The 71,809-nt window shown below is 45.6% G+C and overlaps 2 protein-coding genes across 5 annotated transcripts; both read left to right on the forward strand.

Annotated features, from left to right (window-relative positions):
• Positions 1 to 14,516: 14,516 nt before the first annotated feature.
• On the forward strand, positions 14,517 to 42,460 carry LOC144671665 (guanylate-binding protein 3-like). Of its 2 annotated transcripts, none has more exons than XM_078533673.1 (9): positions 14,517 to 14,603; positions 28,456 to 28,583; positions 30,167 to 30,276; positions 32,251 to 32,444; positions 34,662 to 34,901; positions 36,253 to 36,530; positions 36,824 to 37,036; positions 38,369 to 38,471; positions 40,681 to 42,460. In XM_078533673.1, exons 2-9 carry the CDS (start codon positions 28,503 to 28,505, stop codon positions 41,073 to 41,075), a joined length of 1,614 nt encoding a protein of 537 aa, XP_078389799.1. In that variant the 5' UTR covers positions 14,517 to 14,603; positions 28,456 to 28,502; the 3' UTR covers positions 41,076 to 42,460. The 2 variants fall into 2 exon arrangements, with proteins under 2 accessions (XP_078389799.1, XP_078389798.1); XM_078533672.1 differs by lacking the exon at positions 14,517 to 14,603 and adding an exon at positions 27,045 to 27,584.
• Positions 42,461 to 44,975: 2,515 nt separating this feature from the next.
• dhrs4 (dehydrogenase/reductase (SDR family) member 4) lies at positions 44,976 to 56,079 on the forward strand. 3 transcript variants are annotated; one of them, XM_078533683.1, is made up of 2 exons: positions 44,976 to 45,284; positions 54,626 to 56,079. In XM_078533683.1, the coding sequence occupies exons 1-2, from the start codon at positions 45,056 to 45,058 to the stop codon at positions 55,156 to 55,158; spliced, it is 762 nt and encodes a 253-aa protein (XP_078389809.1). In that variant the 5' UTR covers positions 44,976 to 45,055; the 3' UTR covers positions 55,159 to 56,079. The 3 variants fall into 3 exon arrangements, with proteins under 3 accessions (XP_078389809.1, XP_078389808.1, XP_078389810.1); XM_078533684.1 differs by lacking the exon at positions 44,976 to 45,284 and having other exon boundaries at positions 53,915 to 54,638; positions 54,718 to 56,079; XM_078533682.1 differs by lacking the exon at positions 54,626 to 56,079 and having other exon boundaries at positions 44,976 to 46,698.
• The last annotated feature ends 15,730 nt before the right edge of the window (positions 56,080 to 71,809 follow it).

The following is a 71,809-nucleotide window of genomic DNA, read 5'->3' on the forward strand; positions in this document are numbered from 1 at the left end:
CACAAAGCTACGGTTTCTTGATTCAGGTGTGTCTGAACCAGACAAGCAAGCGATAAAAACTCACCTAACAATTGGGAATGGAGGTCTACACAGGCTGAACACCTCAGGATTAACAGCAGAAGAGGTAAAGCATCTCCAAAAGGTATGGACTTCATTGGAAGACTGGTTCAGATTCAAGTTAAACTTTTGTATTCATTGACTGGAGTTCACGTCATTTCGACAACAGCCTGCAGAATCCATAGACCCCTTCATCAGCAAATGCAGAGAAAAGGGTAAGTAGTGTGATTTTTCAAACACAGAAGTAACAGACGGAATTGTTGAGTTGGTGATCGCATCCACTCCCATGGAAGCATTGCAGAAAGACCTGCTAGACAAGCCCAAAATGTGTAGCATTGAAGATCTGCCCACGGATGGACATAGGTACAAAGCGATCCTCACAGGTCATCGAAGTTTATAGGTCCTAAGTACAACCCCAATTGTTGATGCACTCACTAGAATACTCAAACCAAGCAAGACATGTGGAAGGTGTGGCCTTATGCATGCACCAATGAAATGCCCAGCTTTCCATCAATTCTGCAAGGCATGGGACAGAAAGGGCCGTTGGCAGAGGCATTGCACGAGAGCAAAGGCTGATGCAGCTACAAAGAGCCATGCACTGATCCAAACAGACCTTCAAGCAATAAGAATGACCATCCAGTATCCCATCAGATACGTATGTATGAGGTGATTGACAAACCAGAAAATGATGATGATATGCATGATGAGAGGAAGAGCGGTGAACACATGTTTCAGATCGTCAGTCTCGTGGTAAACATAGATGCCATCAAACCGTCTGAAATGTTTGCCGCGATTCAAATTATCTGCCCTGAGAAAGTTGGTAACTACTTGTTATTGGCCAAGATTGATACAGGGGCAAGTGCCAAGATACTACCTATGCGGATAATAAAAGTCATGTATCCACAGCCATGGAAGACCATGGTGAAACTACTGCTGTGCAACTTTCAATGTACAGTGGTTCAATAATTCCATGTACAGGATCCATAGTCCTGGAGTGCAAGTATAATCAATCCTTCTAGGTATCATAGACATTCTACATCATGGAGACTAAAGAGCCAGCAATTGCAGGTCTGCCAGCATGCTGTGACCTTGCACTAGTTACAATTCATGGAATCAGTCAGACGTCATATGGCAGATCAACTTAATAAACTACTTCTTTTGCCTCAGTTCATGACCTAACATCAAAATGTCCAGAATGTTTTGACAAAATTGGCAGTTTCAAGGGAGCTTCAACATTACACTTGCAGGAGAATGCAAGTCTGTCGATTGATCGGATACATTTTCTGCTACTCAAATGCCAGCAGCAACAAGAAGAAAAGGCAAAAGATTCGACACTACAGAAACATCACTGAAGAATGGCCTGATTCAATTCAGCATGTCCATGAAGACATGAGACCATTTTGGCCTTTCTGGGATGAACTAGGCATCTCCCGCGGAGTCATTTTTAAAGACAAGCAGGTCATCCTACTGGATTCTTTGCAACCTGATATTCTTCAACAACTTCATCACACACACACGGACATAAATTGGGTGAGAAGATTGGCAAGAGAGACAGTCTATTGGCTGGGTATGAACAATGACATTGAAGTCATCGTCAAGAAGTTCAAGGCATGTCACGAGCACATGTCAAATCAGTACAAAGGACCATTGATTCCAGATGAAGTTCCTATCCATCCTTCGGCCAAAATCACATGTAACTTCTTTCATGTTCATGGCATTGACTTCATTATCCTGGTAGACTACTTTACCAAGTACTCCATTATTCAACAATTGTACAATATTTCAAATATAGCTATGGCGCACACTCTAAGTGCTATTTTCAGTTTATTTGGTAGAGCTAGAGAGATCCTTATGGATAATGGTCCACAATTTCTTGGCAAGCCATTTCAGGCTATGTGTGAGAAGTGGAATATCGATCACACTACTTCTTCTCATTCGTTTTGATCTAACAGCCTAGCTGAACAAATGATTTACACAGTGAGATCCCTCATTCTCAAATGTAGACAGACAAAGCAAGATCTACACATCGCAATGTTACATCTGAGAGCGTTACCGTTAAGTGCAACTATTCCATTAATGGCAGGGCTCAAGTTTGGCAGACCAGTGCATACAAATTTAACTACTCTTACCCATTCCACTCTCTCAGAAACTAGAGAGCAACTTTTAAACTTACAAGACACGGTGACCACCATGCTTGATAAAAAAGGTACAGAATTGCCAAGTTTAGAGTTGGGACAGTAAGTTTTTCAACCAGGACCCCATAGAAGATAGGTGCCAACCAGCCAAGTTGACAAAGATTTGTTCAGAACCAAGGTCCTATGAAGTCATTACTGTCATAAAGCTTTAATCATGAAAAATATTTCATCTTCAAGGAGAACAAACCTTCTGGAAGAATTTGTGTTGTTTAAAAGACACTGGGTGGAATCGTCCCTGAATTGCACTAAGTGCGTTTGTGGGTTTGAAAAACGTCATTTTACCCACCCTGGCCGCATTGGGGCTTTTTGGCACCAGGTCGTCCCCTTCCCGACGCATCCCGCTTCATTAATAATGCATTCACAGGAAACACACCTGATTGCTGTAGGCAGGCTTGGATTTGCCCGCCACACCAGGACCTCAGCCCCTCCTCACACTGACGCCATGTTTAAAGCCCAGTAGAGCACATACCCAGTTCCTGTCTTCAGACCAGGACTGCAAATTTAGTTACACGTCTCTGGGGCAACTGCCTGGCTGCAGGAGGTCCACTAGAGTCACCAATCTGGCCTGAGAGGTGGTGGCAGCGGTTGTCAGTTCCACCAGAGCACAGAGGAGGTCAGCCATCCAGTGCAGGAAGAGGATTCATGATCTCATCCATTCCACCAGGGTAAGTCAACCACTTCATCACTCTCAACTCACACACTCACAACCCCATCACTTTTTCACAGGGATCTCATACCTCAAGGGACAACACCACTAACTTTCACACACACCCTTGCATCTCTATCAGGCTCATATTCTCTGGAGCTCGCATCTTTATCCCATCCATGGCTCCGCTCACCATACAAACATTCCACGCAGTGATTTGCATCCTGCTCACATTCTCTCCATCTGTTTTCATGCGGGAGAAGCTGGCTCACAGCAACAGGGAGAGGTCCCAGACTGGAGGTGAAGTGGCCCACATTAGATCCTTTACTCACTTTGAGGAGCATGCCATCGCGTTGACTTGTGGGGACGTGGACCGTGCCTACGGCGATGGTGGGGTCGGCGGCAACCACCCATTTGAGGGTCCTGCACAACATCTGTCAATGCAACCGTGAGTGCTCTCTCTCTCCTGCTTTCGACTGTGCTGCCATACACTAATTATCTCTACTTTGGTTCACAGGGAGCTCTGCCGATGCCCTCAGCCAGCCAGTCCCTCAGCTCCATCCAGGTCTTCACTTCCAACCAAGAGGACACCTCCTCCATTGAAGAGCTGGAAATAAGCAGCCTGAAAGATCCATCACAGTGCTTACCCACACCCTCCATCAATGCAGAGACACATACTTTGGTGGGATATAGACCTAGAGAAGGCTGGTGTTCACAACCTGATGGTCACCACATGGACACATGTCCGAAGCAGGTTCAACCAAACTCCCTGGCACTCAGAGGATGGCTGGGGAGGAGACATCTGTGAGGTCTGAGTCAGATGACAAGCCTCTGGATTCGGCCTTCCAACTCATTGTGGAGAGTCAGCAGAAAGCGGGGCAAGAACGCGCAGAGCTGTTGGAAGCCCTCAACAGAGTGGCATGCGAGTCAGAGGAATGTGTCTGCCTCCTCTCTGATAAAGTGGTGCCCACATGTGCACGTAGCGGATGCCATGGAGACCCCAGTCCAGTAGAATGCGGAGATATGCGCAGACCCGCACTCCAGCGCGGTAGACATGGATGAGTTCCTGCTGTGGCAATGTGAGAGGGTAATGGGCACCTCAATGTCCCTCCTGGTGCTCCTTCACCTTAAGGAGTCAGGCTGGGGCCTTCGGCTACCTGCGGGGAGGAGGAGCAGGGCACTCCTGTGTCATCTACCCAGATATCTCAGAGGCTGTCTTCTCCCTCGAGTGCCCTTTGCCTGTGGCCCCCTCAACCTCATTCTCTGTCACTGCAGAGATAGCAGCTGGCCCAGACAAGGACAGAGAAAGCAAGCCCAGGCCCTCAAGGACTGGACTCTCCTGAGAATCCAGGCAAAAGTCATCAGAGGCAACAGGGTCAACCACTGCACAGGCTGTCTCCACCCCTGCTGCGGATGTCAGGGCAGCACCTAGATAAAGTGGTAGGCCTAGAAAAGTTAAGAATTTCTGATAACAAGTGGTTGCATGGGTGAACATTGTCACTTTATTATCTGAAAATATATTCACTTTCACTGAATAATGTGTAATGTTGTCTTTCAGCTTCATTTACAGGCTTTGAGAGTCCACCCACTGTATCCGCCCCCACTATCAGTTCAGCTGCACGCAGCCGGACCACAGGTATTTCTGGAGGGCGAAGTCTGGTAGGGCCTTTCAGAGCCTTGTGCAAGCACTCTCCCATATATGCGGAGCATTCATCCATCACACACATCTCACTGTCGCGAACATTTTCAATGCTGCCTACTAGGGTTCCCTTTCAGTTCTCCATTTGAGTTGACATACATCCCTGCCCACCCGTTGATCACGCTCCCATGCAGCACTGTGCCCATCCAACACGAGGCTCCACTCACCTTCGACTTCGACAACCACGGTCATAGTGAAGTTTCTGATCAGCTCCCCCGTCCTTTCCCCTCCCGAGTCACCCATGTCGTTTCCCCACTCCACTCCCTCTCTCCCTCAGCCCTACCTCTACTACATGGTTCTGCTGGGACCCAGTAAAACTGGGAAATAAGAATAAGAATGTCCAATGGTATGGCCTAGATATGTAACTTGCACTTTTGCAAATTCATTTTTAGCCAAGTTCATCACCAATTAGCTTCTTGTAGTCAAGTAAATAATCCAGATGTTGTAAATGCTCAACCCATATCTGAATAAAAACGATTAAGTCATTAATATAAACAGCACAATTGCTTAGATCTGCAATTACTTTGTTAGTCAGTCTTTGAAATATCGCAGGTGCATCCTTCATACCAAATGGCATGACTTTAAACTGATATAGTCCATCTGGCGTCACAAAAGCTGATATCTCCTTTGCTCTCTCTGATAACGGTACTTGCCAATATCCTTTTAGCAAGTCAGTCTTTGTGATAAATGTTGATTGTCCCACTTTCTCAATACAATCCTGCAACAGTGATATAGGATATGAATCTGCTTTAGTCACCACATTTACCTTTCGATAGTCCACACACAGTCTGTGTTGCATCCAGTTTCGATACCAGTACAAAAAAACAAACTCCAGTTACTGCAACTAGACTCAATAATATCATTTTGAAGCATGAAGTCAATTTCTTTCTGTACTTGTGATAACTTTGTCGTATTTAATCTGTAAGGATGTTGCCTTGTCGAAGATGAAACTTCTACAGAGGCATCATGTATAGCTAAATCTGTCTTCCCCAACTTATTTCCACAAATAGCTTTGTCACTGCAATAGATTTTTTCCAAATCACTTTGGCACTTGTCTGGAAGGTCACTTAATACTTCATTTAAATTTTCAAGTACCCCATCATTATCCAATTTGATTAAAAGGAAATCAATTTCAGAATCCTGCATTTCTAGCTCTTTCTCATTATCTACCATCGCTAATATACCTCCTTTTGGTCCTCTTCCCAGTCAAAGTATTTTTTAAGCATATTTACATGACACACCCGCTGCTTCTTTCTTCTATCTGGAGTATTTAACAAAGTTGAGGATCCTGGAATGCTACACCTCACCAACGTTGACATGCAGAAGTATTGGACAATCAGTGAAGCAATGCAGAAAAGAATTGAAGCTGCAGAGTTTTGGTCTTTGAATTGAATAATGAAGATATCATGGACAAGTCACACTGAAGGGTTCTCAAAATTCCCACATTTTCCATATCATCAACAAGGATATGACTGTTGGACTTTTAAACCGCTGAGTTAAGTGTAAAACCCTGCAGACAGGAGGCTGGGCCCATGAAGGCCTGGGGCTGCACATGCCTGGGCTTATTGAGTGTGGATTGTTTTGCCTGAAACCAGACAACGAAAGGAGACAGATTATGCATTCTTCCTTTTAATACAATTAACCCAGAGAAAGACTTTACCACAAACGAAACTGAAGCCCATCAAAATCTTACATCAATAATCGCTACTAACTACTAAGGCAGAAAGGCATAATCAATTCAAATATGCAAACCCATCAATACTCCACACATACAATGGCTTTCTGTTCAATACTAGTTACTAGGCAGGAAGACAATGATAAACATCATGCGAGCCCATTAAAAACGAGACTACAATCACCTAAGGAAGCCCACTAAAGTCAAACAAAGAACTAACCTTGATTTGGATTGAGATAAGAAATTCGAAAGACAGTATAACTGGCCAGTCAGTTACGAGAGGGGGAGAGAGGGGGAAACCAGCTAGCAGGCAGTGAGCAGTTGGGAGCGGTTGAAACAGAGTTTAAGTAAGATGATCTGGAGGTTTTGCAGGCCTGCAGGCAACATCACGGCAAGGGGCACGGGGTGGCAGGCTCAATCGAAGACAACAAGGCCGCAACCGCAGCCCTCCACGAAGATCGACCACTCACAACCATGTCCTCCATTCAACTGAAGAACCTTCGCAGATTCCACAGACCAGGACCGTGTGGGGACAGCAGGCCCCAGAGGACACAAAGAGCGTACCCCAAAACTGCAACCGGCTTACCTGGCTGAATTTCAAACTGTCAAGGAACCCTGGGCTGGTGAGCATAATCCCTGACCTCTCCTAGTTCAATTTAATTAGATTTTGGGGGGGGGGACAAGGGTAAGGGATTAGTAGCGTGATTTTTCCCTCGTTATGCCATGTGTTCCCCATTCTTAACTAAGTGAATTTTGTAGGTCTGTATAGTCTCAGTGTAATCCTAATGTCATAAGTTCATTTGTGACTTCAATAAACCCAGTTTTTCTTGCACCAAAACCAGTTGTCTGCTGCACTTTGTCACAACCCCCACATAAGTCCAAGGTCTAGAACCCAGGGAGCGGGAGTGATTCGAACCACTCGGAAGTCAGAGGTGAAACTGATACACACCACCACCCCCTACAACACTACCAATGAAGAGGTGCTAGTAAAATATGAGACCAAAAGAACTCTGCTGACCAAGATCAGGAAGAAGCATTAGAAAGTCTGATGCTGATGTGAAGGATCAATGGTAAAAGAGATCGAGGTAGACAAAGAACGATCTTTTTAAAGAGTCTTGCGAACTGGATGAATGTACCATCAACAAAAATGATACATACCTCTAGAGAAAGATTACCATGGAAGTCCACAGTTGCCATGCACTAAGAGGGCACTGAAAAAAGAGAGAGAGATTGGTCACCACTGAGATCATAACAGACTGGATGTTGGGAGACAGTCAGTGATAAGCAGCATCAGGGATTCTCTGTCAGGAAAGGCAGGCTGGGTGGTGGCGGGGCGGGGGGTCGGGGGTGGGGGTGTGTGGGCGGGAGAAGGGGAGAGCTCAAAACAATGCCTGCAAAACTTGGGGCAGTGTCAGCATAATAATCGAGCACGAGAAGGGTTGGGCTTGCATTATCACAAAAACACAGAATCTTTACAGCGCAGAAGGAGGCCATTCAGATCATCAGGTCTGCACTGACTCACTGAAAGAGCATTCCACCTAGTCCCACTCCCCTGCCTTATCCCCATAACATTGCACATTCTCTTTTCAGATAGCAAACCCAATTCCCTTTTGAATTCCTCGATCAAACCTGCCTCCACCATCCCTCCAGGAAATTTGTTCCAGACTCCAACAACCCTCTGGGTAAAAAATTTTTTTCCTCATCATTTTTACTCCTTTTGCCAAGTATGTTGAATCTGTGCCCTCCTACCTCTTGATGCTTTCTCAAGCAGGAAGAGTTTCTCACTATTTACCCTGTCCATACCCCTCAGGATCTTGAATACCTCTATCAAGTCTCCTCTCAGCCTTCTTTTCTCCAAGGGAAACAGTCCAATCTTTCCAATCTATCCTCAAAGCTACAGTTATTTATCCCTGAAATCATTCTTGTGAATCTCCTCTGTACTCTTTCCAATGCCTTCACATCCTTCTACAAGTATGGCGCCCAGAACTAGATGCAGTACTCCAGTTGAGACCTAACTAGTGTATTATACAAGTTCAATATGACATTGTTACTCTTGTACTCAATACCCCTATTAATAAAACCTAGGATACCATATGCTTTATTAACTGCTCTTGCCTCCAATGGCCAATACAGAGGTCCCTCTGTTCCTGCACCTCCTTTAGAGTTTCTCCTTATTTATGCTATTTCTCCACATTCTTCCTGCCAAAATGAATCACCTCACACATTGAACTTTATCTACCATTTGTCTGCCCAATCCACCAATATGTCTACGTCCTTTTGAAGCTCAAGACTATCCTCGTCACAGTTGACAACGCTTCTAATCTTCGTATCATCCACAAATTTTGAAATCATGCCCTGCACACCACAATCTAGGTCATTAATATATATCAGGAAGAGTAAGGTCCCAACACTGACCCAAGGGGTACTCCACTACAAACCTTCCTCCAATCTGAAAAACAATCATTAATCACTACTCCGTTTCCTGTCACTCAGCCAATTTCTTATCCGAGTGCCCACTTTCTCTTTTATTCCATGAGCTAGAATTTTGCACAAGTCTATTGTGTGGCACTGTATCAAATGCCTTTTGAAAATCCATATATATGACATCAACAGCGTTTCCTTCCTCAACCATCTCTGTCACCTCAAAAAACTCCAGCAAGTTAGTTAAACGTGATTTTTCCTTAATGAATCCAAGCTAGCTTTCCTTAATTATTCCACACTTGTCTTATTGATTATTAATTTTGTTCCAAACTATAGTTTCCAGAAGTTTTCCCACCACTGAAGTCAAACTGACTGGTCTGTAGTTGCCAGCTTTATCCTTACAACCCTTTTTGAACAAGGGTGTAACATTTGCAATTCCCCAGTCCTCTGGCACCGCCCCATGTCTAAGGAAGACTGGAAGATCATCACCAGTACCTCTGCAATTTCCACACTCACTTTCCTTGGTACCCTTGGATGCATCCCACCCAGCCTAATACTTTATCAATTTTGAGCAAAGATCGCCTTTGTAATACCTCTTTCTTCTCAATTGTAAGTTCGAGTGTACCAGTTACTTCCTCTCTCACCTCGGCCTGGGTAGCATCCTCTACCTTAGTAAAGAGAGATGCAAAGTACTCATTTAATACCTCTACTAATTCTCCTGCCTCCACATGCAAGTTTCCCCAATTGGCCCTACCCTTTCTTTTACCATTCTTTTATTATTTCCATGCTTATAAAAAACCTTGTGATTCACTTTTATGTTAGCTGCCAGTCTCTTTTCATGCTCTCTCCTTGCTTTTGATTCGGTTTTTCCCCCAACTTGCTCTCTGGTCCTTCTATATCCACCTTGATTCTCCATTGTATTTTCTACCAGACATCTGTCATATGTGTACTTCTTCCTTTTCATCTTTACCCCTATCTCTCTCGTCATCCAGGGTGTTCGAGATTTATTTGTCCTACCTTTCCCCTTCAAGGGAATATACCAAACTGATGTTATTACTGGACAAGTCAGATCCCAGAATGAAACCTGGCTTGATAGATCACTGATTTTGTTTAGGAACATGAAGAGTATTTACTGAATGCACAGGCCTTCCCACTTTAACCCTTCTCGCTCTCTATCATTACACCAACACTGCCCCAGCTTCTGCAGACATTTTTCTGAGCTTTCTTCCTGGAAGCCTGACACTTCCAGCTGAGAATCCCTGATGTTGCTTATCACTGACTGCCTCCCAACATCCAGTCTTATATGTAGTATAAGGATTGTATGTTCTAGGCCCACACAGCAGAGCCTGGTCTCCAGTCGTCTCGGACCCTTCCCACTGGACCAAGGCCTTGCTCCGTCGAGCCCGTGTGGTAGCTGGTGTGCAACGGCCACCCCACATTGAAAGAACTCACACAGGCATCTTCCACCCCCTTAAAATGAAGTCTGGGACCTGAAACATAAGGACCCTCATGGACAACCCCAACAGCAATAGACAGGGACAATGTCGTTGCCTGGGAGCTCAGGCATTTTGACATTGACATCACTGCCCCAAGTGAGACCCGGTGGACAGGGGAAGGCCAGCTCAAGGAACACAGTGGTGTTACACCTTCTTCTGGAAAGGTCAACCAGTAAAAGATCACCGCCTCCACAGGGTTGGCTTCGCAATTAAAAATGAACTAGCTGGCCATCTCAGAGACACCCCTTGCAGGATAAATGAGCGCCTCATGACCCTTCAGCTCACTCTAGCCCAGAACCAGCGCATTACAGTCCTCAGCACGTACGCCCCAGCACTGGATGCTACAGATGAGCCCAAAGGGAAATTTTACTCCAGACACAAACAATCCTTGGCCCAAGTCCCAGTGGGCGATAAGCTGATCCTCCAAGGCAACTTAAATGCCAGAGTTGGGAAGGACACAGACCTCTGGGGAGATGTAATTGGCAGAGAGGAGGTAGGGAAATTCAACACCAATGGTGCCCTGCTCCTGATAAAATGCCTAGAACATGGCCTTGTCATAACCAACACCTTGTTCCGTCAGACAGACAAGTGCAAGGCCTCATAGAAACACCCTTGGTCCAAGCACTGGCACCTACCCAACTACGTTATTGTCCAAGTAAGCAACTGCAAGTATGTGCGTATCACGCGCACCATGACAGGAGCTGATAACTGCTGGATGGACCAACAGCAATGTAGTCCCAAAGCAGCGACAGCAACGGAAACAATGCCGCAGGAAAATCAACTCTGAGGCAACCTAGGACCCTGATAAGAGAGCCCCATTCGGCCAGTGCCTCACTGCCAACCTGGCAACTCCCAGTAACCCAAAGACGCCGAGTGTCCTCAGCGCCTGGTCTGCCCTGAAGGCCTCCATAATCAGCACCTGCGAAGAGACGCTCGGTCACTTGACCAGGAAATACTGGTCAATGAGAATGACTAGGAGATCCAGGAGCTGATAGACCACAAGTGCAAGGCATTTCTGAACCTGAAACAGCAACCCAACTCGAGAGCAAGTAAGCAGGTCTACAGGTAGCTGAAGGCTGATGTCCAGCAAAAAACCCGTGACCTAAAGAACAGATGGTGGGTGGAGAAAGCGCAGGAAATCCAACAGTTAGCCGGCAACCATGACCTGCGAAGTTTCTTTAGCACAGTCAAGACCACCTACGGACCAAGCACCTAAGGCCCCGCTCCACAGCTGGTCAAGAATGGAAAGGTGCTCATCAAGGACAGAGAGGCAGTCAGCACCCGCTGAAAGGAGCACTTCAAAGATCTTCTTAACAGAGACTATATTCAACACGAGTGTCCTTGCCTCCATCCTGCAGCATGCTACCCGCCACTATCTCAGCACAACCCCAACCTGGCATGAGGTAGAAAAGGCTATTTGACAGCTAAAGAGCAACAAGGCATCAGGAGTAGATGGAATCCCTGAAGCACTAAAGCATGGCGGGGAACGCTACTGGCACGAATACATGGCCTCATCTCCCTTATCTGGAAGGAAGAGAGCACACCGGGAGATCTCAGAGACGCTGTAATCATGGCCATCTTCAAGTAAGGTGACAAGTCTGACTGTGGTAACTATAAAGGAATCTCCTCAACTAATGGCTTCTCCATTAAAAATGAACTAGTTGGCTGGCTCAGAGACATGGACGATGTACAGCAGGCACCTCAAAACTCTGGAGAAGTCTCACCAGCGCTGCCTCTGCAAGATCCTGCAAATCCATTGGCAGGATAGGCGCACCAACATCAGTGTTCTCACTCAGGCCGACATCCCCAGCATCGAAGCATTGACTGCGCTCGATCAGCTCTGCTGGGCGGGCCACATCGTCCACACGTTTGACATTCGAAACAAGCGCTCTACTCGGAGCTTCGACACAGTAAGTGAGCCTCAGGAGGGCAGAGGAAACACTTCGAGGACACCCTCAAAGCCTCCTTGAAAAAGTGCAACATCTCCACTCACCTCCGGGAATCCCTGGCCCAAGACCATCCGAAGTAGAGGGAAATCATCCGGGAAAGAGCTGAACACCGAGCCTTATCATCAAGAGCTAGCTGAAGCCAAGCGTCGACAGCGAAAGGAGTACATGGCAACCCGGGCACCCCACTTACTGTTCTCACTACCACTGTCTGCCTCATTTGTGACAGAGACTTAGGTCGCGCACTGGGCTCTTCAGTAACTTCATTTTTAGCATGGAAGCAAGTCATCCTCGACCCCGAGGGACAGCCTAAAAAGAAGCATCAGCACAGGCATCTGCATTTAATTTTTAACAAAAGGATAAAACATTTATTAAACAAGAAACATTACCTATATTACACTGGATAACAAACAGTCTGGAAAGATTTTCAATACTGACATCAGGAGAACAAATGATTCAAACTCACTCTTCCCTTTCATACCAGAGGTAATCTCTACAGATCTAATTCCAGTGAAGCTGTATCACTATTTCCACAGCAAAAGTAGAGCTGATTCAGTTGCAAAAACTTATTTTCCCAGTAGGCTGCTGAAAAACTGCATCTCCCTTGAGATCTAGAACACTTGTTCTAAATTCACTGTTACTTTAACTGTAGATCAACTCATAAGATTCTTAAACTTACTCCCTCAGCAATTCGGGTCGCACATCCAGCTAGAGAGATTTAGGCTGCTGTGTCTTCACTATGCCTCTCGCACTAACTGAGTTCAAAACTGCCTGTTTCTCCCTGTCTCTCTGTGGGCCTCCAGTTGCTAAGCAACAGCACAGTTTCTGTCTACTTTGTTTTAACTTCCCTAAATCTTGTTAACCCATCTCTTCACATCAAGAGTTGTAAAGCCTCATTAAAATGCAGATATACAAACAAAGCCCCAGACTTGCTGGCCCCACTCCAAAGCAAAAGCAAAATCCAGGCTTCAACCTTAATACATAAAATAAAAATATAAATCAAAGTTAAACATTATAGCTTATTCCTAACATACACAAACAACTTACTTAGTTTAGCTCCTAACACTTGGTACCGGGGCTCTAAGCCTGGGGTTGACCAGTTTCCACAGGTAACCCAGTCATAAACCCTCCCAAGGTCTTGATGTTGCTCCTTTCCATCTGCCAATATTTGCATTGTTTACCCTTTAAACTCTTCCTTTTATGGTTTCCTGTACATTGCACGACCGCCTTTTGTCTAAGCTGCCTTTTCATTACTCAGCCACATCTTGCCACACACTGGCTGCCAGTGCTGTAGGTTGGGGAATGACTCTCTTGGTGAGTGAGTGAGAGGAGCCAACTCCTGGGAACACTGTAGTTCCCACCTGTGGCAAGGGATAGTTTACAGTGAATTCTTTGATTTGATCAATTGATAACCATTTTGTATCTGTACCAGCAACCCTGAATGTTCTGTTACCACCCAAGTGTCTGGGTTAGGATATTGCAGAAGGAAACACAACAAAAGGTATTACAAGCAGCCAAAAAAAGAGATTGAGACAGTTAAAAATTGAGCATGAAAGAATCAATATAAAGGGAAATTACAAAGGCTTGTCTAACCTCTTTGGAACAGGTCAGTCAAAGAATGGATAAGGCTACTTGGAGTTAAAGGGAGCCATCTTGTGTTTGAAAGTGAGGGAATGTTTGAGGTCAGCGAGTACTTATAGATCAGCTTTTAGAGGAGGGAGACAGTGGGACTGACGAAGATGTGGAACAGTCATGTCAGGAGGTAAGTATGCAAAAAGATGCTGATAAATGGGATTGAATAGTGACCAGGCCCAAGTAGTATGCAACTCCAAATAGAGGAGACATAGCAAAGGTATTACCCATTTAATTTTCCAGATATCAGTGGAAATGGATTTGTACCAAAAGGCTGGGTAAATGCTATTTTCAAGATTTGATGGAAGTATAATTTGGAAAATTAATGGACAATTATTAGATAAATTTCTGGGATCCATAATACAGATTGAAAGGAATGAAAATGCATTGGCTAATTCACCAGGGATAGTGCAGATGGATTCTGTAAAGGGCAGGTCATATTTGACAATTTAATTGATTTTTTTGGAAGAAGCCAGAGTGTATAGACAAGGGAAGGCAAGAAATGTTGTACATGGATTCTCCAAGTGATAAATATTGGTGCTGACATTTGGGAGAACTCCACTACTCTTCTTTGAAACAGTAGCCAGGGGATATTTTAAGTCGACGAGAGAGGAGAGGTGAGAGTGCTACCACTGAGCCAATAATGGGCAGTAAATCAATAGCAGCCTTGTTAAATAAGTATTTGTTTTCATCATTGAGCAAGAGGACAGATTAGGTCAAGGAGAGAAAGACACTGAATATACTGAACCCTGGAGTGAAAGTAAAAACAGCCAATTACTGAAATAGCAGCCACCTCATGGGATACTGCTACACAAATCCACATTGGTAAGTCTAAAGTAAGAAAATTGATGTGTTCCACCAATATTGTCAATTTGCATGGCCTTAACCTCCTTGGAAATAAAATGTATTAATTGTAACTCATATTCCATACATCTTCAAGTGGGAGACTAGATAATGATCAGAACAGATATCAAGTATTTGACTATTTTGTGTTTTACTTTCAGATAAATCTGAAGCTGCTGACTGCCCAGAAAAGCCCTGTCTCAAGTCATTTGAGAAATGAACATTCTCTTTTCTTATTCTCCAAACTACTGTATACCAATCTCAAAGAGTGAATTTCTATGGGGGCTCTCCTGTGAGTTCACTGCCATTATAGTGGAGCCAGTGGGAGTGTTTGGGCCCTGATGCTCACTCTCCACCCTCATATCATTTTGAAGTCAGTCAGTTCTGTGCGTTATGATTGGGCCAGATTGCAACTAATTTTCTCACTATACTCTGAATTTAACGATCTTGATGCCATTGTTGAGTTTGACGCAAGCAGCAACTTAATGTTACCATAGCATTAAAGCAGTTGATCAAGAAAGGTTTCGTTCGTTGACTCGTGTTTAGAACTTGGGTAGAGATGCACTTTCATAATGCATTCATTTATATATATCGCTTCTCGGCCTTTTGGCTAAGATCAAGTGTTGCAGGGGCGACACCATGGTCCTGCCAAGGCAAGGTTGGGATGGAAAGGCTATAACCAATCGAAATCCATACCGTGGGTTACCTATCACCGTCCGAGTCACGGTGAACGACAGCGAAGGAGGATCACCTATGGATCGGGACTTCTTCGCCAGGAGGATCCTGTTGAAGGCGTGCGGCTTCGAAGCTCCGGAGATCTACACCCTGCAGGACTTCTGCAAAGCTGGTTATTTCGACGTGACGTTCAAGCGGGTGGCAGACTGCGTCCAGCTCCTGAGGGTGTTCGAGGAGAAGAAAGACCTGCCGGAAATGAAGATCCTGACGGCGGAGCCGCACTTTTCTCTGCCGTTGCAACGGGAACGTGTGGTGATGGTGCATGTGTACAACCCCTTCGTCCCTGTCGCCGACGTGGTCACCTTCCTCACCAGGTACTTCGATAAGGTGGGGAGCGGCACCGAGATTCGAGACGACTTGGGGATCTGGACAGGCAAACGCCTGTTTAAGGTCACGCTAAAGACCGATGGTAAGGGAGCCATTTTCCACCCTCCTTCCAGTTTCGCTATCGGGGGAAACCGTGGCTACCTGGTCTACGCTGGGCAACCCAAGCATTGTCGCTCATGCGGCAAGGCTGGTCATGTGGCGGCCAACTGCAGCGCCTCCCTCTGCAAGATCTGCAAACAGGAAGGGCACCAGACAAAAGACTGCAAACAGGCCAAGTGCTGCAACCTGTGTGGCGAGGCAGGTCACCTCTACAGGACCTGCCCCAAACGCTGCCGTACTTACGCACAGGCAGCCAAAGCCAACGAGGGGGAAGCAGAAGAAATGTTTCGTGTCACTCCAACCACCAAGGCCCCCAGGGAGCTCAACGGGACAAAGGAGGACACAGAGAGAGACAAGGTGGAGAAAGAGATTGAGGCAACAGAGAGCCAATCAACGGCACTACCCCCTAAACCTCACAGTCCTCAGGACAGCGAATCAATGGAGGAGGAGGCAGCAGTGGAAAAGCAGCAGGGGGAGTGGCGGACGGTGAAGAACAACAAAAGTAAGAAGGAGCGAAGAAGAAGCAAAGCCATTTCCCAGAGAAGCGGCAAGAGGCGTCTCCCATCCGACATGGATGACAAGGGCAGCAGCTCTTCGGATGGTGAAGTGCCAGGGCGGCACCGACAGAAGAGGCGGCAAAGCTCCAGGGCGTTGGAGGACGAGACACCCGAGCTCCAGAAAATTGGAGACAACAAGGAGACCAGCGCACTCCAACTTTGCCTGCAACCTGAGGAGGCCAGTGCACCACAGCCCCTGGAATCTGGGAGCAGTGAGGCAATCATCGCACCCCAGCTCCAGGAAGCCGGGAACAGCAACACCCCAGAGGGGGTGAGTTTTGGAGAAGCTTCTCCAGCAAAGGTCATCTCAAAACCCGCTCTCTACGTGAACCTCCAGATGCCACCTGAGCAGAACACTGCCAAGGAGATCTACCTCAGCCCATCCAAAGTGAAGGAATTTGAGCTCACTACGGGTATGAAGGAGCAGACTAAAGGTCTGGGACTCTCAGAGACAGTGGGTTTGGTAGGAGAATAAATGCTTTAAAATGGGTTTAAAGATTGTATCCATAAATGTGCGTAGCATTAAATCTACTACGCGATGTGTTGCGACCTTGGACTACCTAGCCAAGGTCAAAGCTGACCTGTTGTTTCTGCAGGAGTGTGCGATACCGCACCTCAGCTCCTACAGGCAATGGTCACGATGGTGGTCCCATGGGCCATCGATCTGGTCGGGCGGAAATGACTCTCGTTCCTCCGGCCTGGGTATTCTGCTGCGGGGAGGCAACTTCACCGTCTCCGAGGTCAAGGAGGTGGTGGGCGGGCGACTCCTCGTAGCAGACGTAATGTACAAGAACGCTCCACTCCGGTTAATTAACGTGTATGGCCCGGCACAAGGGGCTGAGCGGCTGGAGGTTTTTCAGCAGCTCCCACTGCTGCTGGCGACCTCCAGGCCGGTCATTCTGGGCGGTGACTTCAACTGCATCATCGATGCGGCTGGACGATCCGGCAGGGCTGGCAGCAGATTGGATGCTACGTCCAGATCCCTGATGGAAACAGTTAAGGATGCCAAGCTGCACGACGTCTTCAGCAACCCTGCAGACGGAGCGCAGCGTAGATACACCTGGTCGCGGCCAGACGGGTCCATTCGTTCCAGGATAGACTTCCTGTTTGTGTCCCGTGCATTCACAGTCAGATCCACCGAGGTCAAGCCGGTGTTCTTCTCTGACCACTGCCTCCTACTGGCGGACTGCCACTTGGAGAAGGACCTGAGGGTTGGCAGGGGGGCATGGAAGCTAAATGTGCAACTGCTGACCCCAGAGAACATTGAGGAGCTCAAGAGGGATTACAAAGGTTGGAGAACCGTGAAACCCCTCTTTGAGTCCCTGACACACTGGTGGGAAGTGATCAAGGGAAACATCAAGAGGTTTTTCATCCTCAAAGGCACCCAGAAAGCTAGAAAGGAACAGAGGGAAATGTCCCGACTCCAGAAAAACATGCAGAATCTGCATGGGGGATGTGCTCTCCAAAATGGGGTTTGGGGAGGGAATTCGAAATTGGATCCAACTGCTCTACACTAACATCAGTAGCGCAGTCTCAATCAATGGGTGGGAAACAGATAGCTTTCCGATTAAATCTGGAGTCAGGCAGGGCTGTCCTCTCTCGCCTGTCCTTTTCGTGTGTTGCATAGAACCCTTTGCCGAGTCCATCAGGAAGGATCCGGGCATAAGAGGAGTGACGATCCCAGGCAGTGGAGGCACTCAGGTAAAAGCCTCCCTGTACATGGACGACGTCGCCGTCTTCTGCTCGGATCCGCTGTCGGTGCGCAGACTGATCCACATCTGCGACCAGTTCGAACTGGCCTCGGGAGCCAAGGTAAATCGTGGGAAGAGCGAGGCCATGTTCTTTGGGAACTGGGCTGACCGATCCTTTGTCCCCTTCACTGTCAGGGCTGACGGCCTGAAGGTGCTGGGGATATGGTTCGGAGAGACCGGGGCATGCGTTAGAAACTGGAAGGGGCGAGTGGCTATGGTGAAAAGGAAACTGGGCATGTGGGAGCGACGCTCCCTCTCCATTGCGGGTAAGAACCTGGTCATCAGGTGTGAGGCACTCTCGCTGTTGCTGTACGTGGCGCAGGTCTGGCCCATTCCAGACTCCTGCGCGATGGCGATCACTCGAGCCATCTTCCGCTTTATCTGGAGGTCGAAAATGGATCGTGTCCGCAGGGACGCGATGTACAAGCCTCTAGATAAAGGGGGGAAAAACGTGCCCAACATCGCCCTCATACTGATGGCCACCTTTGTGTGTGGCTGCATCAAGCGGTGCGTAGACCCTCAGTACGCAAACACCAAGTGTCACTACGTGCTGAGGTTCTACCTGTCCCCGGTGTTGCGAAGGATGGGTCTGGCCACGCTGCCGCGGAACGCTCCAAGTAGTTGGACCGTGCCGTACCACCTGTCCCTGGTGGAAAAATTTATGCAGAAAAACACCTTTGACCACAAGTCCATCAGGCAGTGGTCAGCACGTAACGTCCTAGAGGCCCTGAGGGAAAAGGAGAGGGTGGACCCTGTGGGATGGTTCCCCGAGCAGACTGTCAAAGTCATTTGGCAGAATGCCTCATCGCCAGAACTTTCCAACAAGCACCAAGACGTAGCTTGGCTGGTGGTGAGAAAGGCCCTCCCCGTCAGATCCTTCCTACACGCCAGGAGTCTCACCCCCTCTGCACGTTGCCCTCGAGGTGGCTGTGGTGGGGAAGAGACCGTTGTTCACCTCCTTGTGGATTGTGCCTTTGCAAAGAAAGTCTGGAGAGAGATGCAGTGGTTGCTGTCGAGGTTCATCCCGAGCAGTTCTGTGACACAGGACTCTGTGCTCTACGGGCTGTTCCCAGGGACACACACCGAGACAAACATCAACTGCAGCTGGAGGATCATCAACTCGGTGAAAGACGCGCTTTGGTCTGCCCGAAACTTGTTGGTCTTCCAGCGCAAAGAGTTGTCCCCGACCGATTGTTGCGGACTGGCACAATCCAAAGTCCAGGACTACGTGCTGAGGGACGCACTAAAGCTTGGGGCAGCTGCCGCAAAGGCGCAATGGGGAAGGGTCGCTGTCTAAGACCTTTCTGCCACAGCGCACCGAGAGACTGGGAACTGTTTAGAGCCCCTCAGGCTGTACAGCTCAAAATGAAAGGCTGTAAATGATTGTAATATTGTTTGTACTGATGCACCTGGTGATACATTTTGTAAAAGTTTAACCTGGATTGTACCCTTGTAATGGTGTTTTTGAAATGGTTTGGAATGTGATTGAAGATATTTTATGAATAAAGTATATTTTTGCAAAAAAAAATATATAAATACATATATACATTTATGTATTTATGTATATATATATATATATATATATATATACACACACACATAAATACATTGTGTATTTATGTTTTAAATAATTTTATATATATATATAATATATATTTATATATAAATTTATTTATTTATAAAATAAATTTATTTTTTTAATATATTTTAATAAAGTGATTCTGGACAGCATTTTAATAACACAACAGCATTTGCTGACAGTTTATGTGCTACTTGTTTACATTTTGATGCCATACATTACTGAGATTTTCTATTTTATTCTTAAATCCCCTGCTCTCCACGCTAGAAATACATCGCATGTAAACTGGTGAAACCTCCTGCTCTCAGATACACTGTGGCGTGGAATCATCCCAGATTTACAGAGTGCGCTAGTGAGCAAGAAAAAGGACGTTTTACCCAGCAGCCACAATGGCAGGTTTTCATGCTGTATCATCCCATTCCTAACGTGTTCTGCCTCCTTAATAACGCGTTCTCAGAGAAAATGCGGGTTGCTGGCGGGACTGTCTCTGATTCGCCCGCCACACCATCACCTCCGGCCTTCAGTAATCTGGGCGTCTTATTTAAAAGGCCGCCCCTGCACAGAGCTAGCTCTCTCTAAAGCATCAGAAACCCATGGCTGCCAAAGGGAGGAAACATGCTGCTCCCAGATTTAGCAACCCCTCCCTTGGGCATCTACTGGAAGGCCCGCCAAAGTCCTCTACCCCCACTCTGGGTGAAGACAAGCAAGGTCACCAATCCAACATGGGAGGCGGAGGCAGCGGTGGTCACCTGCAAAAGAGGACAGCCACCCAGTTCCGAAAGAGGATGAACGATCTGCGTTCCGCTAGGGTAAGTCACTCTTCTCACTCTCAGCTCACAGGGATCTCACTCACTGCCAGTTTAAGGGACATCACCATTCACTCTCTCAAACATCATCTGCCTTGCGGATCGTATCCTCATGCTGTCTGTGGCACCACTCACCAACTTTTCAGGCTAGGCATATCTATCATCTGGCCTGAGAGGCGTGCTGCTTACACTCTCTCTACCTCTATTTGTGCAGCACAAGCTGGCACACAACAGTGAGAGGTTGTAGACCAGTGGAGGAATGCCCGAAATCAAGGTAACCACAGGCTTCGAGAACAGAGCCATCCAGCTGGCCGACAAGGATCTGGACTGGTCCTGTGCTGACAGTGAGATTGACATTACTCTACCAAGAGAGAATCCAGCAGTTCAACATCTGTCAGACAACCATGCCATGAGTGATGTGGCCTGTTTCACAGGCCACTGCCATGCACTAATTATTTCTTCTTGCTTTCACAGGTGCATCTAGGAAACAGTGGACTGAGTCCATGACCTAGGGCCTCCAATCAAGCCTCAAAGAAACCTCTGAAGAGGAACCTGGAAGCGCCCTCCTTCAAGTCTTGTCACAGCACTTACCCACACCCTCCACCAGCACAGAGACACACACCTCGGTGGGACCTAGCTTTAGAGTAGCATTGGGATCACAATCTGGTGAGCACATCACACTGTCTGACCCCCTGCAGGTGGCAGCAGGGACTTCCCAGGTCCTGGCATTCCAAGGACTGCTGGAGACCAGAATATTGTTGAGTCTGAGTCAGATGACAAGCCTCTGGACTCAGTCATGTCACAGTTGCTAGAGCTGCAAAGGCAAGATTGGGAACATCAAGAAGGGATATCCACTGCACTCCTCAGATTGCAAGGCACGATGGATAGCGCCGACATGGCAACGCACCGAGGTCAACACTGGTAGGATAGCGGCCACCATGGAGATTTTGGTCCAGGACTTTGCTCCTGCACTGCTGTGTGGGCTCAACTCCATCCTGACACCATAGATGGCCTCCAACAGTGTGTACGTAAGAGGGGTGCCAGGCAGATTGATCTCACCCCAGCTACCCTTTTCCTCAAAGTGTCAGGTTGAGAAGGGCGCAGCAGATGACGACGATGTGTGACACCCTCTGAACTATATTGCAGGGCTCCACTAGACTGGTCTAGGCACCAGAACCTCACTTTCAACATCCTAATGGCTTCCTCCACCAAAATGCAACTTGCAGCATAAGCCTCATTATACCTTCTCTCTGCTACAGTCCGAGGCCACTGCACAGGCTTCATCAGCCATATCAATTGCAGGTAGCCTTCATCCCCAAGGAGTTAATCCTGCATCCTCTGTGGACCCTGGAACACATCAGGGACCTGAGACCTAGTGAGAATATAGGAGTCATGGACAGTCCCTGGAAACTGTGCGCAGGCCTGCAGGATAAGTTTGTGGCAGTTGCAGACCAGCTGAATGTTCAGCAAGTGGAAGCACTTCCGGTTGACGTAGTTGACCACTTGTTGCCACGGAGATCTAAGCATCATGCAAGTGCAGTCGATGGCACCCTGCACCTGTGGAAAATCCGAGTTCTGGGCAAATCCTAACACTCTTGTATCCTGGTCCCGGGCAAAATGCACAAAGTTGTGTGCCTTCACAAAAATGGCATCTGTGGGTGGAGCTTGCGATATCCCAGAGGTCACTTGTGGATCCCCAAAATGGGCAACTGGTGTAAAAACAGAATGCCATGGTTTAACCTCACCTGCACACTCGGGAGCACATCTATCAGGATTCACAGCCACAGTCAGAGCCATAGCCTGGTCTGCTATGCTCTCTGACTGATCCCCATTCTGTGCACAGGGTGTATGTGTCCAAATAGATCCCGATGGTTTTCCTGTAACCTCCAGCAGTTGGCCCGGAGTTGTCCTACCTTCTGGCAGTTAAAACACAGGCTTCTCGGCCTCACTTTTCATCTCAGCGCAACCCTTTCTGTCCTGACAAAGGCCCCCAGCATTTCCCTCACTCCCATGGATGCTCAGTTTCCTTACATTCTCTCCACCTCCATCCTTTCCAGTTGGTTGGGGGGTGACTTGGGGAGGGTCTCTTCTGGAACAAAGGTTTGTGGATCAGCTCAATCATCACCCGTGTGGCTGCCTGCCTGCCCCCTGTTTCTCTAGGTGAGTCCTTATGGGGAAGGGTTGAGTTTTTAAACTCCTCAAAGAGAATTATTTCAGAGGTTTTCATAAGTGGCTTCTGTTTTAAGTGCCTACACCCACTGGTCAAAAGCAATTTGCTTAAGTCTTTCAAATTCCAGGTACGTCTGGTCAGGCGGTTTCCTGAGGGTACAGAATTTGACAGTATGCATCTGGCACTAACTGGTATGCACTTAACGTAGCCCTTTTTTCTGTCCCATAGTCAGTGGCACTTTCCTCAACCAAGAGGGAATAAACCTTGAGCCTTCTCGGAAAGCTTACTCTGCAGTAATAGGGACCAATTTAACTGCTCAAAGGGGATAAAGGCAGCTTCCACCTCTGCTTCATCAAACTTGGGGATTAAATGATCAAACTGGATTGACTTAGCCCTCAAGTCTGAGCTAGTGGTGTCTTCAAGGGACACAGTAGGATTCCTGTCCCTCAGCTCGTGCTGTTTTAGTTTAAACTCCCTTTCCCTCCTTCTGTCCCGAAATTCCCTCTCTCCTCTGTGCCCTTTCCTCTTTCCCTTTCCTGAAATTCTAATTTCCACTGCTCCAATTTTAATCTCTCTACCGCTGCTCTGTTTTCATCATCCTCAATCTCCACCTGTAGACCGCTGGCCACCCCTCTTAAAATTTCAGGTTTTCTGGCTTTCAGATGAAATTCTAATTCTAAACGATTTGCTAGCTCTTAACTGTTCGAGAGGCAGAACTTCATATCCTCAAAAGTAACTTCCCCTATTTTTCCTGGTAAAGGACTGGCATCAAATGTGGACATTGCTACACTTTAGCAGTACAGACTCAAGGAAACCTTTTGTTGGCAGTTTTTAAAAATCGGTTTCAAAGGAAGTTTACTTTCCCGACTAAATTCTTTTGTTTCGTCTGTGGGAACTATCCCAGCATTGAGCTCCTAATTTATGACCAGTCCCCAGGCAACATCCTCCCAATTTTTTTATGCTCCTGGATGAAGAAAGAGCTGGCTCCCCTTCTTTTTTCAACCCCCTCAGTTGGTTGCAACAATGTTAATTTAAAAAGATTCCCTTTCCTCATGGATACATTTTCCCAGTCCAAATGTATTTATGTTTTGGAAGGAGCCAATTTAACCAGGCTTTCTTGAGTCAAAGAGCAAGCAAGTTTGTTAGTTACTATAAACCAGGGGCAAAGAAAAAACAAAAATGCAACACATACACACAGATCAGAAATGAGAAGTTGAGTCCAAAAATAAAGAAGTTTAAAAAAGGTATACAAATCAGTCTTTGGCTTGTCTGAGGAGTAGATGGCGAAATGTTGTGGCCATTAAGTCGAATGATTCCAGTAGAGCTGACTTTGCCAGTTTAGCAGTTGGCTTGAAGACACTTAGTTCTGCAGGGGAGCTGAAGGTACTGTCCTGTTTCCTTTTTGACTTTGGCTTTTCTGACTTGCCTCCAGCGAGAGAGACAGAGACACAGACACTTGTACCTGCAAGCTGCAGGAATCTTGAACCACTGCAGTCCATGTGGTGTAGTGCTGTTAGGGCAGGAGTTCCAGGATTTTGACCCAGCGGCAATGAAGGAATGGCAATATAGTTCCAAGTCAGGATGGTGCGTGGCTTAGAGGGGAACTTCCAGGTGGTGCTGTTCTCATGTATCTGCTGCCCTTGCCCTTCTAAATGGTAGCAGTCGTGGGTTTGGAAGGTGCTGTCTAAGAAGCCTTGGTGAGTTCCTGCAGTGTGTATCTTGTAGATGCTACACACTGCTGCCACTGTGCATCGGTCGTGGTGGGAGTGAATGTTTATGGAAGGGGTGCCAGTCAAGCAGATTGCTTTATCCTGGATGGTGTCAAACTTCTTGACTTGTTGGATCTTCACTCATCCAGGCAAGTGGAGAATATTCCATTACACTCCTGACTTGTGCCTTGTAGATAGTAGGCAGGCTTTGGGGAGTCAGGTGATGAGTTACTCATCGCAGGATTCCTAGCCTCTGACCTGCTCTTATCACAGTATTTATATGGCGAGTCCAGTTCAGTTTCTGGTCAATAGTAACCCCTAGGATGTTGATAGTGGGGGATTCAGCGATAATAATGCCATTGAATGTCAAGGCTGCAGTGAAGGTTGAATCCATAGAGTCTGTTCCCCACTACAGACACTGTTTCCCAGCAACTAACCCCTTTCATTGACCTTTCTGAGCCTGAATCAGACTCTTCACACCCTTGGCATCCTATTTGACTCAGACAAGTTTGTGACAATGTAGCTGCACCATAACCAAGGCTTCCTACTTTAACAGTATGCCAGCCATTTCCGCTCCACCTCAGCTCAACTTATGCTTTAGTTTCAGACTCAACCCTTCCATGAGTTTCCCCACATTGCACTCTCAACTGCAGGTCATCCACCATTCTGCTGTCTGTATGTTAATTCATGCCAACTCCCTTTCACCAATCACTGCTATTCTCAGTGACTGACATTGGCTCCAGGCCCAGCAATGCCTGGATTTTAAAATGAACATCCTTGTTTTCAAATCACATGATGGCATCTGCTTGATGGTATCCTCACCCCCCTTCCTATCTCTGTGAAGGTCTTAAGACATCTCAGGGCTGTTGAGGTGAGATCTCATGTTGCACACCAAAATAAACTGAGCAGGTTCAAGAAGATTCTCCAACAAGAGATAAAAAGGTGACCTCATTGCCAGGGGCTGGAATGTAAACACCTGAATATGTGAAACAGGAGCAGAAGTAGGCCATTCAGCCCCTTGAGCCTGCTCCACCATTCATGGCCAATCTGTTTATTTCAAATTCCACATTCCCAACTACCCCCTATAACCTTTGATTCCCTTGCCCAACAAGAATCTACCTCTGCCTTAAAAATATTCAATGACCCTGCCTCCACTACCTTCTGAGGCAGAGGGTTCCAAAGTCACGCAATCCTCAGAGAGAAAAAAATTCTCTTCATCTCTGTCCTATAAGGGCGATTCCTAATTTTAAAACAGTGCCCCTTATTCTGGACTCACCCACAAGAGGAAACATCCTTTCCACGTCCAACCTGTCAAGGCCGTTCAGGATCTTATATACTTCAATCAAGAATTGGGAGGGTGTCCCTGGCCCCTGCCAATTGGACAATGCTGTGGGAAGACATGGAGGAGACATTAAGCTGAGGCTCCTTATGCACTCAGGAATCCCACAGCACTAATTCTTCCCCAAAGAGCAGGAGTTAACCCCACCTACTGCCCCACTCTATTCTTGTCCCAGGCAATAATCTGCTACCTGGTGCAGAGAGGGGAGGAGAAAAATGCAGATCAGGAGATCCCCCTGGGTGGATTGCTCCTGGGCCTGGCCCATTGGGCCTTCAACAGGTCCAGGCAGTGGGCAGTCGAGGGTGTCATTCAACCATCTCTCTTCTGCTGCTCCTCCGGGAGAGGGAGCGCATGGTACCTGCCGGTGACCTCGAGGTCTTCACCCACCAGTGGGCCCGGAGAACGTCCATTGACTAGCGGAGTTTCCCTTGCTTCAGTTCACTCAGGTTGTCCGAGCTGCTATGGCAGCATACATGTACATACATATTGTAGCCTAGAGTGATGGGCTGAGTTTCAAAGTTCTTCCACCACATGGTTAACCAGGAATCTCTCCCGCTGCTACCACCAGCCATTGGCGTATGTTAGAAGGTGGAGCACCAACCTACTTAGCCTGGGGTGGGGAAGTACTCAAACCTGGAGCTTCAGACATTCCCCACTATCCCACCAGCGTGTCAGCCGTACCGTTTTGAAAAAGACCACTTTTCTCTATGATCTATTTACAAGGTTGTCGATAACAAGAAGTATTAGCCGCACCGCTTTCAAATAGGACACTCAGCTCCTCTTAACTGGCTAATCGTCGAATCAAGAGGAGACAGAGATTGGGCGGATTACGTGCGCCACGCAAAAATAATGGTGGTTTTAAGTGGGCTTTAAGTTATCACATGCAGGCAGCTCTTTGGATTCACGTGAAATAAGGAATGTGGAATCACACTTTCTCTAGCTGGTAGGAACCACAGGGTAAAATTCTTCCCCTCTCGCCGCGTGTGGGTTTTAACCTTAGGGTGGGTAATGACGAGGTGGTTCTCCGTGATTGAAAAGTTGATTCGCTTTTGAATGTAGGTACAGCTTTGCTTTTTCTTGCTGAATCAGATTGGGTAATGCGCTTCGGTTTGAGTGACCTGATGTGGGAAGTCTTATAAAATGGTAAACGCTAAATACTGCGGATGCTGGAAATCTCAAATGAAAACCAGGAAATGCTTGGAACACTCCGCAGGTCTGACAGCATCTGGGGAGCGAGAAACGGTTAACGTTTCGAGTCTGTATGACTTCTTACAGATGATAATTATCAACGTCCAATTGTGTCTAGGTGATTTCCCCCCCCCCCCCCCTCCCAACCCGGTCGATTGGGCCGATTTTAAACTATGTAACAGCAGTTCTAGTTCATTCTCTTCTGTAAACGCTCGAAGGTTTTGTAGAATGCCCGTAGTTGATTAATTTTAGTCCAGACTTAGTATTTGTATTCCTAGAATTGAGTTTTAACTGGACCCAGTTCAGTTTGTCCCAGTTGTAAACTTGATGCAACTGAATTTCCAGAGGCTTTAGTTTCGGTCGCCCTTGTTACCATACCCTGCCTTATCCCAATGCCTTGCAACAACCGAGCGTTAAAGTCAGACTAACTTTCTTTGTATAACCGAGAACGACTGAGATGCCGCTGTAGGAAGTGTTTCTCTCTTGGTGTAATATCATTTATCATGTGGCTTTGTCTGAAAAGGGATCTTGCCGTGCTCATGCCTACTCCTGTGTGCTTCATTGAGAACGCCCTGGACGGCTCCCTCCGGGTAAACCGTGCGGCGCTGGACATCCTCGCAAGCCACCATGAGCCTGTGGTGGTGGTGTCCATAGTGGGACTGTACAGAACCGGGAAGTCTTACTTAATGAACTGGCTGGCAGGAAAAACGCAAGGTACGGCATTCCACACCCCCCCCCCCCCCCCCCCCAGGCTTCTGGGCACTTGCCAGGGAATCTGCTTTGGGGGTGGTGGGGAGGGGTGATATTTAATATTGATGAGTATTGGCAATAAACACTTAAACCCACCGAGCCCTTAAAGACTTGCAGTAATCTCGAAAGCAGAAGTGGCGGTTTGCTGGGGTGGGGTGGGGGTAATAACTCGCTGTGCCTTTTTAAGCGCAATTGATAAACTGACAGCTCTTCCAATGCCGAGACATGGCCTAATAACCGAGTGAGGCGCATATACAGCTGGTGATCTCATTTCGGTCATATTCACTTGTGCTCAATGTGTCATAGTCTTAATGTTATCTGTACCAAGCAACCCACGTTTCACCTCTTCTGTTGCTTTTTCCAGCCCTTCTTGCGAGGGACTGTCCTCCCCCAATTCACCCATAACTTAATGTACTGACAATTGGTCTGGTTCCAGAGTAACTCCTGCTGCACCAAACCAGTGTTCATCCTTCCTCGATTACGCTTGTACCAAAGGAGGATTTTTTATTTTGGGCGGAGGTGGGGGGTGGTCTCCTGTGGGGAAGCAGCAGTCGGTAACCGCTGCAGTAACCTGGCCATGTTAAACTAAGGAAAGTGAGGGACACAGCAAATTCCCAGCACCAATTCCATTAAGACTTTTGAGTTCGGGACCTCCCTAATTTCCTCCTTTCCCCCCTCCGCCCGTCCCACCCAAAGAATTAATGTCTGATTTTCCGCTTTGTGTCTTGGGCATTGGGGTAATTCTATAGGGCGTGGATTTGCTTGGCTTGTGTTAAATGCGTCTTAAAACCTGCCCGGCGTATTGATCTGTTTTCCACGTCCGTGTTTGAAGCAGGTTTCCCCCTTGGCTCCACGGTTCAGTCTCACACTAAAGGGATCTGGATGTGGTGCTTGCCTCATCCCCTCAAGACGAACCATTCCTTGGTGCTGCTGGATACGGAAGGTCTGGGCGATGTCTCGAAGGTAATTTGTGTGTAGGGCGCTCTTTCTCCCACTTGCGATTGGGAGTTGACGCTGGTTAACCGAGCGCTCCCGGTCATCTGTCCGCTTAAAGGCCCCGAACCGAACAGTCATTAGACCGAAGTGAATCGCGGATTCGTTGGTTTAACTGGAGTACATTCCCCGGCCGAGTGTGAGCTGGGCTGACGGCTAAGGACTCGCAACCGACAGGTTTCGGACGCCGCCCGTGTCACCCGGAGAGAAATCTACTTGCGTTAGCGCAACGAAGACGGAAACTTAAGTGGTAATGTCATTGGACTGGTCATCCAGACACCCAGGCTAATGCTCTGGGAACATGGGTTCAAATCCCACCAGGGCACTAGTATCGGTGATGGTGACCATGAAACCATCTTCCAATTGTCATGAAAACCCGTCTAGTTCTGCCGTCCTTACCTGGGTTGGCCTACACGTGACTCCAGGTGTCTGACTGACAGACCCACTGCCCTCTGAACCGAAGAAGCCAGTAAATGGCAATTGGGTGACACCCACGTCCCAGAATATTTTTTTAAAAATCAGCCATTCTCCAGACTAAACGAAACAGCAAGTCTTTCAATCCACTCTCCCATCAATTTTGGCACTTCTACTTTCGGGCAGGCAGACTCTTCTGCTTGTAGTATACATTGTGGCCTCACTTGAAATGCAATTCAAAACAGAAAATGCTGGAAAAACTCAGCATCTGTGGAGAGAGAAACAAAGTTAACGTTTCAAGCCTGTATGACTTGGACCAAATCATTAATCAATCAAATTTAATCTGCATCTGATTTCCCTTTATCCATATCAGTCCCCTGCCCCACCAAAGCACAATCTTCTGAAGATTACTTGGTTTCCACCTCCATGGTGACAGTCCTTTCTCTGCCTTGCAAATAAATAATACGCTATTTTAATATGAGCTGTTGAGTAACTGATTGGCAGTGCCCCCAGTTTGTACACACTCTTGCACAGAGGTGCGAAATTAGCTGGTGATATATTGGGTGATCTAGCCTCCCAAAGCCATAATGAGTCGAACCACAGCCTCTGTTGTGATCTAACCTTTGGTTCTTGACTGATTTCAGGAGTGAGATTAGTCATGTGTTCCATACATGCTCCTGTAGCTGCACTGTCATGATATTTAACCTGAAATATTGCATATCTCCACTTGTACACATTTCTTCTGGATAAATGAGATTGTTTATTACCTTATGGTGTAGTGAATATTTATCTCATACTTATCTTCCAATCATCAGTCTACCAGTTACTAACTTTTCTGAATTTGGGAATCTTCTTTCTCACTGAACTTATGTCCCTTTCTGAATCCCCATATTTTCATTCCTTTTTCTACTCTTGCACTGAACAATGACTTGTTCCCCTCATTTGCAATACTAATTTCCCAGAACCTCATTGAGCTATATTGCTGTTCTTAACAGAATACATGTTGGAACCATGATTGTACTATTTAGTACCTGTATTAATTTTTCTGAATGGAATTTCTACAGCTGGGTGGAATACTTGCTGCATCATGATATTCCTTGGCAGTTGAGTTACTGAACAATGTGCTTGCTTTACTTCAGGGTGATCAGAAAAATGACTGCTGGATCTTTGCTCTTGCTGTACTTCTGAGCAGTACCCTTGTCTACAACAGTATGGGTACAATCGATCAATATGCCCTAGAAAAACTGTAGTATCCTTTTTCTTTCAAGGAATTGAATCCTCTACTTCATTCCAAAGTAACATTGGTGTTGACTTTTGGCATCCAGGTGGACAAATTTCAGATGCAGAATGAAACCCATTGGGTGACTGACTGAAAGCTTGATTTGTTGACTGCGTATGACATTCACCTCACCAGGCATGCACTTGTAGGAATTATAGGCTCAGTGAGCATGAAGTGAACATGCTTCTCATCTGAATCAAAACTGCAGAATTTCACCATGGTTAATTGTCATTTCTGTAACTTGATATTAACCTTTTTTTCATTTGTTCACAAGATGCGGATGTCGCTGGCTAGGCCAGCATTTATTGCCCATCCCCAACTGCCCTTGAAGATGGTGACCTGTCATCTTGAACTGTTGCAGTCCATATGGTGTAGGTACACCCACAGTGCTGTTAGGGAGTTCCAGGATCTTGACCCAGTGACAGTGAAGGAATGATACATTTCCAAGTCAGGATGGCGAGTGGCTTGGAGGGGAACTTCCAGATCATGGTGTTACCATGTCTGCTGCCCACTTCCTTCTAGATGGCAGTGGTCGTGGGTTTGGAGGAATCTGGGCTTTGGTAAAACTTTCAGCTGTTTCAGGGTGCAGTCATCTCTTCATTAGCACTGGATGTATGAATGGCTGTTGTGAAACAAGGCCCATCTTGACCAGCCTTAATTCTTGTTTGGGGTTAATTCCTTTCTCCAGTGAAATACTGAGGTGATGTATTACCTCCATTCTCCCTCCCAAAATACAAGTTAAATTATACAATGTTAAGGAAGATGCAAAAACAGGCTTGGGGTGGAGTGGAGTGGAGGTGGCTTGTATATCCATCTTTGAAGATGGGCAGGTTAATAAAATGAGTTGAGTGTCTTATCAATAGAAGCATAAGAGTACAAAGCTATGATATGAAAAAATGCTACTCGGCCATAGCTGGAGTTTCGTGTTGAATTCTAGAGCTGGCTACAATTTTATGAAGAATTTCAAAGATTTGGAGTGGGTACAGAAGAGGATAGTTCCAGGGACAGGTAGTGACACTAGATTGGAAAAGCTGTTGTTCTCGGACTAGAGAAGGGTTGAGGGATGGTATTTAAAAATTTAAAGGGTTTTAATAGTTAGTTACAGTTTCAACTGGGCTGAAGGGTCAATAATCAGAGCACATAGATTTATGGTGATTAATAAAGAATTGGAGATGACTTGAGAGAATTATAATGCCAAGTCTGGTTAAGATATTGTGATGGATTCGGGCGGAATTGGGAAAAGATTGGAGAAATTTGAATGGGAGGTGGAACTTACCAGAATACTTGAGAGCTGGTGTAAAATGGATGGGTCAAATGGCTGCCTCTGCTGTTTTTCTCTAATCAAAACCCACCTGACCAAGTGTTGCTAACTATACACTGGGTTGTGACAGCCTTGTGGGAAAATCTGACCCATGGGAATACTCTAATGCCTTTTGTGCTTTGACAATCAGATGCTGACTGAGATTTTGCAGGTACCTTGGTTCAATTAGTAAGTCACCTGGAGCTCTGCTTAATTGTGCACAGCAAGATCTCACCTTGGGCAGCATTGAGAAAAAGCTGTGCTACAGCACAGGGATAACACTGGCCTTTTGAATACCACCGTAGCAGTAATAAGAAAACACTTGGAGTTCAAGGTCTCATCTGACAGCGTGACACTGAGCTGGACTTGAGCCTATATTAAGCTCTGTTTCCTTATTAATGCTCCAGTGTACTTGAAGGCCAGTGTTATCCCTGTGCTACAGCCAAATTCTTTCTCAATGCTGCACAATGACTAGCACATTTGTATGTTTCAATTGAGCACCAGCTATGAGATTTACAGCATTGAAGAGAAGATAGAATAAGGTTAGTACGAACTTCTCAAATTGCACAGAGCAAAATATTGAATTGATGAGTATCCTGGTTTGGCTTGTTTCCTTTTTGAAATGGGTTCTTTAACCAGCCCAGCTTTGTCACCGAGCTGACTGAGCTCATTAAAGTTAAAGCGAGCGACGATTTCCATGAAGATGATGAGATTGAATATTTGAAGATTTTTCCGACGTTTGTCTGGTGCATCAGGGACTTCAGTCTAGAGCTGAAAATTGAGGGCAAAGTGGTGAATCAGGATGACTATTTGGAACATGCTCTGCTACTGAAGAAAGGTAATGGAATTGCCCTTTACATTTGTTCCCAGTTGCTTCAAATTAACAGTACTTTAAGCAATGCCTCGCAGTAGAGATGGTGGCATAGTGGAACTGTCACTGGGCAGGAGTTCAGAGGCCCAGGCTAATGGTTTTGGGGCACATGTTCAAATCGGATCCTGTGGTGGAACTTAGCTTTCCAGATTTATTAAACTTGTAAAACTGTATTTATTGTCATAAGGGACCAGGTGGGTTCATTTTAGGGAAGGAAATCTGCAGTTTTTAACCTGGTCTGCCCTATGTCTGACTCCAGACGCATAGCAGCGTAGCTCTCTTTACCTGCCCTCTGAAATGGCCTTATGATCTAGCAAGCCACTCAGTCAGGGGCAGTGGGAATGGGAAATAAATACTGGCCTTAACCAGTGACCTGCATCCCATGAAAGAAAAAGGTCACATTCTAAATGACAACACAGAGCGACCTGACAATCTCATGCATTGGTTTTTGATACAACTCCAACTGCTGGGTTCAGCCTTTGACACAAGGGAGTACAACTACAGTCCTTCTGACTTAACTGCTGTAAATCCATAGACAGCCCCAATTGGAAACTACTCAAACTGTTAATCTTGTTGCAGGGAATAATTGTGTTGCTTGTCAGCCAGGTGGCACTCCCAGCTGAATCAGAAGGTTGGGAGTTTAAGTGCCACTCCAGAGAATTAAATAGAATCTAAGCTGGCACTCACGATGTGGCACTGCCATCATTCTGATCACACATTGGACTGAGGCCTGATCTCCTCTCGTGGGAGGTAAAAGGTTGAATGCTGTCTCTCTTCACCCCAACACTGCAGGAATCCCTTACTAATGACAAAAACAGTTGATCTGGCCACAGGGTACTGTTGTGGGTCCCTGGTGAAATTCCCTAGTGACAACACTGCTGAAGCCTGGTGAGCACTTTGGGGTTGTGACAGGACATTCTTCTGATCTCACTTCCAAGGATGCGGGAATCAGTGTGGAGGAAAGATGGCGAAGCAGTGTGCTGGCATTACTTGGGAATAGCCCACTTTTTTTTCCCTTCCATGTTTGCTCCTCCAATTATTGACTAAACTGCCGTCGTTGAACACTTTTTTTTCCCTTCTCGTTTGTTCCCTTGTTTCGAGTGTCGATCCAAGTGTTTGTCACTGAAGGAGCAGTCAGGATGGTGGCGTAGTGAGGGGTGTAATGGAATACTCCCCATTTGCCTGGATGAGTGCAGCTCCAACAACACAAGCTCGATACCATCCAGGACAAAGCAGCCCACTTGTTTGACACCCCAGCCACAAACATTCACTCCCTCCACCACCAATAGTGGCAGCAGTGTGTACCATCTACAAAGATGGCACTGCAGAAACTCACCAAGGCTCCTTAGACTGCACCTTCCAAAGCCCACAAACATTACCACCTAGAAGGACAAGGGTAGCAGATACATAGGAACACCACCAGCTGAAAGTTCCCCTCTAAGCCACAACCCATCCTGACTTGGAAATATATTGCCATTCCTTCACTGCTGGATCAAAATCCTGGAATTCCTAACAGCACTGGGTGCACCTACACCACAGGGCCTGCAGGGGTTCAAGAAGGCAGCTCACCACCACCACCTCAGACAATTAAGGATGGGCAATATATGCTGATATGGCCAGTGACGCCCACATCTGTCACTCTACCAGTAATCCAAAAGCAGCTGGTAGAAATACATTCAAATGAGTTGAAAGCCAATCTACTGTAATTGATTATCATGAATTAATGTCCTTCAGGAAAACTAGGAAACCTGCCTTATGTGACCCTAGAACACGGCAATGTTGATCCTTGACTGCCCTCAAATGGTCAAGTAAGCCCACTCAGCTGAAGGGCATTTTGGGATGGGCAACTATTGCTGGCCTTGTCAGCAATGCCCACATCCCAGGAAAGGAGCACTACTGTCCTGAACCCTAAGACAACTGTATGGGCTCCTATTGTTGTGAAAGGGCAAATCATTATAAAAACAATAGTCCTATCTTGGTGGCAGCTTTCTATTCTCCCTCTGGGCCTTGAGCCAGTGTTTTCAGCCCCATGATTCCCAGCATTGGTGGTTTTCACCTGGGATTATACATTCCTTATTCCTTCCTCGTTAACCTAATTTGTTTTCTAGTTTGCTGAATTATATCCATTCAGGTGTTGCAGCTTTCAACAGTTCAGTCACATGAATGTGATTTTTGTTAATTCAGGTAATTCCAAAAGGGTGATGGAATATAACTTGCCCCGGCAGTGCATCCGAAACTTTTTTCCCAAACGGAAATGTTTTGTCTTTGTCCGGCCGGTTGCCCGCGATCTGCACACAGTGGAGCATATTCCAGAACAGAAGCTAGACCAGAGCTTTGTTCAGGAGTGCCAACGGTTCTGCAAGTACATCCATGAAACCTCGCAAGTCAAATGTCTCAAGGGAGGCCATGTCATTACTGGCAGAAGTGAGTATGGCTTGAAATCAATGGTAACATCGCATGCTAAATGGACATCCAGAATTCACAGTTAAATATGCAAGCTTTAACGAGTATTCCTGTTAACTAATGTAGAATGGAAGGAGGCCTTTGGTATAGATGTAACTCATTACCAGATCCCCTAATTCATCCTAGTCCCCACTGCCCTTCTACCAGCTGTTCTAAATGTTGCCTTTTCAAAATGTTATCCAATTCCCTTTGAGTTGCTGTAGTCGACCTGGTAGAATTGAAGTGAATCTCTGGCTAGAGTCAAAGCTAGCACAATGGGAAAATGGTTTTAGGGCAGCCATCTCGTTATGATACATCACTGTCGGAGTTCCTCACCCAAACCTTTTCAACTGCTTCATCCCTCCATCCAGCATCAGGTCAGAAGCCAGAATGGTTGGTAATTTGTGACTCTTCAGTGCATTTGTAACTCCCCAGGGCAATGGATTGATCTGTGCTTGTCCAGTAAAAACTGGACAACAGTTAGTGTTTGGCTGATGGGTAGCAAATCGCATTCATTTCAGGCAATGAGAATCTGAGGGTCATATTTCACCATCTCTGGCTCCAAATCATGGTACTCTCCAACAGCACTGGGAATTACCTTGCCTACAAACTGCTGACATCAGTGGTCTGAGAAGCTTGCTCACCATCTTGAGTGCAATTAGTGATGGGTAATAAATGCTGGTCTTGCCAGTGATGCCCATATCCAAAAAACAAATAGCATATAGAATTTGCAGCCTAAACCGATTATTGAGACCAACTGATCCACCCTGGTGCTCGTCTTATTAATCCTGTCATGTTCTCCTTTTCACTGTCTTGCTTCTTAAATGCATTTGGCACTCGTGAGGTAGCAGGTTTTACAACTTAAGTCCAATAAAGATAAGTTTTATTAATGGTATCTTGTTTTTATAGCCTGTTTTTAGACTTCTGTGTCTATTGCATGAACTTCCAACACCCCTTCTATGCAGCTCTCCAGATCATAACTAACAATGTATCCCTCCCTCCCTGGTGCTTTTGCCAATTATATTTAATATGTCCTATGGCTGTAACTCCTCTCTGTAGAAATACTATTTCCCTATTTACGCTTTGCTTTGATCAAAAGATCACAATTTTGATCGTCTCATCAAAAATCTCTAACCTTCCCTGTGTTAGAGCATACCCAGCTTTTCACATTGCTCTAGTTATTTGAATAGATCTATTGAAAGCCATTACAATTGGTATATATGATTGAGATAAAATTATGGAAATAGCATCCAATTAATTTAGTTTCATGATGTTGAAAGCTTTGGGGGGGGGGAAAAAGTCTTTCTATTTTTGCTTTTATTTTTGCTTCCAGTGTTGGGTATATTAGCCAGCAGCTATGTCTCTGCTATTGCCAGCGGGGCTGTCCCTTGCCTGGATGATGCCGTTACCTCTATGGCCAGGATAGAAAATGCTGCTGCTGTAAGACAGGCCTCGGATTACTACAGACAACAGATGGAGCAACTGGTAAAAATGCCCACAGAAACAAAGGAGCTTTCGGACATACATGGGAAATGTGAGAAAGAGGCCCTTGAAGTCTTCATGCAGCGTTCATTCAAAGACCAGCATCAAGAGTATCAACAACAAGTGGTGGTAAGAGTTCCGGGCTCTTTTTTACACAATTTATTTTCACCTTTTTTAGTTGTTTGATTCTGCTTATTTGTAAACTTTCCTGTGGCATGCACCTCTTTTTAAACCTGTGTTTAAACCTGAAGATTGTTAAGGTCATGGAATTCTCAAATTCTGCGGCATCACAATATATTCCATTGTTTGTTCAGTACTCATCCTTCACCTGATTTGGTGCAACTGAAGTGCATAATTTGGTGCAATGTGTCTCATATTTGCATCTGGTCCTTGCTTGTAATGTTGATCTTGTCTTGGCCCAGTGTGATCTCGCACATCAGTATCTGGATATCTGTCAGAAGAATCAGCAGCTTTCTGTGGAGAAATGTCAAGGTCTGCTTCAGAGCTTTTCTGTAGAAATGGACCAGAAACTGCAGGAAGGGATTTACACTCGACCCGGTGGGTACCAGCTCTACATAGAGGACAGGAATCTGATGGTGTCCAAGTACCACTCTGCACCTGGAAAGGGAATCAAGGTAAAAGTTGACATGGTCAGTAAGACCAGTGGTGAAAATTGGCTCACGGTAGTATTTTATGCGGGTGAGAGTTAGGCTGTTGCAGTGTCAGGTGACTGAACTGTGGTGTTGGGAAATAGAGCATTGGGAGGTGGTCCACAAGAAAAATTAGGATTATGTTCCCAATCTTGACGATATTGACTGAAAAAGTTTAGGGAAATGGGGAAGAGTTTTTCATTGAAGCAGCAAGGATTTCTAGATGAAGTTTGCTTCCAAATTAAGCTGATTAGTGTGATGGAATTATGGTTTTAAGTTCTGACCTTTTCCTTTTGAAGATCTAGGCACTGTCAAAACCTATACAGTTTTCAGTCTGAAAATCAGATTCCAATTGAGTTTCTGAATGGGGCACAGAAGGTAGACGTGTCAAGGGGAAAAAATACCCTCTAACTCTCTGACTTCCCACTCCATCAGTCTTGTAGCATTTGGGAGGGCTCTGCAGAGGTACTTGATGTGGATTTTCCATGTTTAAGGGATGAAATCACCTCTGTATTCACCACTCATCTTTTTGCTTGTCTCCTTTTAATGATTCACTGAATAGTGGAAATAATTTCTCCAAAATAGTTCTTTGGGGTTAAAATGAACAAACCACTCCTCTGGTGCAAAAGCTCTAACTTCATGAGTTTTTCCTCTTAAAGTTAAATGCTCAAGTCTGATATCCCAATTTCAATCGCTTCCACCCTTTGACATCCATCCTAAACCAAAGGCCACATCTTTGCATCTTGAAGTTGTGGTTTTACCCCTATGTGTTTTTGCCTTAAGCTACGCTTATGAAACATTCCATCTTGGCGGCTTTGGAATTTTACTTCTATCCACCTGCTGCCTTTCTGTAGATGTGATTCCTCAACCAATGCAATATTTCACAGTATAATAACTAACCTTGGGAGTGACATGTATTGAATGCCTCCTCTTGATACAATTCTAAGGAAATATATTGTGCAGGACTGAAGTAGCCATCTTTGAAAAAGATACAAACTTTTTTTCTCAACCCAGCAAGTTTCCTTTCTCCAGGCAGAAATTCAATTCCTTTGAAGCTTGCTTCCTGAGGGTATGGAGGCAATGAATACTGAATCATAATGGGTGAGATAATAGCTCTTGCCCTTTCAAATTCTTCCAATCGTGAATCTGTTACTTGACTCATCTGCGGATGTCAAATATCTCCCCAACTACTGCATAAACATCTTTTATGATTTTTAAGCATCATTTACATCTCTCTATGATTTACCTTGTGGAACACACCAACCCCAGCTTCTCTAGCATCAGCATAACTGAAATCCCTCATTTGTTTCATTCCAGGCTGAGGTGATCCTTGCAGATTTTCTTAAGAGGAAGCAAATGGAGGCACACGCCATATTGCAAGCTGAGAAGAAGCTGTCTGAAGCTGAGAAATTGTTGGCCAGTAAGGACTGATACTACTCACAACTGTCACATTCTAATAGTTAATCTGCAGGATTCCGTGGATAAATCACTAATTTTCTGTAACTGTCAGTTCATATAGCACACATCTTTGCATGGTGGTTTACTAAGGTTGAAATTTTGTATTGCTGTGATTTCATGAGTGGTCTTTTTGGTAAGATGTGGAAAACAGGTTGAGGTAGTGAGTGCCATATTTCCTGTCTGCAGTCTGGCCAGTGTGGCTGTTTATTTCCTTATCTGAAAGTTGTGCTTAAGACCCTGGTCAGGAGTGCTAGCATTTATGTAAAGCAATTTGACAGGTTTTGAGACATGTGGTTGGACAGTAGAATTTCCCATAGATTTCTTGGTGGCAGTCCTGAAATATCTCCACTCATCAAATAGAATCGAATATCAAGTAAACAGCTCCAAATGTAGAGGAACATAAATACAAATTTAAGAGGTCATTCAGCTCCTCGATCTTGTTCTGCCATTTGATTAGATCATGGCTGATTTTCTTTCTCCTTCCTCCCCCACCCCCAAGGCCCCCTGCTAGACAATGATTCCAAAGGGCAGCTATTGTCGTCTTTAAATGTTCAAGTGGCATTTCAGATAATGGAGTCAGCGCACATTTGTCACAAAGGAGCTTGTTTACTAACTGGAGTCTTTTTGGATAATTGAGTGATGAGGGTTACAGTGCTGGATGCTAGTCATTACATTACAGGAGGCCTTTCAGTGCTTCCAAGTCCATGCCAGTTCTTACGTAGACCAACTCAGTCAGTCCCAATTACTGTTCTTATCTCTCCATAGCCTTGGATGTGCACATCCAACTTCCTTAAAATCATTGATCATTTCAGGTGGCTGTATTAATTTAAAAAAACTTCCTCCTATTGTTCTGCATGCATGCCTAAAATCCTAGTCAGTATCTTGTACCAGCTAATAGGAGCAGTTTTTCTTTGACCAGCTTAGTTAAATTAGACAATTGTGTGCATCTTTGATCCACCAGTTTCTCCAATGTAACCTTGCTACATAAAATCCCACCCCCACCAAACGCTCGAGCTTTTCTCATAAACCTCCACTGAACCTCAAGGATTTGCACATCCTTGGTGCGACCAGAACTGGGTGCAATACTAACTCCCGGCCTAACCAGAGTGGTTCCAGCAATGCCTCTTGAGCCAAAGATCCCATATACTTGCTCACTGAATGTGCTGCAGCCTAAAAATCCCTAGTTCCTCTGTCCCAGCAAACTCCAGAGCTGTGCCATTTAATCTATTGCCTCTCCCTTCTGCTGAAAGGCAACATCTCATTCCCCTATTAAATTCCATCATCTTTCCTGCTGAGTATATGGACATTGAAAAGGTGTTGCAAGTGCCACTTAATAAACTTATTAGCAAAATTAAATCTATGGGATTAAAAGAATAGTGCCAGCATTGGTACAAAGGTAGTGTAGTGGCGAGGGGTTGCTTTTTACTGGAAGGAAGTATACTGTGGTGTATGTAGGTTAGTATTAGCCCAGCTACTCTGATATTTACTGATCAGAATTCAATATAGCAGGCATAATATCAAAGTTTTCAGATGACTGGACTCTGACATGGATAAATGATAGCAATGGAAAGATTTCAGAAGAGATTATTAGATTGATAGCAGGGGTGAGATGCCATTATGGAGAGAGGCTGGGCGGAGTGTTTTTCAACTCTCGATTTTTGAATAAAATAAATGGAGTTTCCGGTGGTCAATAACTCAAGATTAAGGTGATTGGGAAAAGAACCAGAGGCGAGGTGATAACATTTACTACACAGCAAGTTGTGATCTGGAGTGCACTGCTTGCTGTGGTGGGTTCAGGTTTAATGGAAATTGCCTTCCCTGATGGGGCTATTGGGAAAGAGTAGGGGTTGAGGTATTATTGCAAAGCTCTGAGCCTTCATGGGTATAACTGGCCAAATGACCACCTGGTGAGTAGAGGCAGATGTTTTTAAGGAGGGAATTTCAAGGCCTAGGCAGCTATATAAATGCAGTGGAAGCTATGATGGAGAGGGATCCATAAATCAGCCAGCAGTGGGAGTACAGAGATCAGGGTGGTTGGCTGGAGGACAGTATGAAGATCTGGAAGGGTGAGACCATGGAGAGATGGAAATTGAGGCCCTTCCAGCATGGGATGATGGGTAAAGGGACTTGGTATTGCTTACCAGCCTGAGTTGTTTTTCCTCTCCCACAAGGTGAAATGGAGAAGGCAACCCTGATGGAACAGGTGAATAAGGCTCGGGAAGAGGAACTCTTTGGGCTGAAGCAACTGAGGGAGGATGAGAGAAGAACCAATGAGGAAAATCTTCGGCAGATGAGGATGAAAATTGTGGAGGAGAGAGAGGAAATGTTAAAAGAGCAGGAACAGGCCTTGGAAAGCCTGATGGCTGAGCAGAAGGCAGTATTGGAAAAGGGTTTCCATGAAAAAGCTGAGCTTATAGAAGAGCAAATTCAACAGCTGAAGGGTCAGGAGCAGCAGACATGGGCTGGTGGCTTTTTGGGCATTATAGATTTCATTGGAATCCTGCGCTCTATATTCAATGCAGCAAGAGCTCTTGCCACCAGTTTTATTGGTGAAGTGGAGGAATAATCCATTCATAGATGTAGATTCTTGGCAAATTGACAAAACTAAAGTGGAAAAATGTCAATATTGCATTGAATAGATGATATATTGCACATGGTGTAATTGATGGAAAACTAAATGCCTTTTGTACAGTTGGTATAAAATAAAATTTATTCTTGCTATTCTGGTTCACCAAATTAATCCTTGGGGTGGTGGGATTGTCTTGAGGATAGATTGGGAAGACAGGATCTGTATTCGCTAAGTTTTGAAGAATGAGTGTTGACCTCATTGAAACTTAATAATTCTTGCAGGGTGGGTGTAGATAAAATGTTTCCCCTGGCTGGTGAATCTAAAACCAGGGGGCATAATCTCATGATGAGGGGCAGGCCATTTAAGACTGAGGGGGGATTTCTTGATTCAGAGGAAGATGAATCTTTGGAATTCTCTTCTCCAGTGGGCTGTGGAAGCTCAATCATTCTGCATATTCAAAGCAGAAATCAATACTTCTGGAGACTAATGACATCAAGGGATATGGACATGGCACAGGGAAATGGTGTTTGAGGTAGATCAGTCACGATCTGATCGGTGCAGCAGGCTCGACAGGATGAATGCCCAACTTGTTCCTCAGGAACTTTCTTGCTAAAGAACTTTAGCTATCAAAGGCAATTGAAGATGCATTTCATTTTAGTGTGTGGGTCGAGACTGCATTTAATGGATGGCAAAGTGCCAATTAGGAAATCTGAGCCATCAATTTTGCTGTACAAGGTGAGGACACAAATTATCTGCTCATGATAATGGTCACTCTTGTAATGAGCTGCCCTGTGTGTACAGCTGTCTCAACTTGCCTTAAATGTCCAGGCTAATATTGTAATTGTTCAAACTAGGTATTTTTAATCTCTCATTTCAAACTTGAGCTTTTTAATAAATTTGTCACATGTCCTGACTTAACATGATTTGGAAGCAGACCAGTTTATGTATAGTAAACCCAGACACTGGCAATCCTGCATTGCAAAGCCCCCCCTCAGCTAGCTAGGCAGGAGTATAATGAGTAACATCACATTTGATTATTCTGGTGATCAAACAGTCTTACTGGTGGTTTCTTAATAGGAGACTAGTCTTGGGGAGATGGTGTTACCTCCTGAGCCACCTGCTATTCTGGAGACTGAGGTAGAAGATGCAATGGCAAATCCACTGAACCAATGGTGATATTTTTGGTGCATTTCCTGCAGTTGCCCAGCAATAAGCAGTGGTTCCTGGGATGAAAGGGTTGTCCTATGATATCAGGAGTTTACAAGAATGAAGGATGAGATATTGCCAATGTGTGCAGTCTTACAAGAAATAGGCCAGATAGGTAAATGATTAGTTTTAAGGTACTAAAACCCAACCCAGGTTAAAATATTAATGTAAAACTATATTATCCCTATCTCCCATGAACATGCACACAAGCACACATTAAAGACGCATGCAGCAGAAATATACTTGTCAGATGTTAAACTTAGCCAAGTAAGATGCCAATTTTTTAAAGATAGTCAAAGGTTCAGATTGTATACTGGATTCTGGTCTTTCAATTGTGGCTTGTTTGTCCCTTTTCTTGAATCATTGCAGAAAATATAATGGTATTTTAGTCTTTGTTGTAGAGATGGAGACACTTTTCTCAGCAAAATGGGGTCCAGAATGTCAAGAGAGATGGGGCCAGACAGTTGCCCTGTTACAGCTAGTATCAATCTCTGCATCTTCAAGTTTAGCACCCACACACACAAGTGGGTCACATAATATGAATTAGGAGCAGGTATAGGTCACTCAGCCCCTCGAACCTACTCTAGGCCACTTGAGCCCTCAAGCCTGCTCTGCCATTCAATAAGATCATAGCTGATCTGACTGTAACAAACCTACATTCTCACTGACCATCAATAGCCCTGGTAATCAAAAAGGGCTTAGAGGAAGGCCTGGGAATCGGAGAGGGCTCAGCGGCAGCCCTAGGTCACCTGTATGGCTGGATACAGCCAAGAGTTCGGAGAAACTCCGAGGCAGTGCCAGCTCAGTGAATCTACTTTTTAAAAAAAATTCATTCATGGGATATGGGTGTTGATGGCTAGGTGTTGCTGGTGAGGGTGATTTCAGAAGGCATTTAAGAGTCCACCACATTGCTGTGGTCTGGAGTCACATGTAGGCCAGGTAAGGACAACAGATTTCCTTCCTTAAAGGCATTAGTGAACCAGATGGGTCCCAGATGGGTCTGTACAACAATTGACAATGATTCCATGATCATCATTAGGCTTTTAATTCCAGATTCAAACCCAGGTCCCCAGAGCATTACCAGGACACCACCGCCTATCACTGAGATGAAAGCAAAATACTGCGGATGCTGGAAATCTAGAACAAAAACAAATACCTGGAAAAACTCAGCAGGTCTGACAGCATCTGTGGAGAGGAATAGAGTTAACGTTTCGAGTCCGAATGATTCTTCATCAGAACTAAGGGAAAATAGGAAAGAGGTGAAATATAAGCTGGTTGGTGGGGGGTGGGGGGAGGGATGGATAGGTAGGTAGGTAGAGCTGGATAGAGGGCCAGTGATAGGTGGAGATTGCCAAAAGATGTCTTAGACAAAAGGGCAAAGAGGTGTTGACGGTGGTGATATTAGTTAATAAATGTGCTAATGGGACATTAAGGGTAGAAAGCAGGACGAGCAAGGGACAGATAGCCCTAGTGGGGGTGGGGTGGGAGGAAATCGAAATAGGTTAAAAGGTAGAGATAAAACAATGGATGGAAATATATTTTTAAAATAATGGAAATAGGTGGGAAAAGAAAAATATATATAAATTATAGGAGAAAGGGGGTGAGGAAGTAGGAGCGAGTTCATGATCTAAAGTTGTTGAACTCAATATTCAGTCCGGAAGGCTGTAAAGTGCCTAGTCAGAAGATGAGGTGCTGTTCCTCCAGTTTACGTTGAGCTTCACTGGAACATTGCAGTAGGCCAAGGACGGACATGTGGGCTTGAGAGCAGGGTGGTGTGTTGAAATGGCAAGCGACAGGGAGGTCTGGGTCATGCTTGCGGACAGACCGAAGGTGTCCCGCAAAGCGGTCACCCAGTCTGCGTTTGGTCTCTCCAATGTAAAGGAAACTGCATTGGGAGCAACGAATGCAGTAGACTAAATTGAGGGAAGTGCAAGTGAAATGCTGCTTCACTTGAAAGGAGGGTTTGGGCCCTTGGACGGTGAGGAGAGGGGAAGTAAAGGGGCAGGTGTTGCACCTTCTGCAGTTGCATGGGAAGGTGCTGTGGGAGTGGGGTTGAGGTGTTGGGGGTGATGGAAGAGTGGACCAGGGTGTCCCGGAGGGAACGATCCCGCCGATCACTGCCTGGTTCCTGTTCGGTTAATAAAGTCACCGTTATGCTAATGAGGTACCCATATGCTAGTACGGCCCTCGCAGCCTGAGCCGTAGCAATTGGCCGAATTTCTATGATTGACAACGCATTCGGCCAATAGGAACACCGGGCCGGGACCAAACTTCAGTGAAAGGGTGGGATGCCCTTGTCTCAGCCAATGGGCAGTGGCGGCGCTGCGAGAGGACGAGAAGGAGAACAGAGCAAGGTGGCGCCGCTTACCGAGTGTGGGTTCATCCAGAGGCACTTCCCCCTGGCTCTCCGCTCCGTCTCGATCCGACGGCCCGATCTTTCTGGACCAGTCGGCGCTCTGCAATCTAACCCGTGGGCGCCTTCACCTGTACCTCATTGGCCGCGAGGCCGGACGGGCTCCGCCCCTCATTGGGTCGGAAGACACGTGTCTCCAACGGGCCGACGGGACGCCCGTCGCTGTCACGTGATATGATCGGGCCCAAGTGAGTTGACGTGATGCTACGCGTGGCTCGGTCTGCGATTGGCCGAGCTGCGAACACGCCCATCGCGACCCGGCCAGAGTCCAATTTGCTGGCCATCGTTTCCTACTGGTTTTCCCTGATCTGCTGAGTATTCCCAGCAATTTCTGTTTTTATTCCCGTCTCCTGACACAATGCAGCTGGGAGTGCTGAGTGGCAAAGTGGCTGTGGTCACTGCCTCTACCCAGGGAATTGGACTGGCCATTGCCCGGCGCCTGGCCCGGGATGGTGCTCAGGTGATGATCAGCAGCCGGAAGCAGGCCAGTGTGGACAAAGCCCTGGAGCAGCTGAGGGCTGAGGGACTGGATGCCTTGGGCACCGTCTGCCACGTGGGCAAGAGGGAGGACCGGGAGGCACTGGTCAGTCAGACGCTGAAGCGTTATGGAGCCATTGACATTCTGGTCTCCAACGCAGCAGCCAATCCATTCGCTGGGAGGGTGCTAGACTGCTCGGAGGAGGCCTGGGACAAAATCTTCGAAATCAACGTCAAGGCGGCTTTACTCCTGACCAAGCTGGTGGTACCACACATGGAGCAACAAGGTGGGGGCTCCATCGTGCTGGTTGGCTCCGTCAGTGGCTACCAGCCCTTCCCGGACATCGGGCCATACAGTATCAGCAAGACAGCGCTGCTGGGACTGAACAAGGTGCTGGCCAATGAACTGGCCCCCGCCAACATTCGCGTCAACTGCCTGGCCCCGGGTATCATCAAGACCCAGTTTAGCTCTTTCCTGTGGTTGGATGACAGCTTGCGCCAGCAGTTGGAGAGGACCATCGCCATGCGTCGGATTGGTGAGCCAGAGGAGTGCGCAGGCACCGTTTCCTTCCTCTGCTCACAGGATGCAGCCTACATCACCGGGGAGACCATCGTGGTAGCCGGAGGACTTCAGTGTCGGCTCTGAGCTGATGTTTAAGCTGCAAACGTTCTTCATTACTTCCAGTTCAGTTTCTTTCCAGGGTTATTCATGCTGCTCATCTATGTAATCTTCTGCAGTCCTCTCACCAACGGATCTCTATGTGTTCCTTTTACTCTAGCCGCTTATACATTCACCACTCCTTCACTCTCCACTATCTCCATGACCTCCTGCAATCCTCTGTGATCTCTTTATGCCACTAATTCAGGCCTCTTGCAATTTCTTTGGCCTCCGTTGGTCTTCATGCCTTCAGCTTTCTAGGATTTAATATTTGCAATATCCTCCCTAAACCTCTATCTCACTCTCTCGCTCCTCCAGTAAAATGCTCATTAATACCTCCTCCTTTTACCAACCTGTGCTGGTATTGATATAAGAGACCTTGTGTCAAATTTTGTCTGATTTTTCTCTCCTCTGAAGCTTTGTTTGAAATTTTACTGCACTAATGGCACTATGTAAATGTGACATGTTGTAGAGGTGACTCCAGTCTTACAGCAGCATAGTTAACACTTAATTGCCCTCTGAAGTGGCCTGACAACTCTGTTATATCAAATTTCCAATCCTTTGCGACTATTCTGAAATCTAGGGAATTTTTCAAAATCATAACAAGTGCCTCCAATATCTACCTCTTTTCAAACCCTAGGATGTAGACCATCAGCTCCTGGGGATTTCTCAGCTCAAAAATAAGTGTCGACCGTATTCAGCTGAAAAAGTTTTCCCCTAGTATGAACTATGCTCAAGCATTCTTTCCTCTGATTAAAGATCTGAGAAGGCATTGAATGCAGAGTTTTATCTAATAAAGTACATTTACATTCAGATATGTTGTTGTACAAATGTATCTTGTCTAATAAAGTATATTGTTTAAATCCCTTGGAATGAATGTTCCAGACAAAAAATACAAACAACCTTCATACATATGACATATAAATTGATATATAATATATAAGCATCTCCTTGGCAGATATTCCTGTGTTGGTAACACAATGACTCAAGTCCTTGGTGAGCAATGCCTAACAATGTAACTGCTATTGATTGTTTCTGCACTAAGTGACCATATCACTCATGGTAGAACCCTTGTAAGTACAGAGGATCAGAAGGGCCTTGGTGTACATGTCCACTGATCCCTGAAGGCAGCAGCACAGGTAGATAAGGTGGTTAAGAAGTCATATTGGATATTTGCCTTTATTAGCCGAGGCATAGAGGAGGGAGGTTATGTTGGAGCTGTATAAAACGCTAGGTAGGCTACAGTTGGAGAACTATGTGCAGTTCTGGTCACCACACTATAAGAAGGATGTGATTGCACTGGAGAGGGTGCAGAGGACATTCACCAGGGTGTTGCCTGGGCTGGAGTGTTTCAGCTATGGATAGGCTAGGGTTGTTTTCCTTAGAGCAGAGAAGGCTGAGGGGGGATGTGATAGAGGTATACAAAATTATGAGGGGCATAGATAGGAAGAAACTTTTCCCTTTAGCGGAGGTATCAATAACCATGGGGCATTGATTTAAGGTAAGGGGCAGGAGGTTTAGAGGGGATTTGAGGAATTTTTTTTTCACCCAGAGGGTGGTTGGAATCTGGAACACACTGCCTGAAAGGGTGGGAGAGGCAGGAACCCTCACAACATTTAAGAAGTATTTAGATGAGCACTTGAAATGTCATAGCACACAGGGCTATGGGCCAAGTGCCGGAAAATGGGAATAGAATAGATAGGGGCTTGATGGCTGGCACGGACACGATGTGCAGAAGGGCCTGTTTCTACGCTGTGCTCTCTCATCCCTAAAATCAACATTGGAAGGACCTTTTCTGATGAAGGGTCATCATTCAGAAACGTTAACTCTTTCTCGTTCCACCGATGCTGCTGAGTATTTCCAACATTTTCTGTTTTTATTTAAGAACTTGTAACTGTTGTCTTGCTTTTTTTTTATCAATTTCTATTGGTGCTTTCTAATATCAATCAGTGGAGTCTCAGCGCCTCCCCGTTGCTTGATGTCATATCCGCTGGGCGACTGTTATGCAAATGAGGTGACCGTTATGCTAATGAGATCCTCGCGTGTCCTCAGCCATTGGAACCCACCCACAGTGTTTGATTGACATTGGCCAATAGCAACACTATTGGGGGATTGACATCAGGCAAACGGTGGGGGCTGTCAGTACAGCCAATGGGCAGCAGTGACATCGTGTTGGGTGAGACAATGAAAATGAGGGGGGAAATGGTGGTGCTGTTTACTGAGTGTAGGTTTTCCAGAGGCCTTTCCCCTTCACTCTGCTGCACCTTCATTCTGCAGCCCGGATTTTCTGGACCAGTCTGCCTGTCACAATCCACCCCCGCCGGGGGCAGCTGTCCCTTCACCAGGCTCGGAATGGCCTCAGCGCCAGTCAGGCTCTGATGGACCATATGGTGTAGAGATCAATCCACTCACTACCTCGTGATTGGCCACTGGGCCACAAGAGGTGGCCAGGGGAGGATATGGCCCTGTGCAGACATCCCCCTCCGATTGGCTGAGCCATGACTGCACCCTCTCGGGAGCAGGTGACCCAGAAGGGGTGGGTCTGGATTCTTTTTCCTGGCACCATACAGCTAGGAATGTTGAATGGCAAAGTGGCCGTGCCCTCCACCTCTACCGACGGCTTTGGTCTAGCCATTGCCTGGCACCTCACCAGGGACAGGGTGGATGTGGTGATCAGAGCCCTGGGAACGCTGCAGGCTGAGGGCCTGGGAATCTGGGGGCACCATCTGCCATGCAGGTGAGAGGAGGGTACTCGGAGGTGCAGGTAGGGAAATGCAGAGGTGGTATGAAGGCATCAAAATCCTAGTGCCCAATGCTGCAGCAAATCCTTTCACGGGTAACATCGAGGACTCCTAGAAAGAGGCCTGGAACAAAATGGATGTCAGGTGGCCTTCGTCTTGGCTGAGCTGGTGGTGTAGCACATGGAACAATGAGGCAGCTGCCAGCCTCACCACTGAACCACAAGCATCAGCATGGTCATGGTGGTGGCTGAAGATTTTCACTGCCAGTAATTCAAGGATGACATAAAAACAGGGTTGCCAATTTCTGCCATGGGTCTTCCTGTGAATGAACAGACTGAATTCCAACCGACAGATTTTTGGGAAAATGGGGCACGATGCCCCATGGGTGGTGGGAGCCTGAGTGCAGGATTTGTTTCTCTTTCTTTCTACCACCGCTCTGCCCCACAATTAAGGCGTTGGGTGATGTAGTTTGATGGACATGTCACTATTCTGACCGATTGGTAGCAAGCTCCCCCCAGACATTATGCTCAATGCTGCAAGCTGAGCTCCAGGGTACTTTTGAAACATTTTATTTGTCCTGCCTGGACCATTGAAAGTTAAGAGAACAGGACCTGGTGGGGGTTATGATTTTTGGCTATCCAGACACAGCATCCAGTCCATTGATGTTGATTTTGTGGGAGATTTGCCTGAATGCTTGTAGAGCTGGCTTCAAGCAGGACAGTAGCATTTGTATAACAGTCAAAAACAAAAACAGAATTACCTGGAAAAACTCAGCAGGTCTGGCAGCATCGGCGGAGAAGAAAAGAGTTGACATTTCGAGTCCTCATGACCCTTCAGCAGAACTGTCATGAGGACTCGAAACGTCAACTCTTTTCTTCTCCGCCAATGCTGCCAGACCTGCTGAGTTTTTCCAGGTAATTCTGTTTTTGTTTTGGATTTCCAGCATCCGCAGCAGTTTTTTGTTTTTATCTTTGTATAACAGTCGCCTACTGAATCCACAGGCTGTAGCAGAGGCATTGCTGATTATATTCTCTAGTGTTTTTATGTGTCTCAGATACACAGTCCAGGTCTCACTGCATTATAGTGGTGTGGTGATGCCAACTGTTCTGTACACTAGGACCTAGTTGACTTGTGGAGGTCAACCTTATGAAACACTGACTGTCATATGTTGTAGAAGGCTGTAGAAGTGGTTTGTTAAAGGGTGCAACTGATCCCATGTTGCATCTCCTTGCACTGATGCCATTTTGAGAAAGATGGCTGCCAAGATATGGGGAATGCTCAACATATTCTGGAGCCTGTCCTTCAACATTTATGGAAGGTGGAATATTTGGCTGAGCAGGAGTGGGTTGATTTATGAGTTTTGTTTCGGCAACATTTGAGGACAAGCCAAGTTTCTTTCATCTAGAATTGAAGAATCAGGTTCAATCAAGGCATTCAAGAGGTAATGGGATTGTAATCTAAAAAAGAACAATGTGCAGGGCTACTTGCAGAAGGCAGGAGAGTGGCGCAAGATAAGTTGCTCCTATGGAGAACTGGTGCAAACATGATGGACAAATGGCCTCCTGTGTTGTAATGATTCTATGAAGTGGTTAAGAGTAGGCGATTGAATGTACCCCAGGCTGAGTTAGGTGGAGTTTTGATAGACAAGGGAGTCAAGAGTTATGGAAGACACAGAAGAAAGTGGACTTGAGGCCACATTTAGATCAATCATGATCTTATGGAAGGGTGGAGCAGCTTTGAGCGGCCAAATGGCCCACTTCTGCTTCTAATTCTTGTGATTTTGTGCTTTGCAAATCTGGTGCAGAGTGTGCAACAACTGCAGTCACTCTCAAACTGCAGATCATATAAAGCTACATTGATGAGTTTAGTTTTGGCATGGAAGCAACCGAGATTAAAGAGTTTTCTACATAGATGGTATTTTATACTAACATGAGAGGTCAGTTCATCTCTGATGAGTTGAATAGCCACTGTCAGGTAGATGGTAAATAGTATGGGGGCTATCACACAGTTTGACCTCAGTCTGAATTTTGATGATATCTGTTCCAGATCTCTCACTGGACACCGCAGTCATATTATCATGAAACAAGAGGAGGACTGTGATGAAGTTTCTTGAAAATCCAAATATTTGGAGCAGAAGCCACAGAGCTTCACAATGTATTGAGTCAAATGCTTTGGTCAGGTCAATGAATGGGAGAAAGAGATCCTCCTTGACATTTTTCTTGGATTTAGAGGCAACAAAGTCTATGTCAGAGGTTTCTCTGGAAGGTCTAAAGCCCCAGGGCAGATTTCTTCAGTCACTGGAAGAAGAAAATCCAGGAAATTGCCTGTCAGGGTTTTCTCTACTACAGATAATACGGAAATACCTCAATAGTTTCCATGCATGATTTATCTTCCTTCCTTGAAAATACTTGCAATTTTTACAATTCTAAATGTGGATCAAGTGGGAGTTCTTCTTCCTTCCAAATCCATAGGATGAGATCATGTAGTGTTGATGTGAGCAAAATTCCACCAGCTTTGAAGACCTCAGCTGGAATGCCATTGGGGCTGCAGGCTTTGTGGGTATACATCTGATTGATCATTTTTTGCGGCTGTCCATCAATGCTCGTTCACCAATGGATCCTCACAATGGTCCTGGGATAGCCAGGAGAGTGCCAGCTGTCATTGTGCATTCGCAGTTTCTGAGTTCTTCAGACGTTATTTCCAGCATTGTTGAATGGCATTGTCATCCCTACGATGAGAAGCACTATCCTGTGAATGAAGGCAGTTTTGTCCATTTAATATCAGTCTGTAGATGACCCTGGTGGCTTCAAAAAAAAGCTTCACATGTCACAATGATCAGCATATTGTTGGATCTCACAGGATATCTCTTCTCACCACATGTCCATTATCATTTAGATTTGTCTTTGGGCATCAGCATTGAGCTGATGCAATGTTCCCTTCTTGAGCTGCGCACTTGGGTTGTTCTGCCAGGCAATGAAGGCTGCTTGTATTTTCTTTCCTAGGTGGTCATATATTTGAGTCTATTTTTGTTGTACCAGTCCTGGGGACAATGATGCTCAAATCCAATTGTCTGGACGCAGGGAGCTGATAGAACTGATTTTATTTGATCCCACTGTTCTAGACCTGAGTGTAATGAAAAGATTTTCCAGGTTGGTTGTGAGCTGCACTTGCAATTTCCCTCATCGGTTAAGCTATTTTGGGGGCAGAGACACTGATCATTTTTCTCTTGTGCTTTTGAGTGTTGTGATGTCTTGGTGCAGGGTGGATTTTCATTACCGATCAAACAGCTTCCTGATCTGCCCAGCAGGCATAAGCAGCTCCACCCTGCCCCCTGCCCCCATGGATCAAATGATATAGACATCTTGGAACCGAACAAGGACATAATCTAAGAGCTGTCAATGCTTTGATTTAGGATGCACGGCTGTGATTTTGTATTTAACCTTCTGCCAGAAGAGGGTGTTTGTTATAATGAGGCCATGCTGAGTGCACATTATCAGCTGTGGCTCAGTTCATAGCACCCTCGCCTTTGAATCAGAGGGTTGTGGGTTCATGTCCCACTCCTGGAAACCAAGAACTGTGATTGTACTCAAAAGAGTTGCAATCTGTGACTGTTGATAACTCGCCACTTGCACTGGCTTTCCTGAACCTGCCTTTCCCAATAGTTCCACTCTGGACAACGGTGTCATGGTCAACAATGCCATTCACATGCCCAAAAGGGGTTTTCTTTTTCTCTTTTGGGATGGCAGTAAGAACTTCATCAAGGTCAGAATAAAACCTTTCCATAACTTCTTCATGGGAGTCAAGGGCCGGGGCACTGGGACTGATGATGTTTGCGCATTGACTACGGCAGTTGGATACCAACCTGAATTGGTAACACGATGGCTCCAGTCCATCATGATCCAATGTGATCGCTATTTATTGTTCCTCATCCCCAAACCAACAGCGATAGAACATTTTTCAATAAAAAAACAGGAAATGCTGGCAATACCCAGCGGCTCTGGCAGCACTCGTGGAGACAGAAACGGAGTTAAGGTTTCAGATTTCCTGCACCCGCAGTATTTTGCTTTTGATTTTTTTTCAAGACATTTTGCTGTTGTCCTGTTTTTGTTAATGGTGCTTTCCAATGTGAATGAGGCAGCCCCGCCCCCTTCACCGCGGCAGGAGGCCATGTCCCACTGTTGGGCGTTATGCTAATGAAGCGACCGTTATGTTAATAAGCTAATGCGATCGCAATGCAGTTCGTTATGCTCATGAGGCGACCGTTATGCTCATGAAGCGACCGTTATGCTAATGAAGCGACCGTTACGTTAATAAGGTGAGCTAATACTAATAAGATCGCAATGCAGGTCGTTATGCTAATAAGGCTCTGACGCCTCACGGCCGAGCCCCCGTTCCCCCACATCGCTGCTTGACAGCGCAGTTGGCCAATAGGATCACGGGATCGGCCGTTGACGACCGATAATTGGCTTTGTGTCAGCCAATGGAGAGCGGTGACCCCGCGACTGGGCGGGAAATAGGAAGGGAGGGAGACAAGGCAGCGCCATTTACGGAGTGTGGGATGTCCGGAGACTTTCCCCTGATCTCCGCTCCGTCTCCATCGGGCGGCTTGGATTTCCTGGGCCAATTGACGCCGCAATGACGGTAGCCCCGCCTTTTTTTTTTGCTTTTTTTGACTTTCTTCAAGACGTTTGCTGTTGTCCTGTTTTCATCGCAATTTTTATTGGTGCTTTCCAATGTCAATCATGTCCCACTGGTGGGCGTTATGGTAATGATGTGACCGTTATGTTAATGAGATGGCCGTTGTATTAATAAGGTGAGCGGAATGGTAATGAGATCGCAACAAAAACGGAAAAACTCAGCAGGTCCGACAGCATCTGCGGAGAGGGATACAGTTGACGTTTCGAGTCCGTATGACTCTTCAAAAGAACTAAGGAAAAATAGAGAAATGAGGTGAAATATAAGCTGGTAGAAGGGGGTGGGACAGGTAGAGCTGGATAGTGGGCCAGTGATAGTTGGAGGGCAAGAAAAGACTGCCAAAGGTGTCATAGACGGAAGGACAAAGGGGTGTTGACGGTGGTGATATTATCTAAAGGATGTGCTAATGGGGACATTGAGGGAAGCAAGCTAGTGGCAGATGGCCCTGGTGGGGGCGGGAGAAGGGATCGAAATGGGCTAAAAGGTGGAGATGAAACAATAGATCGAAATAAATTTAAAAATAGAAGGGAAAAGAAAAAAATATAGTGTAAAAAAATTATAAATTATTGGAAAAAGGGGGATCGGAAAGGGGGTGGGGAATGGAGGAGAGAGTTCATGATCTGAAATTGTTGAACTCTATATATAAAGTCAGGAAGACTGCAAAGTGCCTAGTCGGAATGTCGGTCGTTATGCTAATGATGCGACCGTTATGTTAATATGAGCGTATGCTAATGAGATGGCAATGCAGTTCGTTATGCTAATGATAAGAATGAGGCCACAATCCATCCGCATAAGGATGGCAATGAGGCGACCGTTATGTTAATAAGGTGAGCGAATGCTAATGAGGTCGCAATGCAACTCGCTTTGCTAATGAGCCCCGCCCGTCCGTCTGCATCGGGCGGCCCGGATTTTCTGCAACAATCGGCGCCGCAATGACTGTCCCCGGGCGCCGATTGGCCGAGACGCGAGGCGGGCTACGCCCACGGGACGTAGATCGGGAATTTATCTTGCTGTTTCCTGATTGGCTGGCCGGCCGGCCACGTGGAGGGGTGCGTCCACCTGACCGAGGACGGGATCCGGTTGGCTGAGCTGTGACCCCGCCTATCGGGAAGCACGTAGCCGGAGAGCAGTGTGTTCGAATCCGTTTTCCGGACACCATGCCACTGTTAAGTGGCAAAGTGGCCGTGGTCACTGCCTCTACCCAGGGTATCGGACTGGCCATTGCCCGGCGCCTGGCCCTGGATGGAGCCCAGGTGGTGATCAGCAGCCGCAAGCAGGCCAATGTGGACAGGGCCCTGGAAGAGCTGCATGCCGAGGGTCTGACCATCTCGGGCATCGTCTGCCACGTAGGCAAGAGGGAGGACAGAGAGGCGCCATGGAGCCATTGACATCCTGGTGTCCAATGCGGCGGTGAATCTCTTCATGGGGAGGGCTCTGGACTGCTCGGAGGAGGCCTGGGACAAAACCTTTGAGGTCAATGTCAAGGCGGTTTTCCTCCTGACCAAGCTGGTGGTGCCGCACATGGAGCAAAGAGGCAGGGGCTCCATCGTACTGGTGGGCTCCATCGCCGGATATCGGCCCTTTCCCACCATCGGGCCCTACGGTGTCAGCAAGACGGCGCTGCTGGGACTGACCAAGGTGCTGGCTGATGAGCTGGCCCCCGCCAACATCCGCGTCAACTGCCTGGCCCCGGGTCTCATCACCCAGTTCAGCTCTGCCCTGTGGTCGGACGACAGCTTTCGGCGGCGCTTTGAGGCGGCGATCACTCTGCGCCGGACAGGTGAACCAGAGGACTGCGCTGGCGTTGTGTCCTTCCTCTGCTCCCGGGATGCAGCCTACATCACCGGAGAGACCATTACGGTGGCTGGAGGTTTTCACTGCCGGCTTTGAGCCGTCATTCAAGCTGTGACGCTTTCTACGGTTCCAATCCAGTTATTTTCCCGGATTACTCGTGCTTTACCTCATATTTGTAAGTTTCTGCACTCCGATAAATGGCTGACATCTGCGCGTTCTTCCAACTCTGGCCTCTTACACATGCATCTTCACTCTCTGCTGTCTCATGAACCTCCTACAACCATTGATGATCTCTGCATTTATCAAAATCTAGCCTATTGCACCTTCTTCGCCCCCTCTCCCCCCCCCCTTGCTTCAGCTGTCTAGGCCCTAATATCCAAAATTTCCTCCCTAAACGCGCTCTCTCCCCACCAAAGCTTTTTTCCTTGCAGTCATCAGGATAGCTGGCAAGAAATATCAACAGTAAAGGGAACAACAATTTATACTGTATGAGAAGAGAGTACTGATTGTTTTGAAAGTGGAAAGTGTTAGAGCCCATTAAGGTGTGTAAGAAAGTTCTTACATGCAGTTGAGGATTTAAATATAGCAAATGTATCACCTACATATTGAAAATGTGCAAGGGGTAGAATGGGTAGGTGTCATTTCATCGAAGACGTGTTTCTTGTGGAAACTGACGAAGATGTTTCCAAGAGCTGAGCCTGGAGGGGATCCCATAGCAAAACCATCGATTTAGGCAAGCATAGTGTTAAAACTGAACTCAACTGCATGAATTGCTAAGTTCACAAGTTCAATTAATACAGATTCAGATATTGATGGTGTGCCCAGATGGTCATGATATAGTGATGCAATGCAAATGTCCCTGCCTTCCTTGAGCGGTTCATTGGTAAATTGGCTAGCAATGTCAAATGACATTGGTCTCCATCCTGTGCTCAAATTCACCTTTAAAATGGAGCAGTCAAATGAGCTTCCTTTCCTTGACATGCTAGTTGAGAAACCTGCTAATGGGTTCTCTAATATGGTCTACTGCAAGCCTATCTTCACTGGTCAATACATGCGTTGGGATTCCTAATGTTCCATGCACTATAAGATTGGCCTATCAGCAACCTTGTAAATAGGGCCCAAGCCATTTGCTCACCATGCAAATTTGATGCTGAAATAGGGTGGATCAAATGCATCCTGTGCAATAATGGCTATCTAGATCAGATCATCGCTCACTGTATATCGCGTAAAATCATGAATGGGCTCAAGACCACCAGTTCTGGTCCTGAACAGTGCCCAGTCTACCTCAGATTACCCTGGAAGGGTAAGGTATCTCAATAATTTGAGGAAAAAACGATGCTAGCCATTGCGCACTGTTACTGTGCAGTAGCAACCCAAGTATTCTCCACTAACAGGATGCTGCTGTCAAGCCAAAAAGATGTTCTGCCTATCACACTAATGAGGAATGTAGTACATGAATTTCAGTACTGGTGTAATGCCAGGTTTGTAGGTGTATGTCCCAACGACTGGTGGATAGTATCAAACAGCATGTCCCTTTGGTTGTTCACAACAGGCAAATTTCTCACCGTAACCAACCAATCATGCTAGCAAAACTCAAAACATAGTGTTCAATATTAGATATGATTCAGTGATTGGACAACACTTGATAAACCGTCCTGATTGTGCTAAGAGTTACACTGAAAACCAATTTAAGATTAGCAGTCAGGCTTACAGTGTTGCTCATTCACACATGCTAGAAGCCACATATAAGGCCCTGTCCTTTGAAGATAGAAGAAGCATGTCCATGCATTGCATCTTTTTCAGCTAAACAAAAGTTTGGGTGGTCAGCATTCCCTGTTTCATTCCCCATGGCAATGCCTTGACTAATCAGAGCTGACCTGCCTGGTTTGACTTTGAGCAAAAGTTTGGCAGTTAATTTCCCTGTTGCATTACCCATAGCAATGCCTCTACCAATAAGAGTCCACTTGTCAACTATTCAGTACTCTCTTCTCATACAATACAAATGGTATTTATTCACGATTGGTATTCTTGCGAGCTGTTCTGATGAGTGCAAGATGAAAAGCTTTGATACCATGTCTCTTTTTTCAGTAATACTCAAGTTCTGTATTACCAAACAGCTATCCTCTTTAGCACTTAATTCTGTGACCAACCTGCCATAATTTCTACTTGAGTGGTTCATTATCAAATATTATCCAATTTTTTGCCCCCGTGAAACTTTGTGGAACATTTCGCTACATTATGGCACCATAGAAATGTGACATGTTGTATATGTGGCTCCAGTCTCACAATAATGTGGTTGATACTTAATTGCCGTCTTTAGTGACCCAACAACTCAGTTGTATCAAACCTCTAGAAAGAAGATGACTTGCCATCACCAACTTGGGGCAACTGAGAGTGGGGTAATTAATGCCAGCCTAGGCAGCAAGAATGGACTAATAGAAAACAATTGGCAGCATTTCTTCGTCGAACTTGGCAATTCTTTCTTCGTGGGTTAACTGCAAAGCAGCAACAGAATGGCCACAAAGTGTCACAATTGAAGTGTGGATTCTGCAGGATGGATCGATGAATAAAATTCAGAAATCCTTGAATATGATTTGTGTTGTTTTCATTTTTTCAACCCTATCTTGGAGGTGTAGAAAGAAAAGAAAGGCATGCATTTGTATAGCACCTTTGATGTCCTCAGTTTTGTCACTGTTGTAATGGGGGAACTGCAGCAACCAGTTTCTGCACAGCAAGCTCCCACAAACAGCAAGCATTCTGATGTTGGTTAAGGAAAAACCAGTGAGACTCCCAGGCTCTTTTTGAAAATAAGTGCCGTGGGATCTTCTACATCCACCTGAGCAGGGGTTGCAGCATACTATAGGAGATGGGAAAAACTCAGCAGGTCAGGCAGTATCTGTGGAGAGAAACAGAGTTAAATTTTAAGGAGTGATATTTAATCAGAACAGTAAAGTAAAAATGTTAAAGTGATTTTGACTGAACAGACATTGAGAAACCATTTCCTGTGATGGGAAATGAAGAACAGGGGGAGATATTCTTAAAGTCAGAGCCAGGTGTGAAATCAGAAAGCATTTCTTCACACAAAGGGCAGTGGAAACTGTGATCTCTGTCCCCCAAGAATCTGTTGAGGCTGGGGGTCAATTGGAGTGTTCAAGACTTGGATCGATAGATTTTAGTGAGGGAATTGTATCAAAAGATATGGAGCAAAGGTGTACAGTGGAGCAGACTCAAGGGTCTGAATGGCTTCATCTTGTTCTGGTGTGGAACCCAGCCCCATAGATCAGGAGAACATTACCCAGTGCGGGACTGAACCCCAGACAAGAAAGCACAGTTATGGTGAAAAATCGAGGCACTTGATTTAGCCTTTAGAATTCTGATTGAGAGTGGCTGATGACTGGCACTGAATTCTGCACCTTAGTTCCATTCAGGCATTTTTCAAGACCTTGGCCTTATCTCTGTAAGCTCCACTTGTGGACGTTTGAAGAAGGTGGTAGAAATGCAACCATTGGCCTGCCAAGATCAGAGAAAACTAGGGGGCAGATTTAAATAGCAGTTTCAAAGCAATGTAGGGATTTTGACAGAGCAGATAAGGAGCAACTGTTTCCACTGGCAGGAGGGTCAGAAAGCAAGAGTTTAGAAGCATTGGAGTGGTGATTTTATTGAAATATGTAAGATTCTGAGGAGTCTTCACAGTATGAGATCATTGAGATCATGGCTAATTGCATAAGGCCTCAATTTCCCTGCCTACCCCCCCCACCCCCAACTTAGATTTGCCAGATCTTTGCCCACTCACTTAACCCAAATATGTCACTTTGTAGCCGCCTTATGTCATCTTCACAATTTACTTTCCCTACCTATCTTTGTGTTGTCAGCAAATTTAGTGACCATTCCTTCAGTTCCTTCATCCAAGTCATTTATATAAATTGAAAAAAGATGAGGCTCCAGCACTAATTCCTGTGGCACACCACTCGCCACATCCTGCCAACCAGAAAAAGACCCATTTCTGCCAACTCTCTGCTTCCTGTTAGCTAACCAATCTTTTACCTGGCAAATGGGAGTATAATGTGGGCAAGTGTGAAATCGTTCATTTTGGCAGGAAGAATAAAAAAGAAGCTTATTATCTAAATGCTGAGGAATATAGCTCAGATTCAGAGGGACCTGGGTATCCTAGCACATGAATCACAAAAGGTTAGTATGCAGATGCAGCAGGCAATTAGGAAAGCTAATAGAATGTTATAATTTATTGTGAGGGGAGTTGATTACAAAGTAGGGAGGTTATGCTTTAGTTGTACAGAACATTGGTGAGATGACATTCTGGAGTATTGTGCACAGTACTGGTCTCCTTATTTAAAGAAAGGTATAAATGCATTAGAAGGAGTTCAGTGAAGATTTACTAGACTAGTACCAGGAATGGGCGGGTTGTCTTATGAGGAAAGGCTGGACAGTTTAAGCTTCCATCCATTGGAATTTAGAAGAGTAAGAAGTGACTTAATTGAAACCTTTAAGATCCTGAGGTGTCTTGACAGGGTGGATGTGGAAAGGATGTTTCCTCTTGTGGGAGAATCTAGAACTAGGGGTCACTGTTTAAAAATAAGGGGTCGCTCATTTATGACACAGATGAGGAGAAATTTTTTTCTCTCAGTGGGTTGTGAGTCTTTGGAACTCTCTTTCTCAAAAGGCGGTGGAAGCAGAGTCTTTGAATATTTTTAAGGGAGAGCTAGATAGATTTTTGCTTAAGGGGGTGAAAGGTCATCAGGGGTAGGCTGGAATATGGGGTTGAGGTTACATTCAGATCGCCATGATCTTATTGAATAGCAGAGCAGGCTCAAGGGGCTGCTCCTGCTTCTAATTCGGAGATTTGTATGGTATGGTGTTATCTGCCTCATGTCTCTAGATGCAGGAAGTCTCTTAAATCTAAGTCAAAGATGCTATGATCTGGAATGCAGGGCAGGGGAAGCGGCTTCAACAGAAACTTTCAAAAGGGAACTGGACAAATAATTAAGTATTTCCATGGTTATGCAGAAAGTGCTGAGGTGTGGGGCCAATTGGATGACTCGTTAAAAAGCCAGCACAGGTACAATGGCTTCCTTCTCTGCTGGATGGTTCAATGATTCAATAGCTCAATCGAAGATAGAAGCAGCAGGATTCCATTTAGCCCTTCAAGCTTCTTCACCGTTCAACATGCTAATGGTGGGTCTGTGACTTAGCTCCATATACCCAACTTTGTCCTATATCCTTTCATACCTTTGGCTGACAGAAAGTTATTTTCAGTTTTAAAATGAACAATTGATCTAGCATTAATTGCTGTTTTCAGCAGAGAATTCCAAACTTCTATCACCCTGTGTGTGTTTCCTATTTCACTCCTGAAATGCCTGGCTCTAACCTTTTAAACAATGCTGCTAATGCTAGTCTCTCAAACCAGCGGAAACAGTTTCTCCCAATCTACCCTTAACTTACATACTTATAAGGATCTTATATAGTCAATCAAGTCTCCCCTCTTCTGCCCTCTCCTCCCCAGACTGTCTAATCTTTCCCCATAAGACAGTACCCCCCCCCCCCCACCCCCTCCCCATTCCAGGTATCAATTTAATAGACCCGCTCTGAACTGCCTCCAATGCAGTTACATCCTTCCTTAAATAAGGAGACCAAAAGTGCACACAGTATTGGAGAAGTGGTTTCACCAATGCCCTGAATAACTGAAGCATAACATCCTTACTTTTATATTCAATTCCTCTTGTAATAAAGGATAGCATTCCATTAGCCTTCGTAATTACTTGCGGTACCTGCATACTAACCTTTTGTACTCATGCACTAGTACACCTCGATCCCCATGCACCTTGAAATTCTGCAGCCATTCTCCATTTAAGTAATACTCCGCTTTTTTATTCTTCCTGCCAAAGTGAACAACTTCGCATTTTGCCACATTATACTCCTTAACAAATCCATGCTGATTGTCCTTGATTAAACCATTCCATTCTAAATGATGATTGATACTGTCTCTCTGAATGCAAGCCCTGGTTGTCTAGTCCTTGTATCATTCTGGTAAATCTAAAGTGAACACTCTCCAAAGCTACCATCACCCAGGACTGAGTGGTTTACTAGGGACACACCCATTCCCAACCAACCCACATCTCCATCTGACCCATTCCCCCAATCTCCATTAAAACATTCGTTCCCCCACCAGCAGGACTGAATGCTTAATTCTCAGTAATGGAGATTGCTGCTGGGAAACAGGCAACATTGCCGTCATTATTTCAGCTCCAGCACTGACTGCTCCACCCACGCCCCAGCTGCCCTGAGTGGCGACTGGGCCTCAGAGTGACTTGTTGTTCACCATCTGGCACTGAAGTCATCCCAGCCACTGACAGTCCCTCCACCCCCTCTAGTTCTTGGGAAAGACATGGTTAGCTGCTTCAGGGTGAGGTTTTGTAATTTTCTTTCTTATGGAATCCTGCAGTGATATTGTAAACATGGGCTGACCTACAAACAGCTCACTGTGCGCCCTGTGATTGGGAATGAAACCTCGAAATGCACCCACATGTAATCCTGACATTGGAAACAGAGCGACCCCCTCATCCTATGAAATTTATCGATCTATTATGATGCAATTTCATTTATTTTCCATACTCCCTGTAGTAATAGGGTTTTTACCGGTTAATACATGGATTGTGCAAATAGTCACCTCCCATAATGAGGCATCAAGAGAACACATCACTGGGAAAGGAGAGGGAGAGTGTTCAGGGCTTCAGCAGTGTAACATCTAGTCACGGATAGCTGTACGTGGTCCTGTTATATAAAATAAACAAGTTGTTGTTTGAACATATCACTGTCTCAGTAATCATTCCAAAGTTAGACTAACCAACATACAGTATGCGATGGGCACCAAAACACTGAAAATTCAATTTACTAAGATTAAATGTCAGAATGTAAAAGTGGCGTCAGAACTGCAGAACTCTGTAAGATGCAGCTGAAGAACTCCAAAGCTGCCAGAAAATCATCTTTCAATGTCATTCAGGGCTGCACTGCAGCGTGTGGTTGCCCGTGAAGAAGATCCCGATCCAGCAATCGTAGGCTTCAAGTCAAAGATGGTGGAATTGGCCAGCAGCCCTTAAAAAGGGTCAAACTTGATTTTTACAGTACACTGGTCAAGCAGCTCTAGGAAAACCAGATCCCTAGGAAGGTTATGGAAAACCCTGCAGTCCGGCTCCAAAGCGCCTTTACGTGTGGCAACTGCGAAGCAACACAAGAAAAAAAAAGCATCTGCAAATACTTGATGCTCCAGGGGAAGGGAATGAAGAATATCTGGAAATAAGTTGGACTAACTCAAAGCAAAGCGATTTTTAATAGCTTTGCAGCATTCAAGAAATAAATACCAAGTATGGCTGAGGGATCCCCTGGGGAGAGACAGTGACAGCAGCGGGTGCTGGTGAGAGGCTGAACAGAGTGGGAAAACTTCAAATACCGAAGGGAAATTTAAAACTTCGGGTAAATACCTCACCTTAGGAATGCCATGAATCCTAAATTTATGCTACCTGAAAAGTTTGGACACATGGAATGACCAGATCAGACTCCAAACTGGGCACATTGGAGAAGAAGATTCTTGAGTTTCCAAGTTGCTTCAGGATTGTACAGTAAGTCTGAAGCTGAACTGGTCAACACATTACTTTATTGCAAGACAGAGTATCAATGAGACCACTGATAGGTTTGATATCTGAAAAACCTTTGATAACTTTTCCAGCTTGAGGAGCAATAAGATTCTGGAAAGGGCCAAAATTCAACAAAAGGGTCCAGAAAGCAGTAGATGCGTATAATGACTTTTACAGACTGGTTGAAGAACACGAGTATGGAGACCCAAAAACAGAACTAACATGAGACTGCATTGTTATGACCAGTCGCTGGGTGAGGTCCCCCAATTTGTTGTGATCCTGGACAAGGTACCCCAAATTGTTATGGGCCTGGGTGAGGAGGGATGAACTGGCTCCCTTTCTTTATTCAACTCCCTCGTTTGGTCGCAACAAGGTTAATTTAAAAAGGATCCCTTCCCCTGTGGAGATCTTTTCTCAGTGCAAATGTATTTAAGTTTTAAAAGGAGCCAATTTAACCAGGGTTTCCTGAGTTAAAGAAAGAGTGAGTTTATTAGTTACTAAAACGTGAGAAAAAATATTAAAAGCACAGCACACATACACAGATTAGAAGTAAGAAATTGAGTCCAAAAATTAAAGTTAAAAATATATATCAATCAGTCCTTTGGCTTGTCCGTGAGGAGTAGATGGCACAGTGGCCATTAAATTGGGGTGATTCTACAAGCACTGACTTTGACAGTTGAGAAGTTGGTTTGGAGATTCTTGGTTCTGCAGGTTAGCTGAAAGGAGTTCTCCTGTTTCCTTTTCGACTGTGGCTTTGTGAACTTGTGACTTGCTTCCGGCAATGAGAGAGAGATTTTTTACCTACAAGCTGCAGCGATGCCTATTTAGTGTTCTTTGTCTGTAACCTTCACAGCACACACACCAGAATAGAAGACCAGACTAGCACAAAGAACTAGGGTTGTAGTTGGCTTCTTAAAGCCCCTTTCCTTGTGTATTCCTGGAAGGAAAAAAACAAACATATCTTTCGCCCAGATCTGTTTTCTTTTCAACTCAAATTGTTTGTATCTTTTCCTTTGAAGCACCTCTGTTTAAAGTAGGTTGTGTCACACCTTTTCACACCCTTCACCATTTTTCTAGCCACGCATTCATCTGCCTTATCCTCCTATTTCTGTACTCACTGGCACGTGGCACTGGGAGCAATCTGGAGATTACTACATTAGAGGTCATGCTTGCCAATTTTCTGCCTAGCTCCCTAAATTCTGATTGAAGGAACACAACCCCCTTCCCACCTAAGTCATTGGGCCCCGATGTGGACCATGATCTCTGGCTGTTCACCCACCCCCAGAAGCATGTCCTGCAACCGCTCTGTGACATCCTTGACCTTGGCAGCAGGGAGCAACATACCATCCTGGAGTCACGTCTACGGCCACAGAAACGCCTGTCTGATTCCCTAACTAATGAATCCCCTATCACTGTAGCTCTTCCTTTCTTCTTCCTCCCCTTCTGTACAGCTGAGCCACTTGTGGTACCACAAACCTGCCTCTGACTACACTCCTCTGAGGAACCAGTGACCTTAGCAGCTTCCAAAATGGAAAAATGATTTGTGAGCCAGACTGCAGGGGACTTCTGCACTACCTGCCTACTTCTCTTGGACTGTCTGGTGGTCACCAATTCCCTCTCCGTCTCCAGGACCTTAAGCTGCAGTGTGACTACCTCCCTCAATGTGCTATGTACATACCACTCAGTCTCGTGGATGTGCCACGGTGACTCCAGCCACTGGTCAAGCTCTGAAACCCGGAGCTCAGGTTTCTGCAGTTGACAGCAATTCCTGCACATAGGTCATCTAGGAAACCAGTAGCGTCTTTGATATGTTACAGGACACACATTCTACACTTTAGTAGTACAGACTCAAGAAAGCCTTTTTGCAATTTTTAAAATTGGTATGAAAGGAAAAATTTACTTTCCCCACACTAATTGATTTGTTCCATCTGCGGGAACAATTCCGACACCGAGCACCTAATTTGATACGACTGGTTCCCGGGAGAGTTTCCCGAATTCTTTATGATGGCAGACAAGGTACCCCAAAATGTTATGGCCCTCAGTGAGGAGCGATAAACTGGCTCCCCATCTTTGATCAACCCCCTAGGTTGTTCACAACAAGGTTAATTTAAAGATGACCCCTTCCCTCATGAATATCTTTTCCCAGTCCAACTGTTTTTATGTTTTAAAAGGACCCAATTTAACCAGGCTTTCCTGAGTTAAAGAAAGAGTGAGTTTAATAGTTACTAAAACATGAGAAAAAAGTAATAAAAATGCAACACACATGCACACAGATTAGAAATAAGAAATTGAGTCCAAAAATAACAGTTAAAAAGATAGTGTTCTTTGGCTGTGACCTTCACAGCACACACACCAGAATAGAATACCAGACTAACACACAGAAGTGGGTTTGTAGTTGGCTTCTTAAAACCCCTTTCCTTGCGTATTCCTGGAAGGGAAAAAACAAACATGTCTGTCATCCTGATCTGTTTTCTTTACAACTCAATTTGCATTGTATCTTTTCCTTTGAAGTGTCTCTGCACCTTTTAGCTGCGAAATTCCATTCTCTCTGAACTAGTTGATCAAGAAATTCAGGTAGGAATTTTCCAGCAAGTGGTTACTTTACAGTTTCAGCCAGCTTTTGCTTGTATGCCCTTTTAAAAAAAGAAACACGTCTTGCTTAAAAGTTCAATATGTCCATATGTAATTAGGGGCTATGACCCACCGGTCATGACACTTTCCCCACATGTGATGAATGAAATGAGATTCATTTTATTACAAAAAGAAGAAAAAACATTAAATGAAGAAGAACTCACACACACATTCATTTTTCTAGCCTTGGTCAATATTATCTTCTCAGTTCTAACCGGGTCTCTTTAAGTTCTTGACAGGGCATCTGCAGTCACATTTGACTTCCCGGCAGTGTGGGTGATGTCTCAGTGGTACGGTTAGAGAAACAAACTCCAGCGGAATAGCCTGGCATTCTTAAACTGTGTCTTAAACTTTTTCACAAAGGTTATCTTTGTTTACAAATTAGCTTGGTGCCAAGGTTTCAAAGTTGCTTTATCTTATAGTCACCCCTGGCCATAACCCTGTGTCTGTCCCTTGCTGTGATGCTGGGTTAAGTGTCATTAATGGGGTTTGGGTGTTTTACCTGACTGTTAGCTTTCAACTTGCTGAGAATAGTCAAGCTGTTCATATTGTACTTTACCCTGGGGCCCAGCCCATCTTCTACACAGGCTGCTGTGCTGAGCTGTGCCTATCAGGTTTAACTCTTTGCCTACCTCTGTAACCCATGAATGTACTAGCTCAACCCCAGGCACTTTTACAGGTCTAATTGTCAGGAGATTAGCAGTTGGTGCTGTAAGTTCCACCACCTGTAGCGATTATGGTTCCAGCATCTCAGTTTGAATGAGATTTTCATCAACACCATTCTGGTTGAGGTCTAACGCTTGTTTGGTTTTACCTGGTTTACCAGGGCTCAGCATTGACTGTGTTTCCGTATTCTGCTTGTGATCTTCACAATTTTTTGCCTTCTTTAGGTTTGACTCTCCTCTCTATTGATTTAGGAGAGGGTCTTCCCCTAATCTTCCCAAAAGCTTGAGGTCACTACTACCCTCAGGTGAAGGTTCAGCTCTTGCTGCACTGCCCTGCAGTTCATCAACCAGGTGAGGCTGCCCCCACCCCACCATCTGCACCTTGACTTGGAGCCCTCCCTGTACTCCCTCTAAAGTTGGAAAAATGGTGTGGGCTAGCCAGATCTCCTAAACATCCAGCAGGGCTGTAGGTTTCTTTCTTTTTAAATTTGCTGGCCGGGTCTGGGGATTTTATGTGCCCTTGTTTACCTCCATGGAGGAGGATTTTGCTAGCCTCTCGTTGGCTGCATCGCCTCCAACCTTGGCCGCCCCCATCACAGCCTTTTTTCTTCCCCCTTACTCCTCAATGGAGTACTGCTCACCTAGTTTGCCTGCCTGGGAGTTAACTGCAATACTTGCTCTGTCTTTTAGGCGTTGTCAAGCTTGGGCTTGCTCATGGGCTAATGATTTCCCCACTGTAGTTACAGTAGGGGTGGGCTGGTCCCTATTCGATCCTGTGTCCTCTGGGACACCCCGGCTCACATGGGGCTGGCTAGCTTTTACTGCTCTGCCATGTGGCTCTTTGACTGTGTGAGGCAGCTCCCTCATTATCTGCATTTCTGTTTAGGTATCCCCCTCATCCTTGTTTAATTCTGCAAAAAATGTACCAACTAACTCAATTTTCATGTTATCCTCTCTGCCTGTTTTAAATTCCACCGGTCTCTTCTTGACCCTTGTTAACTTTACAGACCTGACCTTGGCCTTTTTAAATTCACGAAGCTGCTTCTTAACTACCCCAACACTCACTGGTTCTATCGCCTCCTTTTGGGCCCCTGAACACTCTCCAGCTCACTGTCTCTCTGTAGACTTAGGCTGTTTGTTCTCTGCCTCTTTGATTGCAAGTAGCCCTTGCCTGGCCACTCCAGCCATTGTCCCCTTTAAGGCCTCGGAACCATTCTGGGTTCCCTGCATTCCTACAGATCCTGGCTGGCCTCCTCCAGCTCTTTCAGCTTCTATTGTCTCAAGTGACCTTTCCTGACTGCTCAAGGGCATTATTTTACGGGAAGCCTTGGAGGCCTCCATCTCCTTTTCCAGTTCATGCTGTCTTCTTTGGAAAGCCTCTTCCCTTTCCCTTTCTCTAACCTGTCTCTCTTTCCATTCTCCTTGGAAAGCTTCCTCTTATTCTCATTTCTCTCTCTCTCTTTCTCTTCTCCTCTCATATTCTAATGCTTGGAGTTTGAATTCTTTTTCTTCTCGTTCTAACCGCATTCTCAGCAATTCTACTTCTTTTCGTAGTCTTGCCTTACGTTTGCGATGTAATGTTCCAGCCACCCACTCTACTATTACACATCTTATTCGAAGGAATCTCTAATTCTAAGTGGCTAGCTCACTCTTTTAACTCTTTGAGGGACAGAAGTTTTAAATGCTCAGAAGTAACTTCCCCTTCTCCTGGAAAAGCATCAAATGTGGACGTTTCTACACCTTTGTAGTCCAGACTCAGGAAAGCCTTTTTGCAGTTTTTAAAATTGGTATCAAAGGAATGATTTACTTTCCTCAGTCTAATTCGTTTATTTTGTCTGCCGGAACAATTCTGACACCAAGCGCCCAATTTGTTACGACCAGTTACTGGGCGAAGTCCCCCAATTTGTTATGATTGTAGACAACATACCCCAAGTTGCTATGGTCCTGAGTGAGGAGGGATGAACTGACCCCCCCTTCTTTGTTCAACCCTTTGGTTGTTCACAACAAGGTTAATTTAAAAAGGAACCCTTCCCTCTTGGATGTCTTTACCCAGTCCAAATGTTTTTTATGTTTTGAAATGAGCCAATTTAACCAGGCTGAGTTAAAGAAACAGTGAGTTTATTAGTTACTAAAACATGAGAAAAAATAATAAAAATATAACACACATACGCACAGATTAGAAATAAGAAATTGAGTCCAAAATTAACAGAATCACAGAATTACCCAGTGCAGAAGAAGCCCTTCGGCCCATCGAGTCTGCACCGACACTTGAGAAACACCTGACCTACCTACCTAACCCCATTTACCAGCACTTGGCCCATAGTCCTGAATGTTATGACTTGCCAAGTGCTCATCCAGGTACTGTTTAAAGGATGTGAGGCAATTCGCCTCCACCACCCTGCCAGGCAGTGCATTCCAGACCGTCACCACCCTCTGGGTAAAAAAGTTTTTCCTCACATCCCCCCTAAACCTCCTGCCCCTCACCTGGAACTTATGTCCACTTGTGACTGACCCATCAACTAAGGGGAACAGCTGTTCCCTATCACCCTGTCCGTGCCCCTCATAATCTTGTACACCGCGATCAGTTCGCCCCTCAGTCTTCTCTGCTCCAACAAAAACAACCCAAGTCTATCCAAACTTTCTTCATAACTTAAATTTTTCATCCCAGGCATAATCCTGGTGAATCTCCTCTGCATCCCCTCCAGTGCAATCACATTCTTCCTATAATGTGGCGACTAAAACTGCACACAGTACTCCAGCTGTGGCCTCACCAAGGTCCTATACAACTCCAACATGACCTGCCTACTTTTGTAATGTATGCTTTGATTGATAAAGGCAAGTGTCCCGTATGCCTTTTTCACCATCCCACTAACATGCCCCTCCGCCTTCAGAGATCTATGGACACACACGCCAAGGTCCCTTTGTTCCTCAGAGCTTCCTAGTGTCATGCCGTTCATTGAATACTTCCTTGTCAAATTACTCCTTCCAAAGTTTATCACCTCACACTTTTCAGGGTTAAATTCCATCTGCCACTTATCGGCCCATTTGACCATCCCATCTATATCTTCCTGTAGCCCAAGAAACTCAACCTCACTGTTAACCACCAAGCCAATCTTTGTGTCATCCGCAAACTTATTAATCCTACCGCCCACATAGTCATCTATGTCGTTTATATAAATGACAAATAATAGGGGACCCAGCACAGATCCCTGTGGTATACCACTGGACACTGGCTTCCAGTCACTAAAGCATCCTTCTGTCATCACCCTCTGTCTCCTACAACTAAGCTAATTTTGAATCCACCTTATCAAATTACCCTGTATCCCATGTGCATTTGCCTTCTTTAAAAGTCTTCCATGTGGGACCTTGTCAAAGGCTTTGCTGAAATCCATATAAACTACATCAACCGCACTACCCTCATCTACACACCTGGTCACCTCCTCAAAAAATTCAATCAAATTTGTTAGGCATGACTTCCCTCTGACAAAGCCATGCTGACTATCCCTGATAAAAACTTGCCTCTCCAAGTGGAGATAGATTCTATCCTTCAGAATTTTCTCTAATAGTTTCCCTCCCACTGATGTGAGACTCACTGGCCTGTTGTTCCCGGCTTATCTCTAACAGTTAAAAGATATACAGTCCTATACATATACAGTACCAAATCAGTCCTTTGGCTTGTCCATGAGGAGTAGATGGTGAAAAGTTGCAGCCAATAAGTTGGGGCGATTCCAGTAGCGCTGACTTTGGCAGTTGAGCAGTTGGTTTGGAGATTCTTGGTTCTGCAGGTTAACTGAAAGGAGTTGTCCTGTTTCATGTTCAATTGTGGCTTTGCTAACTTGTGACTTGCTCTCAGTAATGAGAGAGAGATTTTTTACCTACAAGCTGCAGGGATGCCCAGTTAGTGTTCTTTGTCTGTGACCTTCACAGCACACACACCAGAATAGAAGACCAGACTAGCACAAAGAACTAGGGTTGTAGTTGGCTTCTTAAAGCCCCTTTCCTTGTGTATTCCTGGAAGGGAAAAAAACAAACATATCTTTGGCCCAGATCTGGTTTTTTTCAACTCAGTTTATCTGTATCTTTTCCTTTGAAGTGACTCTTTCTAAAGTAGGTCATGTCACACCTTTTCACAACCTTCACCATCTTTCCAGCCACGCATTCATCTGCCTTATCCTCCTATTTCTGTACTCACTGGCACGTGGCACTGGGAGCAATCCAGAGATTACTACATTAGAGGTCCTGCTTGCTAATTTTCTGCCTAGCTCCCTAAATTCTGATTGCAGGAACACAACCCCCTTCCTACCTAAGTCATTGGGCCCCGATGTGGACCATGATCTCTGGCTGTTCACCCACCCCCAGAAGAATGTCCTGCAACCGCTCTGTGACATCCTTGACCTTGGCAGCAGGGAGCAACATACCATCCTGGAGTCACGTCTATGGCCACAGAAACGCCTGTCTGATCCCCTAACTAATGAATCTCCTATCACTATAGCTCTTCCTTTCTTCTTCCTTCCCTCCTGTACAGCTGAGCCACTTGTGGTGCCACAAACCTGCCTCTGACTACACTCGTCTGAGGAACCAGTGCCCTTAGCAGCTTCCAAAGTGGAAAAATGATTTGTGAGCCAGACCCCAGGGGACTTCTGCACTACCTGCCTACTTCTCTTGGACTGTCTGGTGGTCACCAATTCCCTCTCTGTCTCCAGGACCTTAAGCTGCAGTGTCACTACCTCCCTCAATGTGCTATGTACATACCACTCAGCCTCGTGGATGTGCCAATGTGACTCCAGCCACTGGTCAAGCTCTGAAACCCGGAGCTCAGTTTTCTGCAATTGACAGCAATTCCTGCACATGGGTCATCTAGGAAACCAGTAGCGTCTGTGATATGTTACAGGACACACATTCTACACTTTAGTAGTACAGACTCAGGAAAGCCTTTTTGCAGTTTTTAAAATTGGTATGAAAGGAAAAATTTACTTTCCCCACACTAATTGATTTATGTCAACTGCGGGAACAATTCCGACACCGAGCACCTAATTTGATACGACTGGTTCCCGGGAGAGTTTCCCGAATTTGTTATGATGGCAGACAAGGTACCCTAAAATGTCATGGCCCTCAGTGAGGAGCGATAAACTGGCTCCCCTTCTTTGTTCAACCCCCTAGGTTGTTCACAACAAGGTTAATTTAAAGATGACCCCCTTCCCTCATGAATATCTTTTCCCAGTCCAACTGTTTTTATGTTTTAAAAGGAGCCAAGGCTTTCCTGAGTTAACCAGGCTTTCCTGAGTTAAAGAAAGAGTGAGTTTATTAGTTACTGAAACATGAGAAAAAAGTAATAAAAACGCAACACACATGCACACAGATTAGAAATAAGAAATTGAGTCCAAAAATTAAGTTAAAAAGATAGTGTTCTTTGGCTGTGACCTTCACAGCACACACACCAGAATAGAACACCAGACTAGCACACAAAACTAGGTTTGTAGTTGGCTTCTTTAAACCCCTTTCCTTGCGTATTCCTGGAAGGGAAAAAACAAACATGTCTGTCATCCTGATCTGTTTTCTTTTCAACTCAATTTGCATTGTATCTTTTCCTTTGAAGTGTCTCTGCCCAAAGTATGTCATGTCACACCTTTTAGCTCCGAAATTCCATTCTCTCTGAACTAGTTGATCAAGAAATTCAGGTAGGAATTTTCCAGCAAGTGGTTACAGTTTCAGCCAGCTTTTGCTTGTATGCCCTTTTAAAAAAAGAAACACGTCTTGCTTAAAAGTTCAATATGTCCATATGTAATTAGGGGCTATGACCCACTG

This window comes from Cetorhinus maximus, chromosome 33 (genome assembly GCF_964194155.1).
Source record: "Cetorhinus maximus chromosome 33, sCetMax3.hap1.1, whole genome shotgun sequence".
Classification (NCBI taxonomy): domain Eukaryota; kingdom Metazoa; phylum Chordata; class Chondrichthyes; order Lamniformes; family Cetorhinidae; genus Cetorhinus; species Cetorhinus maximus.

Excerpts from the sequence above, each read along its gene's own strand:
- dhrs4 (XM_078533682.1), top strand. The coding sequence starts at position 45,056 with ATGCAGCTGGGAGTGCTGAGTGGCAAAGTGGCTGTGGTCACTGCCTCT.
- LOC144671665 (XM_078533672.1), top strand. The coding sequence starts at position 27,374 with ATGTGGCTTTGTCTGAAAAGGGATCTTGCCGTGCTCATGCCTACTCCT. Across the intron at positions 27,585-28,455 it reads GCTGGCAGGAAAAACGCAAG|GTTTCCCCCTTGGCTCCACG; the intron begins GTACGGCATTCC and ends TGTTTGAAGCAG. Across the intron at positions 38,472-40,680 it reads AGCTGAGAAATTGTTGGCCA|GTGAAATGGAGAAGGCAACC; the intron begins GTAAGGACTGAT and ends CTCTCCCACAAG.